Below are 69,888 nucleotides of genomic sequence, written 5' to 3' on the forward strand. Positions count from 1 at the left end.
GAGATATAATTTTTATAAGGATTAAAATAATAAATAAGAAAATATTTATGAATTATAAATGTGATGTGTATTTGTAGGGACCAAAATACAAATAAAAATATGAAACTTCAAATTTGAAAACTTCTCAATATAGAGTTTCACTCCTCGAAGTTTTGAAATTTATTTTTAGAGAACAAAAAACTTCATATTTGAAGTTATAGAGTGTTTTCTGGAAATCTCCTAAGAGATCCAAGTTGACATCAATTTGCATTTTTGGCTTGCCATTTGCATTGATCCCGTCAATTGTTGTTTATTAATTTGGTTGAAAAGTTGTGGACCATGGCTCAGTTTCCTTCGACGTGCCCCGCTCTGATATGTAGACTATAACTTTACAGTTGGTCTTCTGTTAACGATGGAGCCTATTGTATAATAGTCGTAGTGGGTTGTTCAGATTATTCGGTCGTCTTTTATATAGGCAGGTTTTTTTTTTTGAGAAATATTTAATAGGCAGGTTTGTAACTTTGTATATATGTTTAAGTGATTTACTTTTTTTTGTTAAATGTAAATATGTTATTAAATATTAATAAGAGGTCATAGTTTATTTGGAAAAGAAATTGAGTTTTTGCTCGTGAGGTACAGTTCTTGTCTTGTCTGACGAGGATTACCTTAGAAACTTCTTGTTTTATACGTACAAATTGGATTGAGTTCCAAAAAAAACGTACAACTTGGGTCGAGATGATTCGTGAAAGTTATAATAAAAATTAAGAAACAGTTTCTTATATTCCCTTAAGAACTCCGTCCTAAGAAACCTTGGATAACGAAGCTCTAATGCGTTATCATAGTTCGCCACAATCACTGCAGCAGTGTATCGGTGTATACGTCTTATGACTAAAACTAATTAATCGCATAGACATGTGACTTGGGACACATAAATCTAACAATACTAAAAGGGCTTAATGCTCAAAGGAGAGCATGTCCACCTCAAATTATAAAATCAGCCAATCAATAGGTGACATGTAAGCCACGAGAAAACGTTTTTGATATCAAGCTTTCTCGAAGACATTTTGACATATTATAATGTTTTATTTCACGCCTTGGCCCAAACTTTCTGTAAACAGATCGACTAATCCTCTTCGTCTTTCCATTTACTTCGGAGTAATCCTGCAGTTTTGATCTCTTCATTACTCCTCTGTAACAGCGGCTTCCCACATTCAAGTCATAAAGCTTCATTATTGATTGCAACAATCGATGGCCATGCAACTGTTACGATTCCTTCAAGCCTCAACCTCAACCTTATATCGACCTCTATTCAGAAACTCTTATTCTCACCTGATTCACCATAACCAAATATGAAATATTCACATCAGCATATGGCTACCACTGCCAGACTGCCAGAACGGAGAAATCAACCGGCATGGCTCTATTGCTCAATTCTTCAACAACGTCTCTCATGGCTAGGGAGAGGCGGAGCTCCGATTCCGGTTAATCCATATCTTGAAGACTAGGAAACGAAGGTGGCATGTAAGCCAGATACAACTGTCAGAAATTAATGTCATAAAGGTGGTACGGAGACTGAAGAGCAAAGTGGTGAGGATATTGTTGAGAATTCGAGGCAGAGATTTGAGACAGATAGTGATGTGTGAGATGCCCTTTCGCCCGAACATTGCCGTGAAACAGCTGCTAATAGTGAGTTAGAGACAATGTTTTAATTTAACGTGAGTTGAAACATATACAGAGTTGTTGCAGTGTTAAATTGTTAATGTCTTTTCCACTTCTTTTGATTTTACAGATCCTGGCTTTGCGTATAGTTCCTCCTTCTTATACCTTCATCGGATACGGATCCATATCCCATCGGCTTTCTGGGATTTTCGAGGTTTTGTATAGTGTTTCATATTCATGGGGTCATTCTCACGTAAAAGACAATAGTCTCTCCGTTTGTAAGAAATTTAATCTGATCTCTTTTCAGCTTTTGAATTACACTGCTTCTCGAGGATGACAGTTTCTAATTAGATTTTGATGGTTCACAGGACAATAGTATCACAAGAAGTTACACTAGACTCGGATTATCAAGACCGACGAGTGGTTCTTGACTAAGCCTATAGTCTATTTACAATGCAAAGGAGAGAAGAAAACAGTGTTCCTGATGTGAAAATAGCAAACGTGTTTTATATTTTCAGAGGCCATGAATCTTGGTAGGTTCGTGTTTCTCTTTCGAAATGTAGATCAATCGTGAGACAGCTGGTTTCTTGCTCATTTTTGTTCTGATTGTCATATAACTAAAGGAAGAATTTTCGACATCTGTAAGGTTTTGTTTTACCTTGACCCAGTGCAAGAAAAACACCTTAGTATAAATATCTATTTATCTGTTGTTGGTTAGTCTACCATCACAACATAGTTAGCTCATCATTATTTTTGAAATTCATTCATTAATCTTTCTCTAACTGTTATAGGAGGTAAATGAAATATTGTCCCCAGAGGCAGCTGAAGCTGCATATCGCAATGACAGGTGGACAAATCAGATCCAAAGGTTTGCCAAAAATGGTTGCTGAAACGCTAGCCCTTTGTTCAGCTCTTTTCTCAGTTGGCGAGTGGGTTGATTGCTTCATCTGCCTGTGAGGTGTGAGCTGGCAACATTGAGCAAAACACAGAATATGAAGCGTATTACATGATCCATTGAAGGCGCTTCCATTTTCCGTGTTCTATAGCTTCTTAGCTCACTAACTTCCGCTATTGATGATAGCAATACTGGAACCGAAGAGGAAACAGAGCACAGAGAAAAAACATTATGAAAAAACTAAACGCGGTATTAGAGCTCCTTCGGCAAGAACATAGCCAGTGTATCAGTATGAATGAGGTGCAACTACAACAACCAATCCAATGTAAACCCCAGTGATCATGCCCTTGGGTCCTCTTCTTTGCCCCCTCTTTCTTCAGGAACTCTGAGGTTCCTATTGAGATTTTCTTTGTTGTAAGTGAGAAAATTCCAGCTCCAATACTCTGAGGTTCATGCGAGTGTGATTGGCGGAGAAGTTACGCATGCGATCCCAAAAAAATATGAAAGGACATGTGAATGTGCAGTTTCGAGTTGAGGAATGTATTAATGCTGGTGCTCTTACAAGAGAATGAAATCAGTTATTGTCAAATAATTATAGTTGACGTACGTAAACAGTTATAGTTAAATTGTTGTAAATAAAAGATAATTTAAATATATATTTTTCACCGAGTACTTCAATTTTATGGTGTCACATTATTAGGCTAAGACATCAATTTATCATTTAACTATTTTATATTTGATGAACATGTATAACTGTTTTTGGAATTACAGATTAGTAAATAATTTCATCATATTGTTTCTTCTTTATATCTGAACTACAAAAAATAAATTTGATAAATAACGTTTGATGTGCGTACGACTATTAGATTACACTGAATCATAGAGGTTTTCCAAAAAAATAAAGTAGTATTTTATTAAGTATAATATGATCGAGAATTGGCTAAAATAGCTCTTTCATGCCAAGTACTAATTTTGTTATATACTCCATGTTACATAAAGAGTGTTATTTTAAGTTTATTTTTTTGGTATCAAAAAGTGTTCCTACAATTCCAATAATAATTTTGAACATTAAATATATTTTTCATCATTTTGAATAACTAATAGATTTTGATTAAATTATTTTTATTAAATTAATCACACATTAAATAAAAATATATTAGTGTATTATACAATTTTCTTAATCTCTTTGAAAAGTTTTATTTTGACACATTTTAAAAACCGGTAGAAGTATAATTTATTAATGTCAAATGGTTATGTAATGGAAAAATGCCACTTGTTCTGTTTCATTTTAATTGTTGTTTTACACTTGAGCACACAGATTAAGAAAACATTTAATTTTACATAATTTCAAAATAAAAACGTCAGTACCAATACACCTAATCATATTTCAACCAATGAAAAAATAGATTAGAATATAAAATCAATAAATTTTACATTAAAATTATAAAACGATACTTATTTTAAAACAAAAATATTTATTTAACAACGACAATTAAACTGAAAGCATGGAGTAAAATTTATTTATATTGTGTGGTGAAACATTAAATAGTTCTTTGCCGGTGACGAAATAAAACATACGGCAAATGATACTTGTGTTTCTTGGAAATATAAGTTTTGAATGCGTTTGGAAATATTGAATTCTTTGTTTTAGTGGAGCTAAGGTTGTTTTAGAGCAACTCTAACCATGACTCATAACACCAAATTCTATATAATATAACAACACCAAAACTAATATTATTAATATTTCAATTTTACAACTTTAATACATTAATTATTTGTAATTGAAAAATAATATTTTATGTGATTTAGATTTTATGTTTATTTATCAAAATTTGGTAATTTATGTTATCACTCTTTATTTATTTTATTTGTTTTTTCTTTTAGTTAGTTTATATATTAATTTATTTATTTTGTCAAATATTAATAGAAACTAAAATATTTTAATATTAAAATTGAAAATTACACAATAAAGGTTTAATAATGTAAAAGTTAAAACAAAATAATATGATACATTTATTTAACTATAAATTAAAATATCAATAACACTAATCTATAATTAAATAAAATAATAAAATATTATTTTAGTATTTTGTGTGATAAATAGTACTACATCAAATTTGGTATAGTACTATTCACAAAAAAAACAAATCTGATGAGATAATATCACATTTTGTGTAATTTAATCTCTAATAAAATATTAAATATTTGGTAAGATAATGTCATATTTGATATTTCATTGGAATGAAATTACACCGAATTTAATATTTTGGTTATCATTGAAATTGACCTTACGAGAGACATAGTACAAAATGGTTAGTCGATAAATTGAGATAGTTTGCAGATTCACTTATTTATAGATTTTATTTCTACCATGTTGTAAGGGTTGACGGTATTTTAGTATGGTCAGCTCACTCAACTCTTACATGTAGAATTAGTATGAACTATTTAGATGCATTGTATTTATAAAAATGATTTTCACATATATAAATACATCTTATTTTATAGTAAAATATACGTTAAACATAGTTTTGTATATTTCTACGTCATCAAATTTTATTTTAAGATATATGTAACAATAAAATCCACACACAGTTTTTTCTGTTTTTCTAATCTCATGGATACCGCTGCACTATTTCTATAAAAACATGGTTACGAACTAAACATTTTCTCAGATTTTTTTCAGAAATATTCAGACAAAACTATGGAAGATTTTATAAAATTAAACACAAACTCAAACAAACAGTTGACAATAGTACAAAAAAATAAAACTCGAAGAAAATAAAATAAAGGAGATAGCACAACGTAAAAAATTCTCACAAGCAATCGTTTATTAACTTGCCAAATTAATCCAGTCCTAACCAAGAACATTCTTTCCCAATAAAGAGAAGTATTATAAAAATTTATACCGAGACAACATCGTCAAGCTATATACCATTCAGAACCTCAAACCAAAACAAAATCAACAACGTAATATAAATTATAATAAAATATAATTTATCAGTTCAAATATGTAGAAAAAAATAACTCTAAACTATGTATTGTCATATGTTTTACTGTCTTGCACATGTAATTTTTTGTTGCAAAATATGATGTTAGGAGTTTTCAAGGCTCCTAAGACAAATGTTGTAGTATAGTGATTGTCGAACCAGTTCTGAGGGATATCAAAGCACTGAGAATGCAAGTACTCACTTAATCTAAGTGCAACCAATGATTTAGATGGGTTTTAAGCTATGACTAAAACTAGAAAGCAATAACAGAATGATATTTTCTTGACTAAGGGAAAAGAGAACTCATGGGCATAGGGATTAGACCTTGGGTGATCAAGTATCGAACTAAGGATGGCAAATGATCAATCAAACTATCAACCTTAAGCCTAGACACAATTCTAAACAAGCTCTATGTCTAGATGAATGCTCATTTGCTAACATATCTCAAACATCAAATGTCTTTGGTTGAATAATATGAAAGCAATCATTACTAACAAGTCTATTAGCTATCTTAGCATCTTTAACAACAAATGTCTTTGGCAAAGTATACTAAAAGCCTAGGAGAGTTGTCTCAGGCATTTCATCAAACACCTTTCGGGTGGGAAATGCCTATTGATCAACTTTTGAGTGGCCAACTCAGAAGATGCATTAGGAATACTCTACTAGCAAGGAACAAGAATGATCTACACTAAAACATCCTAGAACTAACCTAATCACCCTTAATCTCCCTAACCCATGAATTCAAAAGGTGATTACTCACTAATCTCCATGATTCCTCTTAAACCCATATTGGATTTCAGATTAATCATGTAGAGAAATAGATAAGAAATCAACAATAACACAAGAACATAACAATCAAAATCCAAAAGATGAACTTCTCAAGAGAGTTTTTGTGTATTTCTCAATAGATCCAAAGATAATCTGCCTCCTGGCTACAAAAGATCTTTAAAACATAGGTTTTAGAAATGTAAAACGTCCAAAATAAATTGCAAAAAGATCTTTGAGAAGTCATGATTTTCGGCAGCAAAATAACGCGGAGCGACTTGCAGGTGTCGCTCCGGAAGGTCGCTCCAGGGCCGATTTTTGGTGTCTCCGGGCGAGAGGTCCCGAGCGACTTTGGTATGTCGCTCCAACGGGTCGCTCTGGATCAGGAGCGACCTTGATAGGTCGCTCTGAGAGGTCGCTCTAGGGTCATCTAAGACTGTTCGGAGTGACGAGAACGCGAGCGACTTCATGGCGTCGCTTTAGGAGGTCGCTCCGAGAGGTGTGTGAGATGCGAGCGACCTCGGCGCGTCGCTCTGGGCAAGTCGCTTCACGGGGTGAGTATGGCGAGCGACTTCACGGGGTCGCTCCAGCTAGGTCGCTCTGAGAGGTGCTTTGGAGCGACCTCATGACGTCGCTGCGGAACCTCGCTCCCATGCTCTGCTCGTCCAATGATCACATATTTCACTTCCTTTGAGCTCCAAATGCATCCAAATAGCCCCAAGAACTCCATGTGGCACTCCAACACCTGATAGAGACTCGTGTATGCAAAATGTAACCTAAACATGACTAAATCCTAGTCTATATGATCAAAATGCACATGGATGAATGGATAAGATAATGGAAATATGCAAGATATCAAAATATGAAAAAATAAAAAAAAATATAATATATAATCTGCGCGAATGACGGAAAAAGAACCAAGTTAGAGTAATATTAGTTGTTTCTTCTATGGCAATTTTTTTTTTTTGACAAAATCTATGGCAATTTTTTACAACGAAACTTTTATAAAGCAGGTGGGAAAGTGAAACGCGGAAAAACATAATAATTGAAGGTAAAGACGTAAAATGTCAACGTCGCTGGACGAGTATATTGACCCAATGTTCACGTTAGGTAATTTCATATATTTCCACTTGTGCCAAAATGTTCATTCTTTATCGTCAAAATAAAGTTCGTAGCTTGGATTTATTTTCTGGTCGTGCATCGATTATAATCTAGTTTATGTTATGAAATAACTTATAATTTATAGTATCGAGAAATTTAAATAAGAGTAGAATTTAATACCCGTAGGAAGCAAATAACACTACTATAAGTGAGAGAGTTTATTATAAGTAAGAAGAAGATGTAATGGTTCTTTTATTATAAACTCTTATTCTTGTTTATGGTGTACAAAAGAGTGAGATGAGTGATGGTATTTATAGTGAACAACAATGCATAAAATATCAAAGATGGTGCTTGATTTGGTAAATGAGTGGGTGATCATAGTGCTTGATGAGTAGATGATCATAGTGCTTGATGAGTAGATGATCATAGTGCTTGAGTTGGTAAAGGGGTGGAGGATCATTTCAAAGTTTATCTTATAACACTCCCCCTTGATCATCCATCTTGTATTAAATTAAGTTTCGTAACACTCCCCTTGGGAACCGGTGTCACTCTCCGCTCTCGCTTAACGTCTTTGTTGCCTCGTTAAAAACCTTTCTAGGAAAACCCAATGGGAAAAACCATAGTTAGGTAAAAAGAGTACAACTACGTAAGCTCCCCCTCGATTGAGCAGTCATAGATCCTTCTGATGACGCATTCCAATGTTATGGACATGTTTTCTGAATACCGAAGTAGGAAGTGCTTTTGTGAAGAGGTCGGCTGCATTGTCGCATGATCGGACATATCTTACTTCAATCTCTTTCTTCTTCTCGAGCTCTTGGGTGTATGAGAAGAACTTTGGATGTATATGTTTTGTTCTATCACTTTTGATATATCCTTCCTTCGTTTGAGCAACACATGCTGCATTGTCTTCATATAGAATAGTTGGCCCCGTACTTTTGTCAATCCCACTACTTGAACAAATGTGTTGGCTTATTGATCTTAGCCATACACATTCTTTACTTGCTTCATGGAGTGCGATGATCTCAGCATGATTTGAAGAGGTAGCCACAAGCGTTTGTTTCTGAGAACGCCAAGATATAGCAGTGCCTCCGATCGTAAAAACATATCTTGTTTGCGATCGGGCTTTGTGTGGATCCGAAAGATATCCTGCATCTGCAAAACCAACCATTTGACCATTTGAATCTTTAGGGTAAAATAAGCATAAATCAATAGTCCCTTGTAAGTAACGAAAGACATGTTTAATTCCATTCCAATGTCTTCGTGTTGGAGATGAGCTAAATCTTGCTAGAAGATTAACAGCGAATGATATATCAGGCTGTGTACAATTTGCAAGGTACATCAACGCTCCAATTGCACTTAGATATGGTACTTCCGGACCAAGTATCTCTTCTTTTTCCTCAGGTGGTCGAAATGGATCACTTTCAATGTTAAGTGATCTAACGACCATCGGGGTGCTAAGAGGAGTTGATTTATCCATGTTAAATCGTTTCAACACTCTTTTAGTGTATGTGGATTGATGCACAAATATACCATTTTGTGAATGTTCTATTTGTAGGCCAAGACAATACTGTGTCTGTCCAAGATCTTTCATCTCAAATTCTCCTTTGGGATAGTCTGATGTCTTTTGTATTTTTTTTTGAGTTCCAATAATATTTAGATCATCAACATATACCGCGATTATCACAAATCCGGATGTTGTTTTCTTGATGAAAACACATGGGCATATAGGATCATTCACATATCCTTCTTTTGTTAAATGTTCACTGAGACGATTGTACCACATACGTCCAGATTGTTTTAACCCATATAATGATCTTTGCAATTTTATTGCACATAACTCTTTAGGTTTGGAACTTAATGCTTCTGGCATTTTAAATCCATCAGGGATTTTCATGTAGATATCAGTATCTAATGATCCGTATAGATAAGCTGTAACAACATCCATGAGACGCATCTCAAGATTTTTATCAGCGGCTAGACTCATCAGGAATCTAAATGTGATCGCATCCATTACAGGAGAATATGTTTCCTCATAATCAATACCAGGTCTTTGAGAAAATCCTTGGGCTACAAGGCGAGCTTTATACCTTGTAATCTCATTTTTCTCATTTCGTTTTCGAACGAAAATCCATCTGTACCCAACTGGTCTCACATCTTCAGGTGTGAGTACAATAGATCCAAACACTTTTCGTTTGTTAAGCGAATCAAGTTCGATTTGTATTGCTTCTTTCCATTTATTCCAATCATGTCTCTTTTGACATTCATATATGGATTTCGGTTCTGGATCATCGGTATCTTCATTTACCTCACCTGACACGATATATGAGAAAGCATCATCAAGATCATTTTGTTCATTTCTATTCCATATCCTTTTATTGTGGATGTAATTAATAGAAATCTCATGATTATCTTTCGATTCATGATGCTCTGATTCATCAGAGTCCTTATCATTTATTTCTTCCAAAATATTTTCTGCTATTTTGGGTGCATCATATATTTCAGCTTTCTTCTGTTTCCTAGGATTCTTATCCTTAGAACCAGCAGGTCTACCACGCTTCAGGCGTGTTTTTGGTTCTCGTGTGTCATCCTCCTTTTCTTGTTCATTTGGCATTTTGATACGAGCAGGAGCATTTGCAGCTGGTATATGAGATTTAGTTACCGTCTTGGTATCTGCAAATGCATCAGGTAGCTGGTTAGCTATACTCTGTAAATGCATAATTCGTCGAACTTCTAGTTCTGACTCTTTAGTAGGAGGATCAAGATATAACAATGATGGTACACTCCATTTTATATCACTTCCAACATTTTTGTTTTCTCCCCCTAGAACTGGGAATACATTTTCGTCAAAATGACAATCAGCAAAACGTGCTGTAAAGACGTCACCAGTCTGTGGTTCTAGGTATCTTATAATTGATGGAGAATCACAACCAACATATATTCCCAACCTTCTTTGTGGTCCCATCTTTGTTCGTTGTGGTGGTGCTACAGGCACATATACTGCACAACCAAAGATTCTAAAGTGGGAAATGTTTGGTTCTCGACCAAACGCTAACTGTAGTGGGGAATACTTATGGTATGCACTCGGTCTGATCCGAATGAGTGCTTCTGCATGCAAAATGGCATGTCCCCATACAGAGGTTGGAAGTTTTGATCTCATGATCAATGGTCTTGCAATCAATTGCAGACGCTTAATTAAAGATTCAGCCAAACCATTTTGCGTATGAACATGAGCAACCGAATGTTCAACTTCAATTCCCATTACCATACAATAGTCATTGAATGCTTGGGATGTGAATTCACCAGCGTTGTCTAGTCTAACTCTTTTAATAGTATAATCAGGAAACTGTGCTCGCAGTTTGATTATCTGAGTTAGAAATCTCGCAAATGCCACATTTCGAGATGATAATAGACAAACGTGTGACCATCTACTGGATGCGTCAATTAATACCATAAAATAGTGGAATGGTCCACATGGTGGATGTATCGGTCCACATATATCACCTTGAATTCTTTCAAGGAACTTTGGTGATTCTTTATCGATTTTGGTTGGCGATGGCCTTACGATCAATTTTCCTAGAGAACATGCAACACATGTCATTTTATTCCCTTGAGAAATCTCCTGGATTTTCAGTGAATGACCATGTGAGCTCTCTATGATTCTACGCATCATTGTACTGCCTGGATGGCCAAGGCGATCATGCCATAACGTGAACTCTTCTGGGTTCCATTTTACTACAAGATTTGATTCGATCTCATCGATATAAGTATGATGTAATCCCGAAGGAAGTTCTGGAAACTTTTCCAATATGTGTTTTCTGCCACATTTTTCAGAAATTACATACATGTATTTCTTTCCATCCTCAGTTGCAGACTGAGTATCATATCCGTGAAGATATATGTCTTTAAAACTCAACAAATTCCTTTTAGAACTCGGAGAATATAAAGCATTATTTATGGAAAATTTTGTTCCATTCGGCAAAGTAAAGTTTGCTTTACCAGTTCCTTCAATCACGTCTGCAGGACCTGATATTGTATTGACGACAATTCTTGTCGGTTTTATATCAGAGAAATATCTCTTTTGTCTCAGAATAGTGTGTGTTGTTCCACTATCTGGTATGCAAATTTCACGAATCCGTTTCTTGGATTTTGCTCCATTAGTATTTTGATCCATTTCTGAAATTATCATAAACATTAAATAAAAGTGAAACGTGAAATTTATTCATTGATTATATAAAGAAAACACACAATAATTATACATATATTGTTGTTAAAACAACATTATTCTTTGAAAACATAATTATTATATATTACAAATGAGGACTATTCAGCAGTCTTATTAGAAACATTTCCGTACTCTTCAAGAGTATTCTAGTCCAGCTCATTTGCGAAATTAGAGGATTCAAGGTATGAGGTCCCTTCAACGTTTTCCGTGAGGTTCACCTCTTTAGCCTTTCCTTTTATGGATTCTTGATATAACTTGCACAAATGTGGGGGAGTACGACAGGTACGGGACCAATGTCCTTTACATCCACATTTGTAACATTTTCACTCTTCAAGAGCGTGAGGGAGATTGATTTCCTTCTGATTATCGAATCTGTCTTTCAAGGCTTGCCATAATACGGCTGGGTCCTCAACGTCTCCATAGTCGTGAGTTAGATTCTCATCTAAATGCTTCTTCAAGAAGATTATCGCTTCGGCTATATGCTCGGGTGGCGATTTGTTACCGACTTTTATCGCTTCGGTTATATTTTTTTTTATTATTATTACAAGATAAGGTTTCACATTTGTGACCCATCTGACATAATTTTCGCCGGTTATTTTCAGAGCCGGGAACTGGAGTTTCTCGACGTTTGCCATTTGTAAAATGAAAAATAATAATTTTATTAGAACTTCATAATTTAAAAACCGTTTACATTAACCATACAAGCAATTACAAGGAGAAGCGATGTAAATAAAATTAAACCGATAATCATCTTAAATTCACTCGGAGTAAATTCTCCATCGAATAAACCATAAATAGAAACACAAATAAAAATGGCACATAAAAACAAAAGTGCACGAATCATCTTTCTTGAAAAATCGAAGGAGAACGATTTGAAATTTTTGAGAGAAGATGAAATGTTTTGGATGATGAAATGAAGTGAAAATGAGTTGTATTTATAGATGAAAATTACTGTTCATGACCGTTGGAGAAAGGGGAAATTTTTGAAAAAATTTCTTTGTGACCGTTGGGTTAAATCGAGTGCACCAAAAATTAGTCTGAAAATATCGTATTAAACGGTCAATCAAATCTATAAAATTTCATAAAAGTGAGAAATTATGACAATGAAATATTTATGTTATATGACAACAAATCATGCGACGGCTCAGCCGATCAATGCAGAATAATAAATAAATTATACGGCGGCTCGGCCGACCAATTAATAATAAACAGAATATAAGGCGGCTCAGCCGACCAATAAATAATAAACAGGATATAAGGCGGCTCGGTCGACCAATAAATAATAAACAGGATATAAGGCGGTTCGGCCGACCAATAAATAAATTAAATTACTAGTAAATAATATAGGCGGTATTCCGGCCATTATAACATGATATAAATAATAGTAGATGCGGTATACCGACCATTATAACAGGGTATAAATGATACAAATAAATTTTACCGAATCGCAGAGTGATCGTGCTGATAACGTGTTATGAAATAACTTATAATTTATAGTATCGAGAAATTTAAATAAGAGTAGAATTTAATACCCGTAGGAAGCAAATAACACTACTATAAGTGAGAGAGTTTATTATAAGTAAGAAGAAGAAGATGTAATGGTTCTTTTCTTATAAACTCTTATTCTTGTTTATGGTGTACAAAAGAGTGAGATGAGTGATGGTATTTATAGTGAACAACAATGCATAAAATATCAAAGATGGTGCTTGATTTGGTAAATGAGTGGGTGATCATAGTGCTTGATGAGTAGATGATCATAGTGCTTGATGAGTAGATGATCATAGTGCTTGAGTTGGTAAAGGGGTGGAGGATCATTTCAAAGTTTATCTTATAACAGTTTACATTTTATTCGATTCTTATTTAAAACTTTTAGTAAATAGTAGAATTTTATTTGGCTGTATGTGAGATCGTGTCATATGAGCACGACTAATAGTCTAATATAATCATATAGCTCGCTTTCCCATGTGACTGATGCATGTAAATATCAAAGAGTTATTAACAGTCTAGGTGTTTTCAAGTTTTTATTACACCCATAAAGCAGTTTGTGCTACTAAAACAATTTTTAGTGGCTAATTACAATACTAACATCCAACTACAAGAAAATCTAGTTACTGATTTAGTTACCTTCTACAATTTTTTTATTCTGTGTTTTTTAGTCACTTTTTTATTGTGTTTGAATTTCAAAAGCTTAAATAAAGAAGATCTACTTTTTTTTTAATATGTAACTGTTAAATTTATTTTGATTTGTAGGCTCGGGCATCCGAAACAAATATGTTATATGGAAGTGATGGAGCATCTGGAAAAAAACGTGCCGGACCTAAAAGCGCGAGTTTTGTTCCAGAGTATCGCCGCCATAATCACCATGGTTTCAATCGCGGAGCACCAGAGACTCCGGAGAGAAAACGTGATGGAGCAGCCGGAGAGCTCTGTTGTCTGTGACCTCAAACTGTGACCAAAATTCCAACAGAGCTCTACCGTAATCCGCTTCAAAGTCAAGTCGTCTCCTTCTCGCTGTGAACTTCATGCGCGTGATAGGAGTTATGGTCGTTGGAATCGTCATGGCTTCAGTTGCAGATCAAAGAGAAAGCTTGATAGGAGTAACAATGGACAATTTTTGATTATTTGCAACTATGGTCCTCCCATTCTTTCTTATTCTCCAATTTGTCTGAAACTTTTAATCAGTTTAAGTTTCTTCACGAATTTGCCTCGATACTTTAAAATGTGCAATATAGACCAAGCAAATATTTCGTTTTTTTTTGCATCATTAGTCCCTGTCGTATTGTTTTATTTTGTTTATGCCCCATATGTTTCTATAAACATCTTTTATTTGCTCTAACTTGCAAATAAACATCTTTTAAATGATAAAAAATAAGCTATATATATGAATACATCTTTAAATGATAAAAATAAGCTAAATGAGATGCTAAATATCAATAAATACTAAATATCATTAAAATCATAACATTAAAGTATGAGTCATCTATTGTGTACATTGTTGTTTTGATATATGTATATAGTCATATATACATGACATTTTGTACATGACATTATGTACACACAGTTTATTATCCATATGTACAACAATTTATATGTACACCTGTCAAAATTCAATTCATCTTCACTGTGTGTGTGTACGATAAAGTATAATAGCGTACATGTGTACGAGAAATATGACAGTGTACAACTGTAAATATGTAAAACAACCATAAATTAATCAAGCTAAGACCTACCATGAAGCTAGTATGAAAACACGCACACTAATCAGAAACTCTTAAACGAGGTGTGAAGGATGATATTTGGGTGCAGTCAGATTTCAAGGATGCCCGACCCTGCGTGTACATGGAAAGAAGGAAAAAGTTCACATGTACATTGTGTTAACATTATGTGAGTTCATGAAGTCGCGGAGGCTTAGTTATTTAGATAAAAAACCTACAACATTAGAGTTCTTAACACATTAGAGACAGTGTTTAAACAATGTACATAAGGATTTTCTCCTCTTTTTGTTGCCTAATGTTCCATACATCAATAATTAGAGTTTTTTTTAATGTACAAATGCACTATTAATATGACATTGTATACACATTTCACAAATGCACTATGACATTGTGTACACATGAATGTGAAACCTATTGTAATTGTGTACGCATTTCACAAATGCACTATGAATATGAAATCCACAAATGCACTATGACATTGTGTACACATTTCAGCCATTGTACTCGTGTACACAAATATGATGTACAAATTCACTATGAATATATAACTTTATAAACATACTGCTAAGGTTTTACGGAGTGTACATAAGAAATAAAGCTAAAATTTTATTAGTCATTTGATGTGTACACTATACCATGTACACAAATATTTCATTATCCACATGTACATTAATTTATATGTACACTGATTAGCTTGTACAATAATATATGAATATCAGATAATTTCACTATTTTTATGTACATGAACATTAAACATGTAGGCCTTCCAACCTAGAGTTGCACTTATTTACAAAAAAAATATGTACATTGATTTATTTGTACATTTCTCAAGTTGTGATGATGCTTTTAATAAGTTTTAGTCAGTTGCTCAAAAATAAAGAAAAATCACATGTATACATTTTTAAATTTCTCAAGTTATCACATATGATAAAAATGAAAATTTGGTACTACATTTAGATCATTTATACTAGTCATCCATAATATACTGTCCAAAACCATTGAATTTCTTTTGAAATTTGGTTTGCTTCAATGATATTTGCAAATTAAACATCTGAGGTATAAATGAAAATAAAACAAAATGGCAGGAACCAATGTTTCAAAATCTGAATATTCGTTTGGTTTGGATTGCACAATTAAAAGTTTTGAGACAAATTCGTGAACAAACTTGAACAAAAAAAAGTTTAAAATAAATTGGAGAATAAACAAGAGTTGAAGGACCAGATGTGCAAATAATCAAAAGTTCACCATTGTTGTACCAGTGAAGCTTTTTCTTCAATATGCGACTAAAGTAACGACGAATCTAGCGGCCACAACTCTAGGCCCGAGCTTGACGACCACAGCGGCGGTAGAGCTATGTTGTAATAGAGCTCGTGGTTTGAGGTTGCCGACAATGAAACTCTCGTTGGAGAAGAAATAGCGGTTGTTCACAGATGAAGACAAAGATGATTAAGGTTTCAATTTTCAATCGTGGAGGAGTGCTTATGATGTATAAATCAAAAAAAAAGTTGGAAAAAAATTGAGATATAAGAAAATAAGATACGAGAAAGAAGAAAGTGAAATTTATTTTTTTAGATCAATTTATTAGAAAATAAGATAAGAGAAAGAAGAAGAGTAAAAAAGCGAAACTGGTTATGATTTAACTAGTGAGTAACTGATTTAGTTAGGAATCATGGAAGAAGTGAGAGAAAAGTGTCTTGGTAGAACAAACTGACCTATTGTGTTAATAAAACATAAAACTGTAATTCTTTCAATATCAAACACTGTAAATGATTAATCAATAATTTGTCAGAAACTAAATCATCGTATTGTCCATTAATAACTACCAGGTGATGACCCGCGTGGAGTGAATAGAGTCTGTAATCTTGAGTCTATAGATATTTAGAAAGTAAAAGTTATTGTATGATATATTACATGTTATACAATGATGTATTGGAATAAATTGATTATGTTTATATAAGGTTAATTACTTAAACTGTTAAAAACTTGTGTTATTGGTTAGATGTAGTCGAAGTTTTTTCCGTCGAAGTAAATACTTATATAAACTTAGTTATGGTATTAAGATAAAAATAGAAATAGAAAATTAAATTATTGATTTCATAAGATTAAACGAAACATAGATAATATAATAATAAAATATGAAAAATGTTATGTTTATTTTCTGAGTTGTACATTTTTTGCCAAATCAAACTTCAAGAACAGGGTTGACAAACTGATACAAAAAATGTATAATATTTGAGATAGACTGTCACGGATTTATTTGAGATAGACAAATTAGCGTAACCGTCCTCACCCTATCCATGAATTTAATTTACTTTCTCTCTTTAAGAGTTCTTTATTATTATGGACAAATTATTCAACGTCTATTTCGTATTTAAGACTACCACTACGTTCCTACCTCCTTAACCAAATATACACACACACATGACACATGTATATATATATATATAGCCTTGAATCTCCTGTGACTGTGAGAGAAACAAAGACAAGTTTGTGTTGTTGCATAGCTCTAAGATGGCAAAAATAAATCAAGCCATCACTATCTTTCTTCTGCTTCTACTCTCTTCAACAACTTCTCATCCTCTTTGCTCAGATTCAAGTAAGTCTCGTGTCGTTTTGAGTTCAATTGTTGTTGTGTTCATGTCGTTTTGAGTTTTTGTCTCTTTTTTGGTCAGAGACTCAAGTCAGCACCAACCAGACACTTGAGTTCTGCGATTCCTACTCAGGAAAAACTTGCTGCAACTCCAAAGATGATCTTGAACTACAGAATCGCTTCAACTCCATGAACATCTCTGACTCAAACTGTTCTTCCCTTCTCAAATCCATTCTCTGTGCGGTAAGTACAGATCTTTTCACTTACCCATTTTCTTGAATTCAAGATTCTCTGTTTCAAATCTTGCAATAGTTTGATTTGTTTTGATTCTGAATCTCATGAGTATATTCATCAGAAATGTGACCAATTCTCTGGACAACTGTTTGGTAATGAAACTTCTCCAATTCCAATTCTATGCAACTCAACTTCACAAGACTTATGCTCAAAGCTATGGGACACATGTCAGAACATCTCCATCGTCTCTTCTCCCTTTAGTCCCACTCTACTAGGCGGTGCTACTTCCCCTTCAACCCCCTCAACGTTAACCGATCTCTGGAAATCCCAAACCGAGTTCTGTACCGCCTTTGGTGGACCAGAGAAAACCAACAACAACAACACAACCAAATGCTTCAATGGTGGACCGGTTAACCAAGAAACTGATATAAAGCCACCTCAAGGGATATGTGTTGAGAAGATAGGAACCGGGTCTTACCTCAACATGGTAGCTCATCCTGATGGTTCAAACCGAGCCTTCTTCTCTAACCAACCTGGTAAGATATGGTTAGGTACAATACCGGATCAAGACTCAGGTGAAGCGATGGAACTTGATGAGTCAACTCCTTTTGTTGACATAACCGATCAAGTTAGTTTCGATACGCAGTTCGGTATGATGGGAATGGCATTTCATCCGAAGTTCGCAGAGAACGGGAGGTTCTTCGCGTCTTTTAACTGTGATAAAGTCAAGTCTCCTGGTTGCACTGGTCGTTGTGCTTGTAACTCTGATGTAAACTGTGATGCTTCTAAGCTTCCTAAAGACGATGGTGACCAGCCTTGTCGTTATCAGACCGTTGTGGCTGAGTATACCGCAAACGGTACTTCCTCAAGCCCTTCAACGGTAAAGAATCCAAGATTTTGTGTAGTTTCAATCAAAAAATTAGTTTCTTGCAGACCAAGGAACTAACAAAGATTGCTTGTTGTGTAGGCAAAGACTGGTAAGGCCTCTGAGGTGAGGAGGATTTTCACTATGGGACTTCCTTATTCGTCGTCTCACGGTGGTCAGATACTCTTTGGACCTGATGGGTATTTGTATCTCATGACTGGTGATGGAGGAGGAGTTTCAGATACTCACAACTTTGCACAGAACAAGAAGTCATTGCTTGGCAAAATCTTGAGGCTTGATGTTGATGTTATGCCAAGTTAAGTGACGGAAACAGTTTGGTATTAGAGAGTTTGTGTTTGGTGTCTTTGTACTTACTTTCTGTGATATGACTCTGCAGGCGTATCTGAAATCTCTGAGCTAGGTTTATGGGGAAACTACTCTATCCCAAAGAGCAACCCTTTCCAAGGCAATGCAGCAGATGAACAAGGTGAGATTTATGCTTTAGGGCTTCGAAACCCGTGGCGTTGCAGCTTTGATTCTGAGAGACCGGAGTACTTCTTGTGTGCAGATGTCGGAAAGGTTTGTTTCTTTCTTGCTGTTTAAGCATCAGACTCTTAAGATAAGGTTGCTGAGTTAAAGAAAAAGTATGTAACAGGATACATATGAAGAAGTTGATATCATAACAATGGGTGGAAACTATGGCTGGAGAATCTATGAAGGACCTTATGTTTTCTCTCCTTTATCGCCTTTCGGAGAGAATGTTTCTGAGATCTCTAACCTGACTTTTCCTATTCTTGGTTACAACCACTCCGAAGTTAACAAACATGAAGGATCTGCTTCCATTATTGGTGGTTACTTCTATCGTTCCAACATTGATCCTTGCTCTTACGGAACGTAAGTCAAAATACTAAACCCTAAACAACAAAAATACATAATTTTAAACCCTGACCCTAAATCATCAACCGTTTTTGTTTTGTTTCAGGTACTTGTATGCAGATCTTTATGCAAACGCGATGTGGGCAGCAATAGAATCACCAGAAGGTAGCGGTAACTTCACTGACTCTCAAATACCATTTAAATGCAGCCAAGATTCACCGGTGAAGTGCACCGCGGCACCAGGAGGAGCTAACTCAGGACCTGCACTTGGTTACATCTACTCTTTTGGACAAGACAATAACAAGGACATACATTTGCTCACAAGCTCGGGTGTGTACAGAATTGTTCGTCCTAGCCGTTGTAACTTTGCTTGCTCCAAGGAAAATACTACTGCCTCTAGGGGAAAACAGAGCCCTAACGGTGCTGGGCCTCCCCAGTCTCTACCTTCTTCTGCAAGAAATCACTGTTTCTCTGTATTTATCTCATTATTGTTGTTGATGTTGTCTATGTGTTTAACTGTCTTAAAATGGTGATTTGTTATTGTTTCAAACTCTGTTTTGTTACAGCACTTATGAGCATTGTTCAAGATCTATTTAATATTGCGTGTGTTAGAAATCTCTAGTGTCATGTCAAAGCTAATTCTTACTATTGGTCCAATCTTATGTATGGGTTTTAGTTTGGGTGGGCAAAAAAATTAAATCGAACCAAAATTGACCCAAACTAAACCAAATATATATCTCGATTTAACTGAATGGTTCGGTTCGGTGATGTTTAAAACCGAACTGAAAATCTAAATTTTGCATATTTAACTAGGCTAACTAAATATTATACTAGGTTTATAGATATTGGTTTAAAACTATTAGATTCAATTTCTATATTTTACTTATATATGAATAGAAAAAATACAACCAACAGTGGAAAACAAGATTTTTCTAGGTGTTTTCCTGCATAGTAATAATTTTTTTAAAATTTAAATTATATTCAAAATAAAATAAAATTTTATTTTTATTTTAAATTTTATTATTTTCTTACCCATATTTTAATCCAAATTTTGATTTAACTGAACATAAAATTAAGATAAAATAAATAATTTTATTATTTGAAATTATATTTAAGAATATATATGTATATATTTAAAATTATAATCTTAGATATATTTTTTCTATTTTTGGAGAAAATATATTAAATCAACTTGTTTAAATGAATAAAAAATCAGATATAAAAGTTGTATAAATTATCAAAAAGCAAAACCAAATAGTAATTCTAAAATTTGTAAATATATATATAAAAAGTAATAATATTACAAATAAAATTATATAATTTTTTAAAAGAATTGTAAGAATAATTGAAATCTTTTTTAATTAGTAAAATTGTATAATTATAAAATAGAAATAAATAATACTTTGAAATTTGTAAAATATTATTATATTTCTATTATTATAATTTAATGTCATATTTGAATAGATTTACTTTAATGACGATGTATAATTTACTACTATATTCTAAACCAACTATCAAAAATATAAATAAGTATTAAATGTAATTGTCCTTGTCATATTTAACTATAAGTCATGTTATCTTTTCTAGTATGCTATGTCACATTTATTTAGTGAAAGTGATTGTACATAAAATATATGTCAAAATAACTTTTCAAATAATGCATAGGAAATTACAAAATTGAAAAACTAAACATGATATCATATCAGGTTTCAGAATGATGATTTAAATTTTTTAGATTACAATGTGTTTATTTTTGACATTTGTTTTTACTATTAAAATGGAGAATTTAATGACTTTCGTGATGAAATAAATATTTTTTTTTGTGATTTATAAATTGGTTTTACTGAATTAGAAAGAAATTAAAAAGGCTGAAATGACCTAAATACAAACCAAATTGAACTCAAAACCGAATCCAACACAAGCCAAACCGAAAAATATAAATATATATTTTATTCAGTATAGAGAAGTTACGAATATGATTTAAGCAAGTAAATTTGGTAGTGAATGAGAGGAACACTTAATGCAAAAACATTTTCGGTCTTTTAGCAAAAAAAAAAAACATTTTCGGTCGATACATTGAACAAAAGCACAGCGGGGTCAGTTCTTAATGCAAGTGTTGTCGTCGTCGCAAGTCTGTCCTCCATCTTCCGTCGTTGCATCTCTTCTAACACGTAACTTTGGTTTCGGAGGGATACATTGCTCGCAAACACATTGTTTGAAGATACATCTTGTTACTGCACAGCCTGGACAAAAAGCTTGACAAACGCCATCATTGTCGCAAGATCCTCCACGTTGTGTTTGTATCGGTACATCTGTCACGTCGTCCCTAAATTTTGCATCTCCTTCCAATGCTTTAGCTACCCACAACCCTGATGTGATAAGAGATTCTGAATTATTAGAGTAACAAAATAATAATAAAGTGTTGGGCATAAATGATTATCATGTAAAACTTTCAAGAATATTATGAAAATGTGATAAAAGTTAAAAGTTTAAAAGATTTAGCTCACATGAAAGACACATCAAAAGGCCTAGAAGGAGCACTTTCCTAGACACCATGTTCTCCTTTTTAATGATTTCTATTTTTATGCTTTCATTCTAATGTCACACACACACCTATATATACACATCTATCTATTCAATTTATAGTCTTAGGCAACAATATTAAATTGTTAGTAACAGTATAACTCCATTCCACTGAATGATCTATCTTTCATCCATTCCAACTTAATAATCTTAAATAATATGATGTCAAAACAAATCTTAAATAATGAATGTCAAGATTTGTATCCATTCCAACTTGATTTAATTTTGGTCAAGATTTTTGTTTTTATTTGTAAAAACTTTTATATCTATTATATTAAAATAGAGACACATTTTATCTACTATTGACATGTCATAGTAGAACCATTTAATTAATTGCATAATATGACATATTTGATTATTTAGATTAACCAATTAAATATATAACATTTCTAGAAAATATGAATAAATAAGGATATTAATATTAAATAAGGTTTAAATATAAATCTGAATTTTATTCTTAGTTATAACAAAACCTGTTGAAAAAAAAATCTAACAAAAACCTACTAAAAATTTAAAATATTTTTATTAAATAAAGAATTATTTAATTTTGTAATTACAGTATAATATTATTATAAACTAATGTTAATTAAAAATTTATTATAAATAAAAATTCTAAGTTATTTTTAATAAATGTTATAATTATAGTCTATATTATATTAAAATAAAAATATCATATGAACTATATATGAAAAACTAATCTATTTTATTATTTTTAAACACTTTCATTTAAATAAATTATCTTTCACCATTAAACGAGTTAAAATTTGTAAACTATTTAATATTTTTATACAAAAATAAAATATTAATATATGTTAAAAAATTTATATCTACAGCTATATATCTTTAAAAACATATTTAGAAGAAGATTCTTTATTTGATTATTTCAGATTATGAATTTATTGTACCAAATTCCAAAAAGTCATAACAATCCATAAAAATGTAAAATCTATAAAATAAATCACTGTATAATAATAATTTAATAAGAAACATAAACAATAAGATTAAAAAGTTACATAATAATTTAAAAATAAAATGTAAATAATACATTTAATTTTTTTATGATAATAATAAAGGTATATATATAAAATTAAAAAAAATCTGCACACATGTACGGGTTAAACTCTAGTTATTAAAAAAATGTGAAAGGTTATAGTTATTCCGTCTTTGACATTACTTTTCACATACGTAAAACAATCATTTAAGCATACTAATATATACTCACATTTCAAACATAGTGAATTAGAACTTAAATTTTGAATTATTTTTAAAAATCCAATTTTAAATTTCAAATAGGAAATTGTGTAAACACAACAATCATTGTAACACTATTCATAAAAATAATTGGAGTATCATTCAAATTTATACATTTTAAGCTAGACTTAAATTTTATACACAGAAGTAACTAATAACGAGAAATCAAAGTAACAATAATTTTCATTTGTTTTTTCTAAATCATATATTTATTCGAAACTAGCGTCGGCCCGGGCTACGCCCAGGATTTTCTATTATATTTATTTTTAGTTCTATCATTTTACTTTATTTCAATATTATATGTATATTTACATTTATTATTAAAATATAAATTACTAAAAAAAAATTTAAATGGAGTTTTTGTTTTGTTAATTTTTGGTCTAGCAGATTTATGTAGATTGTTTTTAATAGAACTTTAAAATTCATTTAATGAAAAAATCTTTTAACCAAATCACTTATTTTAAAATCTTGTGAATTAAAATAAATAAATTAAAACTAAATCGACTCAGATTATCTCATCATTGACATGAAACACACATGCAAGCATTTGCCACTGCTATTATAAGAAAATCAAGAAGTTCATAAGTTTTATTTGAACCAAGATAATAACCATGCATGAAAGTCATCCAAAGTCCAAACCATTGCAGACATTAGCGTACTTATTTTTGATAACATATTTGTTGCCTCATCTTTAATTCCGTTTTCCAATTAAACAATTAATGCAATCATTTATCATAATGCCTATTTTAAAAACATTTTTTAACTTAACAAATAAAATCCACAGACGTCATCACCCCTGGAACCAATTAAATCTTACTCGTCATTTTATGGCTGGCGTAGTATTGTCTCAGCTAGATCTCTGGTTAGCAAATGACTAATCAAAAGGGTGAGATCAGGATCTTCTATCTCAGTATGGAATGATCCTTGGCTCCCATCCATCCGCCCGAGACCAGCAAACAAAAATCAACACAATCTTTACCCGAATCTTACAGTGGATTCACTTATTGATGAAACATCAAGAACATGGAACTCACAGGTTCTTAGGGCTTTGGTGGACCCGAACGATGTCCAGTTAATTGAGAGTATACCTCTAAGTCGGTTTCGGATAGAAGATCGGGACAGATGGCATTTCACACATAATGGAAGATATACGGTTAAATCAGGTTATGAGGTGGAGCGGGTGTACCCAGATAAAGTTAGGACACTTCCAGAGTTTGGTCCATCAATTTCTTTATTGAAAGCACACTGCCGGAAAGTGCGATGCCCACCTAAGTTAAAACATTTTCTTTGGCAAATAGTAACAGGCTGCATAGCGGTAAAGAATAATCTACGTTCAAGAGGAATCCAAGGGGATACTATATGTGTACGGTGTGGAGCACCTGAGAAATTCATAAATCATGTCTTCTTTGAATGTCCCCCAGCAATCCAGGTCTGGGCTCTCTCACGGATTCCATCTAACCCGTATATTTTTCCCCTTCAATCACTTTTTGCAAACATGGACCACTTATTTTGGAGGGTGGTTCCGGCAATGGAGGATCACCATTTCGCATGGATTCTATGGTATATATGGAAAGGGAAAAATAATAAGGTTTTTAGCAATTTGGATATTGACCCTCGAGATACTCTTAAGTTGGCTGAAACAGAGTCCGCTCTATGGGCCGAGGCGCAAATTAATCATGCACAGAGAACTGATCAGGCCCGATCGGTAGTGAACGAGACGGTTCCAATTATCTCTGGTCGGTGGTGCTTTACGGATGGATCTTGGAAAGAAAATGATAGATTTTCAGGACAAGGATGGTGCAGCACTCTGGAAGGTTTTGATAGTTTAATGGGAGCAAGGAACACTAGAGTGAGTCAATCACCACTTCATTCGGAGATAGAGGCGCTCATTTGGGCAATGGAATATTTGAGGAACTTAAGACAGTTTACTGTCACTTTTGCGACGGATTGTTCTCAGTTGGTGAAGATGGTTTCTGAATCCGAAGAATGGTCTGCATTTGCAAGTTATCTGGAAGATATAAAGATCCTGAAAGTAAGTTTCCACAGCTCAGAGCTCATTCATATACCAAAGACGCATAATTCAAGGGCGGATAGTCTAGCACGTAGTGCAAGAAGGCAACCCTCGTTTGTAGTCCATATTGATTCAGAGCTACCAGTTTGGTTTACAGAGTCTATATGAGTCTGGTTTGTTGCTGACAAAAAAAAATAAAAAAATAAAAAAAATAAAATCCACAGACAAATTTTTATAAGAAATTCATAATACCATAAAGTTTCGTACGTTTGTTAACAAAGATATAGTACTACTTAAATACATGTCAGCTGTGTTTATTGTACTCTTAAAGGGACTCAAAAGTTAATCTTGGAGTTGTATTGAGCCAAATTATAATTTAATTTTGTTAAAAGAAAGAATCGAAGACTTTTTAGGTTATGTTTAATAATTTAATTATCTTCTTCACATCCACTATTCATCGTAGCTCTTCGGCGACAGAACAAACACATATCCACTGACCAAAAAAACTAAAAAACTTTGCACGTCTCTCTAATCTCCCGGCGATGGAGAGCTTTGCACTTCACTCTCTCTCCACCACAGCTTCATTCTCCCACAACCATCCCTCACGCTTGTCTCTCCTCCGCTGCATCTCATCGAGATCTCCGCCACCAACCATCTCTCTCCCTTCTCTTCCGACTATCCAATCTCACTCCGCTCAACCTCTCACCTTCCCTCTCCTCAAACCAATCCCTCGCTTCTCCACAACACAGATCACCACCGCACCACGTGACACCCCTCCTCCACCACCTTCTCAATCACCGTTCTCTCAACCGCCGCATGGAGCCAAACTACTCCCCCTAATCATTCAGTATGAGATATAAGAGATAAGAAGAGAAGATGAGTTCAAGGGGAGGAATCTCACATATATTTATACCAAACCCACACATCGTCGGGAAGCGAATCGATGGGATTTATGACGAAGCTATTAATTAGACCATTTCAGGTAGTGAGAAGAAGCGCAGAGGTCGCCGTCTCGGCCGCCGCACGATCAGGAGAGTCGGACTTCTAGTCTTTGATTCAGTAGTCTTAGGGTTAGAGCCGACTTCAACTTAAGCGGGCCGGGTAAATCTCACAAATTCGGAGCCCAAGCACACCAATACGCTGTCCAAGCCCACGATCGCTTAAATGAAACTGTGCGTTCAGAAGTGCTGGACACGTGTCATCCTCTCGTTCAATGACTTTCCTAGGTAAAATCCTACGTGGCGCAAGAAAGAGAGAGCAAACAGTTCTTTATAATAATAGATTATTTACTAGTGTATCTCCTTGTGACACCTTACTGAAAATGACAAAAGTTTTTAATAAATAATAATAAAGTAAATTGACTAATTTCCAGTAAATAAAAAATTAGAACTTATAAACAAAATTAGACCTGAGCAAAAAACTGAAATCGAATATCCAAACCGGAACCGAACTGAAATACTCAGAACTGGAACGAAACTGAAATTTTCAAATACCCAAATGGTTCATATATTCCAGAGTCCAAAATAACCAAACTGAGAACCGAACAGGTAACCCAATAGATAATTTTTTTAATTATATATATATAATATAACTAAATATATATTATAATTTAAAAATCTATTAAAACTGTCCAAAAATATTTAAAGATAACTAAATTATCATAAAGTATCCAAACTACCAAAAGTATCCGAAAAGTATTCGGATATTTTTATCATAAATATCTAAGATAATCTGAAATGTCCAAGATTTTTATTCAAATCATCGTAATTATTTGATATTTTATTCAAAATACCCGATTTTAATCCGAGTTATTCGAACTACCTGAAATAATCAAACCGGAACCGAAATCAGAAATATATCAAGTAATAATGGATCTTTTAACCCTCTATTCGAATTACACGATACTCAAAATAACTGAATAAAACCAAACTGATATCTGAAATGTCCATGTCTAAACAAAACCAACGTCATTGCTTTAAAATAATAAATTACTTTAATGTATAATGTATATCATAAATTCATAGTCAAATTGAAAATGTGTTACTATAGTTACATATTTTGATTAAAATATAATTTTGATTTAAGTTGTGGCCAAGCGTTAGGTGTGTTATGTGTGTAACGAATGTGAAAAGACAATCATCATTTATTAAAGTAATGAATTTTATAATAAACCTAGATTTTGTCCCGCACTTTCAAAGCGTGAGATTGTTTCTGATTAAAAAAATTAAAAATTAAAAAATTAAAAATATTTTGTTAAGTTTTGGTTAGGATCAATCAAAATATTTGTATTCGAAGAACCGAATCAAACCCGTAAAGTACACCAAACCCGAACCACATTGGGAAAATACTTGAATGGTCTAAAACAATAATATTTGAATAGATAGAACCATACATAGCTTGAGTCAAAATATTTTGAGTAATCTGAAAGTATCTGAATCACAATTATATACTTAAATATGGTACTTTTTAAAATTAATATCTAAAAAACTAACTATCTGAAATGTACTAATTTTACTAAAAGAAATTAAAATAACAAAACTTTCTTAGACTTAGACGTTCATTTATATTAACTCTCTAGATTTTAATATAATTTTTTGAACCAATAGAATTTAATATACTTTGTCCAACCATTCTACCCAAATTTGATTACACATTTTATATAATTAACAAACATATACATGTTCATTGTGAATTTTTTTACTGCATTATGGAAATGTTTATAAGAAGATTAATTAGAGATTAAATTAATTTAATTGGTCATCTGATAATCTTTTAAATAAAGAGATTGAATATATCATATATACTACATACCTAAAAGACCTACAACTAATGGCCTAGGTTTTCTGAATCTACATTTGTTAATATCACGTATATGTTTTCATTAAACTGTTTTGTTAGTGGAAGCCCCCTTAGTCCAATGGTTTGATTAAAGGTTCATTAATGTTTCTACACTAGCAGGTCCAAGTTTCAATATCATGTATATGTTTTCATTAAACTGGTTTGTTAATATATTAAACATACTTATAAATAAATGCAATGGTAAATTTCGTAATATCTAATGAAAACCAAGGGCAGAATCATATAAGGGATTCTGATTTAATTGTATAGATTTGACTAAATTTCAACAGGCTTTAATAAATTTAGACTAGAATATAAGTAAACTGACAATGGGGATTGCTCAAGGTGTCATTTTTGTGGAAAAGGAAAAATATCAAAAAATCATTTGTTTTTTTGCTTGCCCTTATACCTACTACACCCTCTGGTTTCGAGTGATTGGAACTCTAGTGCGGCCTACTCTTTCTCCGGATTTGAACGAGATCGTGCCTCGAGTATCTGCAACATCTCATGATAGATTGAGATTGATTCTGCTAAGATTGGTTTTCCATGTCTCGATCTACTACATTTGGAGAGAAAGGAATGAGAGGCGACATACTCAGGTAGCTCGTCCAGTGGAGCACCTTTCCAGAATCATTGACAAAAAAATCAGGCAGAGGATCTTATCTACAAGATATTATGAAAAGCCAAGGCTAGCAGGGTTACTTCAGCTCTGGTTCAGTGTCCACATGGAGTAGCATAATGGATAAGATTTTTTTTTACTCTTATTTCCGTTAGTTGTACATAAACATTCCTTTTCCAAATGATCAATAAATTTAAAATTTCATCCAAAAAAAACTGACAATCGTCATTCATTAAAGCAATAAATTACTATACAATTTAAATAAATGCAAATGAATACTTAGCGGCATATATATGATCTTTTCGTAAACAAAAGTGTTCGTTTTGGGCATATAAACCAAACCCGAAAATCTGATCCGATAAAACGAATTCAAACCAAATAATTCAATATAAATATAGAATGATATTTTACATTATTTTGGATTATGAGTATTACTCATACTGAACACGAATCAGAATGTATAACCAAAACAACCCAAAATTTTCAAAATCCTAAAAATAACTTTATTCCATACCTGAGTTTAATCCCGAATATGTATCCAAAATACTATAATATATTAATGATTACATAAAATAAATAAATATATCATATTAATAATTAACTCAAATACTTTCTTTAATATTATATTATATTTTTGGTATCTGGTCATATATGTACATTTATGTTTTGACGATTGCATTTGAAGTTTTATTATAAGTAGATTTTGATTTTAAAGTTCTTAAAAAATTGTTTTATTTTGGGTGAATCCTAATTTTACCATAAGTTTAATACTTCTTTTCAAATTTATATTTAAACGATAATTATTTTTATACATAATTTTGTGATGAAAAATAGTAAACTAGTTTTTTAATCATTTATAACAGTTTATAAACCCAACTCCGCATTTTAAATACTAAACCCTAAACAGTAATCACTAAACCCTAAATCTAAATGTTAAAGTAATTTTGATTGAATGTATTTTTGAAAATTACCAACAAATTTATAGTATTTTAAGCATTTTTATTTTATCTCAAGTTTAAATAATGTTTATTACCTTTACATAGTTGTTAGTTGTTAGTTTTAACTTGTTTGTGTTTCTTTTTCTATTAATGACCATTTTTGAATCATGCCACAAAGCTTTTGTTTGTGTAAATTATTTAAATTATCTAATTTTTTTAGTTTTCATCTATGGAGTATTCTTATGCAATTCTATTAATTAATGTTCGTAAACTGTAAATTTTAAAAACATTAACTAAGAGTATTTGACTGTTTAATTTTTTTTCCATCTGAAATTTATTAAAGGGTCGAAATCCAAAAGGGACGAAGCCCAAACAGTACAAATTAAGGAAGCCCAAAAACAAAAGGACAGAAACAAAGCTAAACAATTGGGCCGAAAGCCCATCACCCTCAAAACTCTAGCAGGCGAGGCGCCGCTCAATCCACGCGAAAGCGCAAGCCTCCCTTCTTCCTCTGGTACCAGAAACAACGACACGATAGCCCAACGGTTCACCGTCGACGGCGGAGTCGGATCCGGGACGAAACCATTCAACCAAACCTTCAAACTAACTCGTATACAACAAACGCATACAAAGATTCAAAACCAGACGGATCTACGAAGTTATCAAAGGATATTAGACGCTTACAATCGATTCATCATCTCCGACATACATGTATGCGGCAACAGATTCAGAACGAGAGGCAGAGTATCAGATGAAGCTCAGATTCGTAGATCGAAGTGGGGGAAAACCCGAGGAGAAAGCCGGCACTAGCGATGCTGAGGAAGCCACCGCCTCCCGGAAGCAGAAGCCGGCGATAGCGATGCTGAAGAAGCCACCGCCTCCCGGAAACAAAAGCCGTCGAAGAAGGTGCTGAAAAAGCCACCACTTCCCAAAAACAAAGTCGGACGACCACCGTAGAGAAGCGCGCCGCCGAAACCAAACCCGATGAGATCTAGAACCCCAAACAAAAACAAACAACTAAAAAAAGACTAGAAACACACAACCGGACCGACGGTGGCTAGAAGAGCCTCACCGTCGGCCGGAAATCCTCTGCTCTCAGTTTCTCTCTCTTACGTACCGTTCAACCTATTAGTACAAATACCGAACTGTTTAATTACTATTGGTTCGTAGAGGTATGACAAATTGTTTAGTATTTAGTACTGTAGCAGAATAAAAACATTTCTGACCAAACGTTAACAAACTTTTAATTTGTATAAAATTCTAATTTTATTTAAAGAATGGCAGGTAGTAGTGAATTAAATATCTAGTTATATATGCGATTGTCGATCCTTGCAATAGTAATATAGACTTTACAAAAGTACGACTAGACTATGCAAAAAGTTTTATTGATACCATCTTTTCATCTCAGATTTGGAGAAATGTTAGAAATAAGTTTACATATGAGATTTAATACGTAAATGTTGATATGGAGGGTTACATTGAGAACAAACACATTGGTTAAAAATACACCGTGTGATAGCACACCGCGGGCAATGATTATGACACACATTGTCGTTGTTGCAAGACCCTCCACGTTGTATTACATCGCGTAACTGTTGTTGTGGAGGATTACACCGAGAACAAACACATTGGTTGAAAACACACCGTGTGATAGCACATCCTGGACAATGATTATGACAAACATTGTCGTTGTTACAAGAACCTCCTCGTTGTATCGTTACATCTCTCATTTCTCCGTTAACTCTTACTTCTCCTTCCAATGCACCTAATATATAAACACACAACAGGAGTTTGAATAGTCACGAATATGATGCATTTAGGTTTTCTATAACAACGTGGAAAACTAGCTAACTCGTATTTGGACATCAGGTATCATGCAAAAAAAAAAAACAAAGAACGCTTTGGAAAAATGCTATGAAATTTAATATAGAGTTGGAAGATGGCCTCACATGAAAGTGAAAACAAGAATGCAAGAAGCATAACTTTCCTGAACACCATTTTCTCCATTTCTGATAGTAATTCTTATTAAACAAGCACATTCTTCATGTATTTATATACAATTTCACATATACGATAAACTGATTTCTTACCAATAACGTACACTTATTGATATTGCAACGGAAGGTTTAAGGCAGTAAGTTTGGAAGATTCTCGTAAATTTTGACGTATAATCTATAAAGGGAAAGAGTATCACAATCCCTATGATTACGTATCAACTATGATTATGCCTTTTATTAATATCTCAATATTATGTAGTTACTTGCGTTATTCTTTCTACTATGTCTTTTTGTTTTTGTTTTTTGACATCAAAGCTCCATATTCATTAAACTGATCCAAAAATGTTTAAGACGGTGGATCTAACCAAGAAGGGATCATAGTGTTTACGAGGGAAAAATAAGAAAATTGCGTGCGGCCTCTTTTTGCAAAGAGATCCGTCCGACTATTAAAATCATGAGATCTTTATATATAAAGTAGGGTTTACTCTCTCATGGTGAAGCCACCTCAGCGTTCATGTCATAAAGTAGAGCTTTGAAAAGCCGACACGTGTCCTTCTATAACAAAACTATGCGTTTCATTAACTCTGCGTTCATTTATATTCTAAGAGAGTTTTAAATGGGTTTCGAATGTGGTCATGTGTTTTAATTATTTAAAGCTTAATTGGGCTCGAATTTAGACATTCTGTAATCCGTAGACAAGGTCTCCTCTTGGAGACTCCGCCGTCTCAAAAAAAAATCTCAAACCGGTAAAAAAAATTTGAAAATGTAATGTTGTTAGTCTGAATCTAATCGTCACCTTTGACGGGATCATTAACAAGTTTACCACTCCGCACACGGTATCATTGAATGCAAACCCCTTTACTTCCTTTCTCAAAATTTTTGACTATAAAAAGGCATGTCATATCCCCTGGATTTCAATCAGTACTATCCTCTCAAGCATTAGCTTTTGATAACAGTGATTTTGATTTTGGTTTCTGGGAAATGATTTCACTTTTGGTTTTGTTTGTTAACTTGATTTACGTTTGTTCATGTATAGATTATCAATTTTTTTTATTCCTATGTTTTTGTGTATCGGTGATGATTTAGATGTTGATTTTTTTGTTTATTCTGTTTGTTACGATCTTCATCAATGTAGTTTTCGACCATAGATTTCCTACATGATTATATTTTTAATTCCTCTTTCCTATGTGCATGCGTTCTGTTTTGGGTGATATTTGTTGGTCTCATGTTGTTTTTTTGTTACTGAGTCGAACAATTGTTTACATTGTTACCATCCTCCTAGATTTCTCTTTGTATGTTTATGATTTTAATTTGTACTTGACTAATTTATAGAGTTCATTTTGATGTTGGCTATCAATCGTTTTGGTGATAGTTTCTGTGACCAAGAAGCCCACGAAGTGAGCATGACGTAGCAAAGAGTTTGCAAATGATCCAAACTAAACCAAACGGCCAAACAAATGCCTTCTTCGTTTTCATTTAATCATTGCCTACTGATTCTTAGCTTTCATGTGTTCAGTAGTTTCCAAGGATTAAACATTTTGGCTGTAAAAAGACTTCTCATTTGGCTACTGTGAAATTTACTGAAGGTTAGAAGAGTAGATCTTTTGTCTGTAATTGTTTTTTTTCCATTAAAGTTTCTACCCTAATTCTTTTGTGTGTTGGACTTTTTGTGATCCTTAGGAAATATTTCTGTGAAACTTTCGAAAAGGAACATCCTATGGAACAAATATATTGTTGCTTGCTGTGAATGGCTCCTTTCACTTTGAAGGTTGTTTTATAACTTAGCCTCTTGATCTTGAAAGGCGCACTAACATAATTGATAGAGGAAGCACCATAAAGATGGACGCAAAAACAGGTTAAGAACATCTGTGGGAGACAATGCTCTAAATCTAATACTTTCATTTCACAATAATGCAGAGGAAGACACTTTATGGTTCTAAGGCTGAAAAGTGCAAAGTTGGCTATGAGAAAAACATGAGAGACTACAACAGATTATCTGGTAAAACGAGTGTCAATCGAGTGTCAGTTTATAGATTGGTTATTATTTGAATTGTTGACCATATTGAATTGTTGTTACTCTAAGGAGGAAGGCCGAAAGGAAGATGAGGCCATCTACCATTACAGATGTTGAACTACTGCCGTACTCTGCCTGCCATGTTCAGGCTGCATGTTTCCTCTTCTACATGACTCTTGATTTCCTAGCTTTCGTTCACGTTTTTGCATTACAATAATTACTCTCCTTATCCAAATGTTTCATGTGTTGCTTTCCAAGTTTAACTTAAAAGCCTCTTCACATATACCTTATTTAATATTGTATCACAGAGTTACTAATCATTGCAGTAAAATTAGTTAGAAATCCAAAGATTACTTGACAAACAAGTTACTAATCAAACCACTAGAACGAAAGAAAAAAAAGAACCCAAATCCAACAACATAAGCTACCAAACAAAATTGAAGTCCCCCACGATTGACTAACCCATATAATTGACATCTTAGAAAACTCAATCTTCCTAGATCCAAATTAAAATGATTATGTTTTCATGATTGTTGTTAAAGATATGGAATATACATGTATATCACTCTCTTCTCATTATTTCATATATCTCTCTATACAAAAGAGAACTATCATATATAGTTGTAAGTTCTTTAAACAAGAAAATATTACAATTTTTAAACATCTGATTTGAGAAAAAAATGATAAAATATAAAGAGTTTTAAATTTAAATGAGACAGTCCATTGAATTACTTAGAGACTAATTGGAAACAAACATTATAAATAGTTCTAACTGAATCAAAACATGTAAACAATTCAACCAATTAAATACCGTAACTAAAATTTAGTTAATTTTTGTTCATTCTTCTCTTCATCTTATATATAATTTTCAATAACAAAAAATGGATACAAAAATTTTTGAATCGCATAAAAGAAAAATATTGAATAATTTAAAATTATATTATATTTGTCCATAGCTTCTTATATATTTTTTATGATAGATTATAGAATTTATATATTAAAATAAACATACTAAATATATAATCAAAATTAAAATTTAAACAAAAAATCCGGGCGTAGTCCATGTCGATCCTAGTATAAAATAAAATGTAGTGAAATGCTAGATCCTTCCACTAGTCCTCTCACCACAATCTTCTTAATCCTGACTTTTGCTTTCATTACTCTTGATAGTCCCTACTATTCCTTTGTATCCAAATCACGAGGTTGCGTTTGTTATAGAATGCTTTTAATCTATAGTGATGTCTATGTTTTGTCAGACATTGTCTGTATCACAGACGTTGGACGATTATCTCCAGAAATTAATACGAACTAGGATAAGACGTGCGCAAAAGATTTATATAAAAATTATTTCAAAAATATTATATGGAAAAATAAATTTATATTCTTGATTGAATTAATATTTTGGTCTTTAAATATTTTTTTTAACTTTTTGTTAATTACATAATTTGTTTACTAATGAACTGATCCAATTAAAAAAAAATTAGGTCAAAAAACCACTTACTGCATAAGAAATGTTTAGATCGAAAAATATCGGGTCTATTTGATTACAATGAAACTATATCATCTCGGTATTATATCATGATTTAGTAATTTAAAAATTAATTATGGTTATGAGAAGTTTACGTTCACGTGTCAATTCTATTTATCTTCAATATTTTTCTCTTTTTCATTTTGGTTATTGTTCGATATAAATATTGATTTTGAAGTTTATTATCATTTCGTTTGTTTGTTTTGACCTGAGATTTAGAAAATATTTATGATTTAAAATAATTAAAGAGATACATACTTAGGTTAAGATCTGCAACTTTTGCAGAATAAATATTTTATATTTATTATTTATTTTATGCTTTTCTGCATATTATGAAATAATAAAATAATAAGTATATATATTAAATAACTAAGAAATCAGTTACTATTATGTAATAAATTGACTGTGTATATAAATCAAACTATCATTCTTGTTTATTCACAATCATTTTAGGGTAAATAAATCAAAACAATCAATCTTATCTATTGTATATGATATATAATTAAATTTAAATGATATTAACATACATATATATATATATAGTACACTTTTAATATAAATATTTATTAAATGAAGTTCCTACTCATATGATTTTATGATTATTTACATATTTGTGTAACAAAAGTTTACACCAACGAATTTTTTTTAATGTGGGATAATTTCAATAATTTATAATCATTTAAAAAACAATGAAGATTTCAAAATTAAAATATTAACTTTTCAATATATATTCAATGCAAATATCAAAATATAAGTATACATTTTCATACGATGTATAGTTTAATTTAAACGATATGAAATATATATATATATATATTAACATAAAAACCTATTAAAATATTAACTTTTCAATATATGTTCAATGCAAATATCAAAATATAAGTATACATTTTCATACGATGTATAGTTTAGTTTAAACGATATGAAATATATATATATATATATATATATATATATTAACATAAAAACCTATTAAAATAAAATTATTTATTCGTATGGTCATATAATTATTGTATCTTAATATATAAAAAAATTTAAACCTTGATCATAAAAATTTATGTGAGACTTTTAACAGTTTTAGTAATTTATACTCGTTTTAAAAAATTCAAAATACAACATATAAAAAAAAAATCTAAATTTTTATTATATGATTAATGTAATTATGTAATTTATTTTAATAATAAAGAAATAAACAAAAATGAAAAAAAAAATATGCAAATTATTATCAAATCTTTATTGTTTAAAATCATGAATTGCTATATATATATTTTAATCACGTTAGATAATTCCGTATGTTTTATTTAAGGAAAACCTGCGAAACAATAAAAATTTGATATATGCGACCAACTATACCCTGCGAAATATTATTTTACTAAAGAATATAATTTTTATACTATAGTTTATATAAGATGCTCTATAATTTTTTTAAATAGGATTTAGAAAGCATACACAAATACTACATAACATAATTTTTTTTTTTAATTTTTACAAAATTCAAAAGATTCTCGATGTCTAACCATACTAAGAAAAGAGCGTTCTACAAAAAAAGGATTTATATATTTTAGATTTCGTTCTCCAAGATCAAGAAGATATACACTACAGCTAAAGTTATATGCTATGAAAATGCTACAAAACCAAGAAAAAAAAAAAAAAAAAAGACTTCTGATTTCTATTGTCCTCATCTTTACAAACCAAAGAGAAACAGAGAGTGATCTGGTTTGTGTCATCTCATGTTGCAGCACTGAGGTTTTCCTGTCAAAACCAACTTATCCCACAAGCAAATCATCTGTCTTGGCGACTGGTAATGCGCCGTCAAGTGATTCTCTATGCAACCAAACTGACAAAACTTGAGACTGTGAATGTAATCCACCGGTTTGGTCCCGTTGTTGAATTGTTCTACCCACATTCCCACACTCACATCTTCCATTTTGAACATCTGTAGTGTAGTATCAAAAAAAAAAGAAAACAGAGTTATATCAATAATACACATGCTCAAACGGTTTCGAAACAATTAGCTAACGTACCCTTAGTTTGTGTTTCTCAAACTCTTTTACAATGAAGCGAGATATATCATTTGACAATATGTACCCCGGTCCATTAGCATAAGGTGGATAGTCTTCCTCGGGCCATTCCTGGAACAGCATATTTCTTAAAACATGAACTCATATTGCGAAACAAATGACTCTTTAAGCCAAAGTTCATAAGCTTTATACCTCATACGTAACAGCCCATTTACCCTGGCGGAGCGGTTTGTGATAATAATTGATGTTGCCAATGTATAAACTCTTATTTGCAGGTGTTCTCTTCGCTTCACTAAGAACCGCATCTACTTGTACAAATGTATCGTCATCACACTTCATGATGTACTTTGCCGCAAGCTGATGAGCCTGCCAAAAAAAAAAAACAGAAACTCTTTATTGATGCTGAATAAGTATTGGTTTTTTAAAATCAGCACACTCACTCACCCCATACTCGCAGATGGCAACAGTTTTGAGGACAACAAGGTCATAACTATCCATGTAAGGGACTATAACTATGTCCCCAAAGAACTCAGCTTCCTTCTTTAGCTCCACATTCACTTCCTTCCTCGTGTGCTGTCCAACAAAACACCAGAGTTTAGCTCTTACAATCTTAAACAAGATAAGATCACATGTTTAAACTTACCAGTGCAACAAAGAAGCGAGTCACTACTTTAGAAGATTTAACTAGCTTATGCTGCATCCACGACTTCCTCACAGCCATTCTCTCAGCAAAATGGTTACCAGCAGAAAGGATGCCAATGAACATATCAACTTGCTCATCAGGAAGTGATGGTGCTTGCCAGTTGCTCGAGAGCTCAAGGTACCTCTGAGGAGAAAAGCTAGGGTGCGAGGTCGGGAGAGATCCAGCGAAAACCGAGTGAACATCAATGTCACCATTGATGGTTAAGCCAGTAGCATCCTCAAGCGTAAACCCCTTCATACACAGACAATCATCAGTTTCACGCCAATTTACTAACCAAAACCACAAGCAAAGTACACTTACAGTTCGGTAAGGGAAGGAAGTGACGTGCTTCCCATCGACACTAACATGAAAACCTTCCAATCCAGCACTAAGTGTAAGCACAAAGAGCATGTCAACCGTGAAGGGAAACGGCCATTCAACGGTTACTTTCTTGCTCCGACCAACTAATCTACTAAGCCACCATGTATCCGCCTTGCTAGGCTCTTCTTTAGATGAAACGCTATCGTCACGAACCCATTTCTCGCACTTCACCTGACCATCAACTATAAAACCATTCTCACTAATTTGTATCCCCAAATGAAAGTTAAATGCTTTACTAAGTACTAACCAGTTTCTTCATCGTCTCTAGATCTCCATCCTTCGCATCTTTGTGCAGACCCCCACTGCATCCGGTAACAAGTGTTCTGCTCAATCACAGGCTTACCACTCCAGTCACCCTTAAGCCTCGGGTTCAAGTGGAGGATCCGAGGTGGCTCTTCCCCATCCACTGCTTTCAAGCCCTGGAGCTCCAACTTAAACTGCGAAACCTCTCCTTCCTTTAACATCGATATCTTCGGGTCCTTCTCCGAGTGAGCAGCTCTTGGCTTCCCAACCACTGTGATGTGAGATCCGAGAGTTAACCCGCAGGGAAGCTCCATGAGGCTCCCACGGTTGGAAAGATGAGACCCGGTTAAGGAAACGGAGAGAGGGCATGAGCTTGATTCCTCGGTCTTCTTCAAGGACTTTAAGGTCTTTCCAGACTCGAGCTCTTCCCATAGCTTTCTACCGACTTCCCAAGCTACTTTAGCGGACTTGTGAAGCTCCACCGACCCGTCTTTGCTACCCGGGTTAAACGTTTCCGGGTCGAACTTCAAGGTAGAGAGGATCTGACTCCTCCTCCTTAAACCCTGAATCGCCGGTGGTTCAGACTCTGGCTCCTGGAAAAGCAAGCTCTTTAAAGGCCGGCTCGGAGGTAGCCTCTCTTGTAACTCACGCTGGCTGTTGTGCTTCTCGGGTCGGGTTAACGGGTCCTGAGACAAGGTGCTAAACCCTGTTTTGAAGACGAAGGGGATTTCGAAAGTGATGAGGAGCATGTAGAGAAACCCAACCGCCGTTAGAATCTGCACCGATCTCTGCTTGCTGACGGACACGAACACGTCCAGTTTCGATAGCTTCGGCTTCCTCATTTCCCTAAGATTATAAGAAATAGAAACCCTAGATGATGATGATCAAGAGGAAACAGAGTCTCTCTAAACTTTATTGTGAAAAAAAAATCAGGAGGAGCGAGGAGAAACAAGAATCAGATCGGTTGGGTACTAGTAATTACGAGAAACCCTTTGAACACGGATAGAAAATTCAAGAACTTTCCTTGTCGAAAGACGGAATCGTGGTGGGGGGTTGTAGAAAATTCAAACCCAGAGTAAACGCTAAAAGGAAAGACTTTTAAGCTTCTAGAGAGAGAGAGAGGAGCGTGTGAATGGTTGAGAAGAAGGGATGCAGAAGCAAAAACAAACGCGTAAAGGAAGAGTGGGGAAGGAAGGAAGAAGACAATGGGCCTTTCTTTCTCCCTTCTTAGTTAGTGCTGCTTACGTCCGAATAAACCGCCGTTCTGCTTCCTTCTCTTCCTTTTTCGAATCTCCTTTTTAAAACAATTCCTTATTCATTTATTTGCCATTCCGATTAATACAGTATTAGATTCGTTGGATTTATCTTTATGGACGGTATATGATTAAACTTTATTTATATATGCTAATTCGATTAAAGAAAGGTAAGTCCACCAATAGAATAATCGATTTTTATTTCACTTAAATCCGAAATATTAAGGCTAATGCTTAAGCAATCAAAGGACTTGTATCCTTGGTTAACTATTATATGATTTTTCATTAAAAAAAAACAATGATAATCTACTGAATCGTATATTTGGAAATAGGTTTTTATTAGTATATTTTAGTAGATACGATTCTTATTCTGGTTTAGATGATGACTGATTAGTGTTGTTTGAGCGGTGCTGAATGGGTCAACTGCGCTAACTCTGTATTGGGCCCTTTTATTACTGATTGCATCACCTATGAAGTCACTAAATGACTCATGTTCTCATGCTACTTTGACTTCTTTTTTTTCTCTAGTTTTTGTAAATTCAAAAACTGAGTTCTATAATTTGATCTGTATGGTTTTATCTTCACGATTTATGTCATTTTGTTTCGGTATGGGAAACTAGCTGTTTTTACATTAAAAAATGTTTTAACCAATTTAGGCTAAAGATTATCCAGCTACTAGAAACAAATTATTCATTAAAAATGAAAACAGTTTCAAGTGTGTTTGTATTTGATAAAACCAAAGTCGTTACTATATATTTCACAGTATAAAACAATTAACTTTAATCATATATAAAATGGTAAAGATTTCTTATTTGGGGTACATTTTTTTTTTGAAAAATATAGGGAATATTGAGGAGAAAATGGGGACCAAAGTCTTTTTATGGGGAAATGGAGCTTGAGGAGTAAGTTGGGCTTCATGTGTGACACATTTGCACCTAGGTGTCTCTGCTTTATCCACCTGTATTTTCCACCTTTATTCACTCTCTTTCTTCAGACATGACTATAAAGTCTATAACCATTGCAAAACAAAATAGTTAAAAATGAACCAACTAGTGAACCCGTGCATCTATCGCAAGCAGAGATGACTTATTAGGGTGACGAATGACACGATTGGAATATCATAATTTATAATATCAACATCAGCGTTTTTCTCTCTCAAATGTACAACCCAAGTAACACGAATGGTTTTTGTTAACATACGTATCTGTTGGGCTAATTTATAAACTGGCCAATCAAATTATCAATAGTCTCAAGCAGGGGCGAAGGCAGGACAATACATATGGGAGCATGTATAGGGCCGGCTCAACACTGATAGGAGTTTTAGGGCAAGAAAAAAAAATTTACCCTCTAAAATTTATATATAGATAATGTTTAAAATATTTTTAAAATTTAATCAGTAATATTTTGTATATTTTGTAATGAAAATAAAACTATATACATATCAAATAATTTTGGGTCCTTTTCAATTTTATTTATTATATTTATATTTTTTTATATATAAAAATATAGATTTATAAAAAAATTGGGACCCTAAATTAGTATTATATGGAGGGATACGGGCTTGGGCCCGGAGCGGTCGCACCGCTTGTCCCCTCCAATGAGCCGGCCCTAGGCATGTGCACCCATAATTTTATGACTATAAAAAAAACTGTATGTAAAACTATAAAGTTTTAGGTAGCTAAAATGGAAAAAGGCTTAGTGTGCACCCATGACATCTCAGGTTCAGACCCTGGTGATGCATTTATTTTTACTTTTTATGAGTTGTGCATCCACCCAAAAAACATTCTAGATTCGCCCCCGGTCTCAAGTGATTATAAATATTTGCATTTGTACCTTTGTGCTTTTAAGCTGTCCGTGCATAAACCAAGACGTAAGAGCATGATTATTGCATATGCCCACATTAGGGGTTTTATTAATTTTTTTATGTATTTAAGTAGGAAAAGTGATTTAAGAGACCAAGATAAGAAACCCCAACATTTAATTGGTCCATTGCAAGGTTCTTAATTAAGGGTTTTTAAAAAATAATTATTAAATTTTTTTATTAAACTTAATTTTTTTATTTGATTAAATAAAACATACTAAAAGATAATATTTGAAAAATAAATTTTTAAATAAAAACATTAAAACATAGATAAGTAAAATAAACGATAATAATTTGAAAGAAGCATCGGAGTTCAGTTGTTGTCTTCACCACGTCCAAATTTAAGCCATACATGTTCAACCAAATCATCTTTCAGTTGTTGATGCATCTGTCTATCACGAATTCTAGTTCGAACACCCATCATATTAGCGACATTTGTAGGGATATCTGTAGAATACGTGAGATCGACATGTGAACTTCCGTTGTCTTCTCCTTGTTGGAACTCCGAAACATCAAATTGAGTGTATCCATCTCGTTTGTCTTCTACTATCATATTATGGAGTATGATACATGCTCGCATAATCTTTCCAATTTTGACTTTATCCCAAAAAAGTGCTAGATTTTTAACAATGACAAAGCGAGTTTGCAAGATTCCAAAAGCACGCTCGACATCCTTTCGGACAACTTCTTGACGCTGAGCAAATAAAATTGCTTTCGGCCCTTGTGGTATTGGAATAGATTGGATAAAAGTTGCCCATTTCGGATAAATACCATCGGTGAGATAGTAAGCCAAATGATACTCTCTTCCATTGACATAGTAAGTGACTTCCGGAGCATGACCCTTTATTATGTCATCAAAAACAGGTGGGCGATCAAGAACATTGATATCGTTTAAGGTACCTGGAGGTCCAAAAAATGCGTGTCATATCCAGAGATCATATGAAGCAACAGCCTCTAAAACGATTGTTGGTTTTTCCGAGCCACGAGAATATTGCCCTTTCCAAACAGTGGGACAATTCTTCCACTCCCAATGCATACAATCGATGATTCCTATCATCCCGGGAAATCCACGATGCTCTCCAATATCAAGTAGACGTTGAAGATCAGTCGGTGTTGGTCTTCTTGGGTACTCCTCGCCGAATAAATGTATTATTCCTTCCACAAAATGTTCCAGACATTTACGAGTTGTGGATTCACCGAGACGTAGGTATTCATCGACCGTATCAGCCGCAGTACCATATGCCAAGACACGAATAGATGATGTACACTTTTGGAGTGTAGAGAGACCAAGCCTTCCAAGAGCATCTTCTTTTTGGAGAAAGAATTAAACTTCATTGGAGAGTCGACCGACGATGTGCATGAACAATGGCTTGTTCATTCTAAAATGGCGTCGGAAAACATTTCCAGGATACGTTGGAGTTTCACTGAAATAATCATTCCATAGACGTACATGACCTTCTTCTCGATTTCTTTCGATATAAGCTCGTTTTTTTCTTTTTTTCCTTGCTTCTTCTGCATCACCATAAGCAATGGTCATATTCTCGAACGTTTGATCAAAATATTGATCAAAGTGTTGATCAAAAGTATCATCTAATGATTCATCAAAAATATTATGAGAAGAGGATGCCATTGTTTTTGATTGTTTTTGGTTGTTTTGCTTGGTGAAAAGGAGATAAGAGAACAATGTTTTGTTCAGTGAGATGGAGAAGATGAAATTGTTTTTGATTGTTTTTTTTGGTGAAAAAGAGATAAGAGAACAATGTTTTGTTTGGTGAGATGGAGAAGATGATTGTTATGCTCGGTGAGATGAAGAAGATGATTGTTATGCTTGGTGAGAATGAGAGAATGCAATTTTATATATAGAGTGGAGAGAATGTTTACACAAATCCGTGATACATATTTCAGACAAAGATAAAAAAAATTACATTGGCCCGTGACAAACTGATACACTGATACACACCACAAAAGACATAACGTTCAGACAAGAGTGCACAAAAGACATTACTATAAACCAAGAGTGCCTGTGACACACTGATACAAAATAGTGTCCCGTCACCTGAAAACGAAACTGATACAATGATACACACTGACAAAAAGAGTGTCCCGTGACCGTGCAACTTCAACCTCAATACTTTGGCATGCGATGAACACTCTTCAATCTCACCTGAAAAATGAAAACAACCATAGAATGAGAACAAGTACTAGATTAAAGCGTTAACAAGAACAAGAAACAGAGATCAAAACATTAACAAGAACAAGAAACATATATCTAAGCATTAACGAGAACAAGAAACAGAGATCAAAGCATAAACGAGAACAAGAACCCGAGACAGATTAAACTTAACAAGCAAACAGAACATTGCATAGCACAAGACATACTTAAGCTAATCAGACATTAACTCGTTAATGAGCTTTTTTTAGAGCTTCTTCGTAATCTAGAAGCAGTTCTTGTTTTGCAATGAGACTGTCAAGCAACTTCATCTTTGACAGTCTTTCCTTCATGACCAAATCATGCTTCTTGATGCTCCACATTGTCTAAAACTGAGAGAGCTCCTTCCCCTCACCCATGGTCTTCTTACCACAGGCTTTTGCAGACTTAACACCCGGGGGACGGTTACCTCCCTCCTCATCAACAGCACTACCGGTTTCATTAGCCTGTGAGCTTGCTGACTCTGAGCCTTCGTCACACTTCCTCTTCTTCGAGTTGCCATCAGTTTTGGCCGTGGAAAGGTCACACCACTTCTGGTCATTTCTTAACTCCTTCCAAGCGTGTTCAAGGGTGAACTTCTTCTTATAGTTGGTGAAGAATATTTCGTGGGCAAGTTTGAGAACACCATTTTCATTTTGTCCACTACTCTTCTCTCTGGTTTCTGCCTCGTATGCTCCATAAAACTTTGACACTAAGTCATTGATCATGTGCCACCTTTGCTTGCAGTGAGATGACTCCCTTTTTTTCAGAGCCAGCAAGCTTAGGACTGGCCGCAAAATACGCTGATATTCTCTTCCAGAAAGCTATGGACCTTTGCTCATTCCCGATAAGGGGATCTTTGCTCGTGTTTAACCACGAGCTGATGAGGACTACATCATCTGTAGGCGACAAGTTCTTCGTTCCTTGCGCTCTGAAGGAGTTTCTTGTTGAAAGTTTATACCTTTGGTAGCTTGAGTGGTAAGAAAAGGAATAGAAGAAATATCTTGTTGACTTTGAAGAAGATCAACAAAATTTATATTCACATACGGATTAGAATCCATATCTTAAAAAGAAAAGAATAGAAGAGGGACCTTGTTTCATAAATGGAAGAGACCTTGTATAGCAGAGAGAAAGAAGAAGGCATTCATCTCCAACACACAACCAATTGGAGTAGACATTTATCTAACAATAACTTTAATTTATAACTCACCCATCACCTCAATTTATTACGACACACAACCGTATTCTAACCCCTAACCAAAAGATTATAACTCATTCATCACAATTCAACCACAAAGAAATTATTTTTTAAAACTCTTTAATCAAAATTCAACCAGAAAGGAAGTATTTTTTAAAACTCGTTCATCACACTTCACAGTCCATTTTCAATTGTAATCTTAACCAAAACAATGATACTCATTCATGACAATTCAACCACAAATAAAATCTCTTTTTTAAACTCAATTCATCAGACTTCACATTCGCTTTTCTATCTACCCATCAGTTCGATTTATTGCCAAACACAACCATATTTCAACTCTAACCACCACATTAATTACCCTCCCTTCAATTCATCACATACGCTTAATCAATTCATTTCAGAGTAGATGAAAGAGGTACACTAACCTGTTTTTCTGTTGTAGTCCTTTGTTGGATTATATTTTCCTCAAGTCTCTTTGCACTGAAAAAATCGAAGGGGATTTGCTCCATCCATCTCACAACACAAAGACAAAACAAAACAAAGGAATCAATAGACAGAAACAAATAAAAAAATGAACAACTTACAAGAAACAAATCAATATTGATCGAACACGAGACAAATCAATCTAGACACATAATCGAACACAACAAACAATCAATCTAGACACAGAAGAAGCACAATCTAAGAAATACATCATTCAGGAACATTAAACATAAACATTACCTTTCGTTTCGAGGAGAGCCACCGTCAGAGAGCTCCGTTGCCAGCGAGGAGAGCCACCGTTAGAGGGCTCCGTCGCCGTCGAGGAGAGCCACCGTCAGAGAGCTCCGTCGCCGTCGAGCAGAGCCACCTATTGATATCTTGCATATTTCTAATGTTTTATCCATTCACCCATGTGCATTTTGATCATATAGATTAGGATTTAGCCATGTTTAGGTTGCATTTTGCATACATGAGTCCTTATCAGGTATTGGAGTACCACATGGAGTTCTTGGAGGCATTTGGGTGCAATTGGAGTCCAAAAGAAGTGTTTAAAGTGATCATTGGGCGAGCACCTTACCGGAGCGACCAGTCCAGAGCGACGAGCGGAGGTCGCTCGCGTTTTCATGTCCGGAGCGACCTTACCAGAGCGACGAGCGGAGGTCGCTCGCGTCTTCATGTCCGGAGCGACCTTACCAGAGCGACGAGCGAGCAATTTGATGTTAGGAGTTTTCAAGGCTCCTAAGACAAATGTTGTAGTATAAATGATTGTCGAACCAGTTCTGAGAGATGTGAAAGCACCGAGAATGCAAGTAATCACTTAATCTAAGTGCAACCAATGGTTTATAAAAGGGTTTTTAAACTATAACTAACAAAAAGGAATAACTAAATGATACTCTCTTAACTATGGGAAAAGAGAACTCATGGATATAGGGATTTAGACATCGGGTGATCAAGTTTCGAACTAAGGATGGCAAACGATCAATCAAACTATCAACCTTAAGCTTAGACACAATCCTAAACAAACTCTATGTCTAGATGAATGTTCATTTACTAACACAATCCAAGCATCAAATGTCTTTGGTTGAATAATATGAAAGTAATCATAACTAGCAAGTCCAATGGCTATCTTAGCACTTCTAACAACAAATGTCTTTGGCAAAGTATGCTAGAAACTAGGAAGAGTTGTCTCGGGCATTTCCTCGAACACCTTTCGGGTGATAAATGCCTACGGATCAACAACTGAGTGGCCAACTCAGAAGATGCATTAGGTTCACTCTGCTAGCAAGGAAATATGAATGATCTACACTAAAACATCCTAGGTCTAACCTAATCACCCTTAATCTCCCTAATCCATGAATTCAAAGGGGGATTACTCACTAATCTCCATGATTCCTCTTAAACCCATGTTGGATTTCAGATTAATTCATGTAGAGAAACACAAATAAAAATAAATAATAAGAACACAGAATTTCAACAACAAAACTGACCAATTGATTCAAGAGATGACTTTCCAAAGATTTTTGGTGGTTTTTCTTAAGAACAAAAGATGATCTGCCTCCTGGTGGCTTACAGAGTATTAAAACATAGGTTTAGAAAATAAAAACGTGCATCATGAAATGACCAAAAGGCCCTTGAGAAATCATAAGTTCGAGCAGAAATAAGACGCGGAGCGACCTCCGCTCGTCGCTCCGAGTAGTCGCTCCACACTTCGGGAGCGACCTCGCTGTGTCGCTGCGAGAGGTCGCTCCGGACTCGTTCTCGCGTTCCCGAGTGATGAAAACGCGAGCGACCTCCGCTCGTCGCTCCGAGTAGTCGCTCCATGCTTCGGGAGCGACCTCGCTGTGTCGCTGCGAGAGGTCGCTCCGGACATGAAAACGCGAGCGACCTCCGCTCGTCGCTCTGGTAAGGTCGCTCCGGACATGAAGACGCGAGCGACCTCCGCTCGTCGCTCTGGTAAGGTCGCTCTGGACATGAAAACGCGAGCGACCTCCGCTCGTCGCTCTGGACTGGTCGCTCCGGTAAGGTGCTCGCCCAATGATCACTTTAAACACTTCTTTTGGACTCCAATTGCACCCAAATGCCTCCAAGAACTCCATGTGGTACTCCAATACCTGATAAGGACTCATGTATGCAAAATGCGACCTAAACATGGCTAAATCCTAATCTATATGATCAAAATGCACATGGGTGAATGGATAAAACATTAGAAATATGCAAGATATCAACTCCCCCAAACTTGTTCTTTACTTGTCCACAAGTGAACTTTCTAGAACTCATAGGGAGAGAGGTTTGAAGGTGGGAGCTCATAGCCAAAAGAAACACAACTAGCAAACACGATTAGCACACTCTCTTATTACACTCTAGCTTCTCTAGGCCTATCTCAACTCCTTTTGTCCCTACACTCGTCATCAAGCATCCACACATTCAAATCAACCAACTCTCACATTCATTAAGCACAAAACATCTAGTGAATTCTTGCAAATGGTCAGTCGGTCCAAGTCATTTGGGTAAGGGAAGGCTTTTATTCAGGTGAATCAAAAGGTTCGAAACATAAAATCTTTACGGTGGTTTACTCTCGAAACAAGTAGCCTTGACATTGCACATAATATATCTAAGAAAGGGACCAACTCATGCATACAATGCTCAATCTCCATTGTTCTACCCTTTTCCCAAACATACAATTACACAATTTTTTCCAAATGTCAAGCCCAACTCACATCTCTCACCAAAAGATCTCAAGAACACCTTGCACGACAAAACACTTTTCTTTGAAATCTCATAAGGATTTTTCTCAACTTCAAAACAAAACTTAGCTCTAAACAGTTTTGCTAGCCCCCTTTCTTTTCTTTTTTTTTCTTTCTCTTTTTCTTTCTCTTTTTCTTTTTTTTTATTATTCTTATTTTTTTTTTCGGGGGCCAAGACTTTTCATAAACTAAGCTAGAAGTTTCTCTACTTATCCCATAAAGACTAGCCAATTAAGCACAAGAGTTCACTCTTTTCCTTCCATTTTCTCAAACTCCCAAATCAAACTTTACAACACTCACCCCCATCTATGGCTAGACAATGATGTGCCTAATCTAGCAAGAATGAAGATCAACCATTGTCGTTCCCGATACTCTCAACATTATGCACATGTAAGACTTTCCTAAGAAGGCCTCACTCATCAAACAATGAAAGCTTAAAAGGAGGGAAAGGTTTTTGGGAGTGGTCTACCACTAGATTGGCATAAAAGATGTGACAACTCAAGTGTGTATAGCCATGACTCAGTACACAAGGGACCCTAAGCAAGAAGCATTAAGTTCGTTTAGTTCAAATAGGGTTGTAGTTGGCTTCAAAGAGTAGGTTTCAGCAATCAACTAGTTTCAAGAAGAGTTTTCAAGGCACAAAACATACAAGTCTTTTCGAGAGATGCATAGCTTTTCAGGTGAAACGTAGTGTTCTTTATAAGGCATTTAAAATCATTGCTCCCAGTGCAAGTGAATGCAACCTATATGTCCTGGACTCTCCTAGAAATGCAAAATGATGCAAACTAAATGAATTTTTTTTTTTTATGCAAATAGGTATGCAATGCATGACTCATGAAACAACATCAAAGCAAACATGATCAAATGCTTGGTACCTCCCCCAAACTTGAGTTACACAGTCTCTGTGTTGTCAAGTAAAGAGAGAGATACCGAAATGAAAACTAATATGCAAAAATGGAATGGTATATACAAGGGAGAGAAAGAAGTACCTCCTATGGATAGTAGGTGGGGGCTGATGCCCCAGCATTGTCGTCGTCAGGTGGGAAGGTGGTATAGTAACCACCGGATGCTTAACTGGAGCCTCCATACCATGGCTGGCTCTCAACCTCGTCAATCTCGTCCTCACTATCAGAAGAAGCGAGGGATGGGGACTTGTTACCGGAAATGGAAGGTTGAGTGGGTGGGTTCCTCCGCTTACGCTGAAGCTGCGCAGCAGTGAGGGGGAAGCCAAGAGCATCAGGCGGAGGTGGAGGCTGGGGGTTCGAGGTGTTCGCGAAAGCGAAGTCTGCTGAGCTACATCCAGCTATCCCCCCCCTGGTTAAGACATCAGCTACTTTCTTCATGAATTTGGTTGAGGTCTTTGCCTGCTTCTTTACCGTCTTGCTTAGCGCCTTGCACTTTTCCTTAAGCTTTTCTATCGTTCTGTCCTGAGCTTTGTTCCACCTCTGAAGGCGACTAATGTGGTCATGAGCATCACGAAGAGCTCCAGGGGGAAGAACTCCGTCATGTGGCTTGAAGTAGTAGCGCGGAGGTCCATAGATATGCTCAGAAGGGTCTGCAGCAGGCGAGTCATGTCGCGTAGGAACACTTCTTCTCCTTGATGGAGCAGCATTAACTGGATCGAGAGGCCCGTGTTCTCCAAGAAAGTACTCCCGGGGTATGTTGAAGCTAATAGCTCCAGGTATCTCTAAACTCGTCAGGTTCCGGTTTGGAAGAACCACTTCGACTGGCTTGCCCTGTAAATAGTAGTGGTAGACGTAGTCCTTCCCATACATCCCACTAAAATAGGTGGCAATCCTCAAGTAGGTGCCATCAATGAACTTCGGTCCCACTGCGTCCTTTCCCAAGGGAACATTCAGAAATTGGAGCAGTGGTGTGATCATTCCACCTATCCCCATCTTTGGGCGCGAGTTAGTGGTGGACCACGCCCAGTCTCTGTAGTGCTGGAGACGACCCACAAAGAAACTGACCATCCCGAAGGTAGCATAGATGTCGGTGCTGGGAAGGGGTAAAACTCCAGGTTGGGCGTAAGGACGGATAGCCGGATAGAGCAGTCAAATGTCTTCCTCAGTAACCGTACCAGCTTGCTTCCGTGGGTAGATGTCTTTCAGCTTCTTGTCTTTGTCTTCTTAACCATTTTCACCTGAAAAATTAAAAACTTGAAAAGGGATAAGTAGATGGAAGTAAAGAAGGGCAAGACTTTGCAAGTGAAAATTGCAAAAGTGAACTTAACAAATGAATTATCGATTTAAACTCAAGTTCAACACAATGCAATGATTCTCACTCTTGTAACACCTTAACGCATCTAGTTCACTCACAGACATACCCAATTAAGGTCAAATTCGAAAACCCCCAAATCCATGAACCCTAACTTTGCCAAAGTGCAAATTAAACTCAATTTCACCGTTTATTCGACAACCCAACTTGATAGATAAGCTTTCCCTAGTCTATTTCACCCCAATCTAGCAAGAAAATGACCAAATTTTGATTTTTAAATCCTAGGGTTCATGGACCTACGAATTTGAATTTTAAAACTCAATACCTTGCTTTGGATGAAAAGAAATGGTGAATGGGTGGTGAGGAATAGGCTACAGGGGCGAAAGCTTGGATTTAGAGACAAGAACTAGTCGATTTGGGTGAGAATTGAGAAAGTTTTGGGATTTTTGGTGTGGGTGAGTTTGAGAGAGTTTGAGAGTTTGTGAGAGGAGGGGAGAGTGATAGAGATGGATTCGCGGGGGCTGGGGGTAGGTTTAGGGTCGTCCGGTTCGGTCTAGGGTGGTTAGGGTCGGTTTACTTGAAGTAAACTGGGGTTTAGAGTCAGAAAACTTACATGGACCGGTTCGGGAGCGACGTGAGGGTGTCGCTGCGAGAGGTCGCTCCCGAGTCCTTCTCTCGCGTCGTGATTCGACGAAAACGCGAGCGACTCTGGAGTGTCGCTCTCGAAACCTCGCTCTAGAGATGGAGCGACTTCGAGGTGTCGCTCTAGGACGTCGCTCCGAGGCAGTTTTTGAGCTCCGTGACAACGAAAACGCGAGCGACTTCGAGGTGTCGCTCCCGTAACGTCGCTCCCAGCTGGAGTGACTTCGAAGTGTCGCTGTGTGAGGTCGCTCCCACGCACGACATTTGCTCGAACCTGCATCGATCAAGCACCTGCACACGACTTCTCTCTTCCCTTTTTTTTTTTTTTTTTTTTTATAAGATGAAAATGAAAATACCAATGCAATATATACAAGGATACGCATGGGACTTCCTCCCAAGTGAGCTTGTTTTAAGTCTCTAGCTTGACTTTGCCTCTTTTTGGATTAGGCCGGGGTAGGGTCAGACAGTGGAGTTGAAACCCCATCTTCCTCTGGTGCAGTAGCCATGTAGAGCTTAACTCTTTGCCCATTGACTGTGAAGTCTCTTCCATCAGTACTCCACAAAACTATTGCCCCATATGGCCTAACCTCTTTGACTTTGAAAGGACCTGACCACCTTGACTTAAGCTTTCCTGGAAATAGCTTCAGCCTAGAGTTGTAGAGAAGAACTTGATCTCCTTCTTTAAACTCTCTCTTCAGGATATTCTTGTCATGGAAAGCTTTAGTCTTCTCCTTGTAGATCCTTGAGTTCTCAAAAGCATCCATTCTTATCTCATCAAGCTCATGTAGCTGAAAAATCCTTTTCTCCTTGGCACTCTTGATGTCAAAGTTCAGCAACTTTATTGCCCATAGTGCCTTGTATTCAAGTTCCACTGGCAGATGGCAAGCTTTCCCATACACTAGGTTGAAAGGTGTGGTGCCCAGTGGTGTCTTGTACGCTGTCCTATAAGGCCAAAGTGCATCATCGAGCTTATTGGACCAATCCTTCCTTGTGATCCCCACAATCTTTTCCAAGATAGACTTGATCTCCCTGTTAGAAATCTCAACTTGGCCACTTGTTTGGGGGTGATAAGGGGTTGCCACCTTGTGCTTCACACCATTCTTCTTGAGAAGTCCCTCAAGCAGTTTGTTAATGAAGTGGGAACCTCCGTCACTGATCACAACTCTTGGGACTCCAAACCTTGGAAAAATGTTGCTCTTGAACATCTTGGTTACAACTCTAGCATCATTGGTGGGGCTTGCAATAGCTTCCACCCATTTGGAGACATAATCGACAGCCACAAGGATGTATTTGTTTCCAAAAGATGATGGAAACGGTCCCATGAAGTCAATACCCCACACATCAAACACTTCAACTTCAAGGATTGGATTCTGAGGCATCTCATTCCTCTTTGTGATGTTTCCTCTTCTTTGGCAAGAATCACACTTTGAGACAAAGTCTTGTGTATCTTTGAACATATGTGGCCACCAGAATCCAGCTTGTAATACTTTCGCAACTGTCTTGAAGGTGGCAAAGTGGCCTCCATAAGATGATCCATGACACTGTGTAAGGATCCCATCAATCTCCTCATTTGTAACCACTCTTCTATAAAGCTGATCCTTGCAGAGAATGTAGAGATATGGTTCATCCCAGTAGTATCTCTTCACATCCTTGTAGAACTTCTTCTTGGCATAGCCCACAAGATTCAAAGGTTCTCTTCCTGTGGCTAGGTAGTTCACCAAATCAGCATACCAAGGTTCCTTCTCTTCTGTTGCTTTGACTTCTTCCAGCTTCCTACCAGTCTCACAAACTGCTATCACTGCTTCAATAGCCATGATCTGCTCCTCAGGAAGTCCTTCGTCAATAGGAATACCAGACTCTACCCTCAACCTGGACAAATGATCAGCTACACCATTCTCAACTCCGGGCTTGTCTTTAATCTCCATATCAAACTCTTGAAGCAAAAGGATCCACCTCAAAAGCCTGGGTTTTGCATCCTTCTTGGCCAAAAGGTGTCTCAAAGCAGCATGATCTGTGTAGACAATGACTTTAGACCCAACCAAGTAGCTCCTGAATTTCTCAAAGGCAAAAACAATTGCCAGCATCTCCTTCTCTGTTGTGGCATACCGTATCTGAGCATCATTGAGGGTTTGGCTGGCATAGTAGATCACATGGGTTTTGCCATCTTTCTTCTGCCCCAAAACAGCTCCCACAGCATAGTCACTAGCGTCACACATGATCTCAAAAGGGAGATCCCAATCAGGTGGCTGGACAATTGGAGCACTAATGAGTTCACCTTTCAGCTTCTTGAAAGCTTGTAGACATTCCACATCAAAACTGAAAGTGGCTTCCTTGCACAGCAGCCTGGTCAAAGGTCTAGTGATCATGGAGAAGTCCTTGATGAACCTCCTGTAGAACCCAGCATGACCAAGAAAACTCCGGATGTCTTTCACTGTCTTTGGTGGGGGCAAACCAACCATAACATCGATCTTGGCTTTATCCACTTCAATCCCCTTCTCTGAAATCTTGTGTCCCAGCACAATCCCTTCCTTGACCATGAAGTGACACTTCTCCCAATTCAGCACAAGGTTGGTGTCTTCACATCTCTGTAGGACCCTGCACAAGTTTGACAAACAAGCAGAAAACGAAGATCCGTAGACAGAGAAATCATCCATAAATACCTCCACAACATCCTCAATCAGATCAGAGAAAATTGACATCATACACCTTTGAAAGGTGGCTGGAGCATTACATAGACCAAATGGCATCCTTCGATATGCAAAGGTACCATAGGGACATGTGAATGTCGTTTTCTCTTGATCATTGGGGTGTATGGGGATTTGGAAAAATCCTGAGTACCCATCAAGAAAGCAGTAGAATGGGTGATTTGCAAGTCTCTCAAGCATCTGATCAATAAATGGTAATGGGAAATGATCCTTTCTAGATGCGGAGTTTAGTTTTCGGTAATCAATGCACATTCTATGACCTGTGATGGTTCTTGTTGGTATCAATTCATCCTTGTCATTTTTAATCACAGTGATACCACCTTTCTTTGGTACAACATGCACAGGTGATACCCATTTAGAATCTGAGATAGGGTAAATAACACCAGCATCTAAGAGTTTAAGAATCTCTTTCTTTACAACATCCTTCAGGTTAGGGTTTAACCTTCTTTGATGCTCGATAGAAGTCATTGATTCATCCTCAAGATGTATCCTATGCATGCACAAAGAGGGTGATATTCCCTTGATGTCATCCAGTGAGTAACCTATTGCCTTTCTAAATCTTTTAAGCGTTTTCAAAAGTTCAGATAGCTCAGTTTCAGTAAGTTCACTACTCACAATGACAGGATAAGTTTCATTAGGACCAAGGAATGCATACCTTACACCATGGGGTAGAGGTTTAAGCTCCACTTTAGGTGCCTTAAGCTCACTCCAGTCATTCTGCTGGGTGTCATCTTGCTGAGTGGCTGAGACTTCTTGGTGAACCATCTGTGGAAACTCCTCGTACTGATCCTTACTGACAAACCCCTGGTGTGAATCCAGCATCATCCCGTAGGCAGTACTCTCCAGGTTCTCAATCACCACAGCCTCTCTCTCTACAGTCAAAGCATGCTGTAGAGGGTCCTCTAGTGACAACTCTTCAAGGAGTTCATCAGCAAGGGCGTCCATCTCTTCAATGTAGAACACTTGCCCTTGAACTGTTGGCCTCCTCATTACCTCTTTGATGTCAAAATGGAGAATGTGCCCTTTACCCAGATGGAGATCAATCTTGCCTTCTTTCACATTAACAATAGCTCCTGCTGTTGCTAAGAAAGGCCTTCCAAGGATTAAAGGGTCTTGAGCTTCTTCACCCATTTCAAGCACCACAAAGTCTGTAGGGATCTCATAATTTCCAACCATCACTGGGAGGTCCTCTAAGATACCCACAGGGTACTTCACTGAACGATCAGCCAATACCAGAGAAAGTCTACACTTCTTGTACTGAGTGAAGCCGAGCTTCTTAGCAACAGATAGAGGCATCAAGCTGACACTAGCTCCCAAATCGCAGAGACATCTATCAAATACCATAGGTCCAAGAGCACAAGGTAATGTGAAGCATCCTGGATCTTCTAGCTTCTTTGGAATGACAAGCCTCTGAATGATAGCACTGCACTCATGAGTGAGAATCACCATGCCCTCCATCTCTTTCTTCTTTGCAGCTACAGCATCTTTCAGGAACTTGCTGTATTGAGGAATCAGCATGAAAGCATCAATAATGGGCATTGTGATCTGGACTTCACTCATTTGCTTTTCAAATAGAGCTTGGTACTTCTCTAGCAGCTGCCTCTTGAATCGACCTGGGAATGGGAGCTTGGGCTCATAGGCAGGAGGAACAAAAGAACTTTCACTGGCAGGAGTGACAACTTCACCATCCTTAACTGTTTTCTTCTCTTCTCCAACCTTTCCTTTTCCTTTGGCTTCCACTATCTTCTCTAAGATCTCGTCATTGATCTTCTCATCAACAATCACCACTTCATCATCTATGTTGATGGCAACCCCCTCACTTTGTTTCTCAGCATCCTTGGTGAGAGTTCTCTGAGGTAACTCCTTACCACTCCTGAGAGTGATAGATTTCATGGTTTCCTTTGGGTTTTGCTCAGATTTTCCAGGTAGAGAACCTTGTTGGCGATTTTGTTGAGTGTTCATGGCAGCAAACTGGTTCTCCAAAGCTCTGAACTTGTTGTTGAGCTCATTGTAGCTCCCATCAATCTTTGAGTGAAGGTTCTTCAACTCATAGCCAACATGCTTCTCACTTCTTGTTTGAGACTCCAGGATTTGTTTCAGTAGAGCTTCAGTGGTGTTGACCTGAGGAGTTGAGGTAGAGGGATTAGATTGCTGTTGGGAAGAATGGTTGCCCTTGTTGTTGAAACCAGGAGGAGGGTTTTGCTGAGGTTGATAGCTGCCTTGCTGATTATTCCGAGGTTGATAACCACTCTGTTGGTTGTTGGAATAGGATTTCTGTTGGTAGTTGTTGTACTGAAAGTTGGGCTCTTTCTTGTACCAGCTACCATTGTTGTTGATGAAACACAGCTCTTCCTGACCTTCCAAACCTTCAACTTCATGGACAACAACTGGTGTCTCTTGGCTTGGGTTGCCAACAAAGTGCAGCTGCTCTTGGGTAGCTTTGTCAGCAATGAGGATGTCTATCTTATCTTGTAGAGCCTTCAACTCCTTCCTCGTCTGCTTATCATCTGTTCTACTACCTCTGTCGTGGTCTCCACTGTAGACTGCATCACTTTTAACCATGTTGTCAACCAGCTCCTCTGCATCCTCCTCAGTTCTCCCCAAGAAGAACCCATTGCTAGCTGTATCCAGTCTGGCCCTGTACTTAGGAAGAGCACCACGGTAGAATGTGCTCAGCAAACTCTCCTTAGAGAAACCATGGTGTGGGCATTGAGCTTGGTAGCCCTTGAATCTCTCCCAGGCTTCACTGAATCCTTCCAAGCCCTTCTGTTGAAAGCTGGAAATCTCATTTCTCAGCTTAGCAGTTCTTGAAGTAGAGAAGAACTTCTCCAAGAATGCTCTCTTGCAATCATCCCAAGTGGTGATAGAGTCGCTGGGTAGAGACTTCTCCCACTGACGTGCCTTATCCCCCAAAGAGAAAGGGAATAGCTTGAGCTTTAAGGCATCTTCGGACACACCATTGGTTTTTGACAACCCACAGTAGCTGTCGAACCTGTCCAAGTGATCAAATGGATCCTCTAGAGCCAAGCCATGATACTTGTTGTTCTCGATCACGTTGAGGAGTCCTGATTTGATCTCAAAGTTGTTGGCTGCCACAGCGGGTGCTCGGATTCCCAATCTATGACCATGAATGTTGGGGCGATCGTAAGTGCCAATGGGTCGAGCTGCGCGCTGTTGGTTAGCTGGAGCATTGTTATTAGCGCCATTGACGCCTGCATCATGCTGATTAACGTCTCCCATATCAGTGTTCAGTCTTTGCAGTTGAGCCTGTTGCTCTTCTTCTCTTCTCTTTCTAGCACACTCTCTCTCTAAAGCTCTGATGTCTACAGCTCGTGGAAGTAGGTTTGATGGACCGTTGCTCCGTAAGTTCATACACCTGTAGAATAAGAGGAGGTGAAAAAGAGTCAGTAACGAAAGAAAATAAAAATGACTTAGTCTCAAGCAATTGACTAAATCTCAATGTTTAAATCTACTCAGAATTTGGCAACGGCGCCAATTTGATGTTAGGAGTTTTCAAGGCTCCTAAGACAAATGTTGTAGTATAAATGATTGTCGAACCAGTTCTGAGAGATGTGGAAGCACCGAGAATGCAAGTAATCACTTAGTCTACGTGCAACCAATGGTTTTTAAAAGGGTTTTTAAACTATAACTAACAAAAAGGAATAACTAAATGATACTCTCTTAACTATGGGAAAAGAGAACTCATGGATATAGGGATTTAGACATCGGGTGATCAAGTTTCGAACTAAGGATGGCAAACGATCAATCAAACTATCAACCTTAAGCTTAGACACAATCCTAAACAAACTCTATGTCTAGATGAATGTTCATTTACTAACACAATCCAAGCATCAAATGTCTTTGGTTGAATAATATGAAAGTAATCATAACTAGCAAGTCCAATGGCTATCTTAGCACCTCTAACAACAAATGTCTTTGGCAAAGTATGCTAGAAACTAGGAAGAGTTGTCTCGGGCATTTCTTCGAACACCTTTCGGGTGAGAAATGCCTAAGGATCAACAACTGAGTGGCCAACTCAGAAGATGCATTAGGTTCACTCTGCTAGCAAGGAAATATGAATGATCTACACTAAAACATCCTAGCTCTAACCTAATCACCCTTAATCTCCCTAATCCATGAATTCAAAGGGGGATTACTCACTAATCTCCATGATTCCTCTTAAACCCATGTTGGATTTCAGATTAATCATGTAGAGAAACACAAAGAAAATAAATAATAAGAACACAGAATTTCAACAACAAAACTGATCAATTGATTCAAGAGATGACTTTCCAAAGGTTTTTGGTGGTTTTTCTTAAGAACAAAAGATGATCTGCCTCCTGGTGGCTTACAGAGTATTAAAACATAGGTTTAGAAAATAAAAACGTGCATCATGAAATGACCAAAAGGCCCTTGAGAAATCATAAGTTCGAGCAGAAATAAGACGCGGAGCGACCTCCGCTCGTCGCTCCACACTTCGGGAGCGACCTCGCTGTGTCGCTGCGAGAGGTCGCTCCGGACTCGTTCTCGCGTTCCCGAGTGATGAAAACGCGAGCGACCCCCGCTCGTCGCTCCGAGTAGTCGCTCCATGCTTCTGGAGCGACCTCGCTGTGTCGCTGCGAGAGGTCGCTCCGGACATGAAAACGCGAGCGACCTCCGCTCTTCGCTCTGGTAAGGTCGCTCCGGACATGAAGACTCGAGCGACCTCCGTTCGTCGCTCTGGTAAGGTCGCTCCGGACATGAAAACGCGAGCGACCTCCGCTCGTCGTTCTGGACTGGTCGCTCCGGTAAGGTGCTCGCCCAATGATCACTTTAAACACTTCTTTTGGACTCCAATTGCACCCAAATGCCTCCAAAAACTCCATGTGGTACTCCAATACCTGATAAGGACTCATGTATGCAAAATGCAACCTAAACATGGCTAAATCCTAATCTATATGATCAAAATGCACATGGGTGAATGGATAAAACATTAGAAATATGCAAGATATCACCTATAGACACAATCGAACCGGCAAACCAAGCAAACTTGCGATCAGTACAATAATAACCATAATCTAAAAACATGCATGGTTGAAGAACTGAACAATACTTTTACCTTTCGATTTGAGGAGACCCACAGAGAGAACCGATCCGTCGCCGTCGAGGAGACCCGCGGAGAGGGAGTGAATCAGCGGTCGACGAGACGCGGAGAGAGACACGATCGCCGTTTTCTTCGCCTCTTCGAGAGGTTTCGAGAGAGAGAAAGGAGACACAGAAAGCCGAACCGATCTGTTGCCGTCGAGGAGACACACGGAGAGGGAGAGAATCATCGGTCGACGACAGCCACCAAGACAGACAGCGCCATTTCGTCGACGAGCCACAGCGAGAGACACGATCGTCGTTTCCTTCGCCTCTCAGAGAGGTTTCGAGAGAGAGAAAGGAGAAACAAGAAGCCCATTCGCTTTCACCCCTCCTATGTCCTCTCTTCACACAACATGTGTCCAGAAGAACCGCCCCTAATTAATACACGCCTCCTACTTCATTAAGTTTTTTTTTTTAATTTCATTTACCCTTAAGGGACAGCTTAAGAGCCTGCGATATTAATGCTCTAAGGGCACCATTATCGGAGGTTCCTAAGGGCGTCTTTTAGGTAGTTAGCAATTAAAAAAAAGGAAAATGGATGTTAAGATAGAGAACGTATCTTAATTAGGAAAAATAACAAACGTTTCTTATTGGACACGTGTTGATATTTTCTCGCTCTCTCTCTCTCCGTGAACATCATACGCAATAACGATTCCTGCTCCGACGACAGAGGCCGAATCAATAGAACCACAGTCGGTGAAAAAGCTGAGCATGAAATCCCTGAAACGAGCACTTGATCTCTTCTCCCCCGTCCATGGCCAATTCCCTCCTGATGCCGAAGCGTAAGTCTCCGATCCCCAATTTCTCTCCTCCAATCCTCGATTTATTTTTCTTAATAATTATATATAAATTCTTTTTTTTTTGCTTGCAGCAAGAAGATTTGTCTCAGCCATAAGGTAAATTAGAAACCCCATATTCGCTTTTGCTTAAAGCTTCGAACTTTAGGGTTCTTGATGAGGTTTATGCAAACTAATTGACATGTTTGATTTTATTAAAGTCTCTGTATTTTTTTGTTTGTTCACGGAATTATGTTATCTCATTACACACAGTTTCAGAGCTAAGCCCGCCACAACCCACTCCCAAGAATGAGCGAGTTTCATGTTCCAGCACCAAGTTCAGCCTTGACGGATCGAGGTTCATGGCCATGAAGTCAGATGGAACCATCAGTATCTATGATTCCGCCAGCTTGGGAGAAGTACGGTCTTTCGCAGTAGCAAATGTCACGGCTGCTGAGATATCTCCATGCGGGACTTATCTTCAGACATTTCAGAAACCCACTACTCCCCAGGAGAAGAACGTCTCGCTTTGGAATACTGAGACTGGAGATCTAGCTCACGGTCTTTGCCAAAAGTCCATTACTAAAACCACATGGTAAGCTGCTCTCTGTGCTTAATTACCAGAAGTAATAGTCTTTGTGCTTATTATACTGCCTTTTATGATATGGACATTGTTGAACTTGTAACGCAGAATGAGGTGAAATTCAGTAATAAAATTAAAAATTGGAATCTTTGTATTTTGTATAAGTAATTTCTATGAGTTATGATTCAGAATCTTGGTGGAACATATGTTCTTTGTATTCTTATATATCATTCTAGCTCTAGTACACTTAAATCCTTCTTCTTCTCGCTAGTGAACACGATAAATCTAGTATGAGCTTTTCAATTATGCAGAGATTACCTTAGTTGTGAGCTCTTCATGGTGGTTTTGTTTATTATCTGGTTGAGATGTATAACAACATGGGACCTCAGCCTGGGATGCCAATGTTTATAATCCGATCATAGTTTATAATCTGTCCATGTTTGGTCTTGGATTGTAGATCATAGGATCATTGTAATTAAACAACTTGTTGGATCTTGAGGCTGGAGATATATGTTCTGGTGTCACCAACTTAGTTCTTTTTACTTGTTTCCTGTTTGTAAAGAATCAACTTGTTTGTTTTGTTTGATTGGAACATATCACAAACTACTTTGATCTGTTATGTTTTGAATGAAAAGGTTTATGTCAAGGCGAAAGAACTTATTATGTCACAGACTTGATGATGCTTTGTGTCTATATAAAGTTTGTAAACATCAAAGTTTTATTCAGAACACCATTCACTCTTCTTCTTTCTTTTTATGAAAATCTAAAAACACTTTGATCAAACACCATGTATGGCTTCTTCTTCTCAAAACACTTCAGAAGAATCAATTGGTGATACATTTGATCAATATTTTGATCAACACTTTGATCAATATTTTGATCAACACTTTGATCAAACCTTTGAGAATTTTACCATTCATTATGGTGATCAAGGAGAAAAAAGAAAAAAAATGAAAAAAACGAGCTTATATCGAAAGAAATCGTGAAGAAGACCATGTACGTTTATGGAATGATTATTGTTAATATGTTTTATTTAATAAATAAATTTTATCTTTAAAGCAATGTTTTATATATTTTTTTCTAAGAACCCGTAATTAAGAAATTTTATTTTTTAAATTATTATCGTTTATTTTACTAATCTTTGTTTATGTTTTTATGTCTTTATTTTAAAATATATGTTTAAAATGTTATCTTTAATAATGTTTTAAGTTTAAGTCTAATAAGAAAAATAAAAAAAATTAAGTTTAATAAAAAAAGTTAATATTTTTTTTAAGAACCTTTAGTTAAGACACTTGCATTAGAACACGTAAATTTTCGGATCTCTTAATCTAGTCTCTTAATTTACTTTTGCATTTTAAAAATATTAAAAAAAAAGACCTATTTAGGAAACGTGGGATAATGATGCTCTAAGAGCTGAGATGAACAGCTACTAGTATACTCACGTGTTCATCGAGAACCAATATTAACAGGTAAATAATCGTTTTGATCAACTTCCATGAACAGCTGATAGTATACTCACACGTTTTCATCGATGACGAGTACTAAACAGATCGTTTTAATAAACTTCCATTTGATGTAATATATAACACCCGGGACCTCGGAGGAACTTTTAGGTAACCCCTGCTGAAGCACACGTAAAACACAAGAGCCTGTCACAGGAAAATTTACTAATCATATATACGTATGTAGTAACAAGAGAAGATAATCGGGAAAATCGCATTTTTAACCTTCAAAATGACACTTTCTAGCACTTTAAACCTCCAACCTTTTTCACTAGCACTTCAATACCTCAACCCTCAAAACTTATCATATTAAACCTTGAAGTCATTTCCCGCGCTTAAGCCTCCAGGCGATTTGACGGTAATGTTCACGCCGTCATCCTCACTAAAAACGTGTGTCGTTTTTTAATTAAAAAACACCAGATACGTTTTTTTATCTTTTTTATCTGTTCTAAATCGAATTGGGGATCTAGGAATTACTCAAAATCAAAATCAAAAGGAGAAAGCTCGATACTTGGCGACGAGCAAGAGATTCGAACAGAGTAAGTCGTCTCAATTGATTTGTTAAGCAACTTAGTATAGCAAGTTGTTTCTGGGCTTTGTTTTTCACTTCGTAAATCATGTATATGTGTAGATCGCGATAATTGTCTGAGTTAGAATTGGTTTCACTTCGTGAATCATGTATATCAAGTTGTGTAGAAGCTCTTTTACATGTTTATATCAGATAATGGTGTTGTATATGTGTAGATGGCACACAGTTCAAGTTCATCAAACGTGTGTACAAAAACGAAAAAGGTGTGGTTTGCAATTGTAACTGCTTAGCAAACGTTGTTCAAGCTTGGACTGATGACAATCCCGGGAGGAGGTTCTATAGCTGCGAAAAATGCAAGACTGGAGATGAATATGATTGTTGTAACTTTTTTCAGTGGTATGATGTTGAGAAGCCTCATGGATGGCAGCGTGATGCATTGATTGGTGCTAGAAATGTTAATCGCCAACAAAGAGAGGAGATTAAGAGTCTGAGGAACAAGATAAGAGCACTTAGGGAAAACATGGGACCAAATTCAACAGATTTGAAGGAAAAAACTGAAGCATGTGACGCATGTGAAGGGCTCAAAAGGGAGGTGCTGATACTAAACGAGAGGAGCAGAGTGTATCGCAATGTTCTCATAACGTCATCAGTTGGATTCACTGTTGTTCTTGGTGTTTTCATTGGTGTGTTGAAGTGGTAGAAGGTTATTCAAAGTTGTTTGATGATTTTATGACTATGTTATGACTATGTAAGCTATTTGATGTTATGACTATTTATGCTTGTTTGAAGGTGTTAAGACTAAGATGATTATTATGTTTCAATGTTATATTTTTGTCATATAAAGTAAAAAAACATCAAGATCATAAAACCGAACCAAACAAACTACATTAAGTCATGTCATGAGAACAACAAAAGACAAATTTTAAGTCATGAGAACAACAAAAGACAAATTCAAGTCATGTGAACAACAAAAGTCATTGACACAAAAAAAGACAGATTCCGAGAAGACACATAAACAACATCAAGATCATACATAGATTTAATCACTCTTGTGGAGGAGGTTGTGGGTTTAGGTCGGACCTATCATAAACTCGATCTCCAAGCACCTCAAAAGGTCGATTTGTGAATGGACTCCATAATGTCCCAACACCATGAGGAATATTAGTTGTCTTCCTTACCTTCAAAGGAGGTCCTCTTGGAGCTTTCTTGGCATGAGGCTTTGGATCAGAGGATGAAATTGATGGCTGTGGAGCAGTAGAGTGAGTTGGTATCTGAGAGGATGATTCAGCAGCTTGAACAGGTTGAGAAGAGCTTGTTCTTTTTCTTCTTGTTGAAGGAGGCTTAGGCGGACCCTGAATCAAAAATAATATGTTAACATAGATGCATTGTGTATAAATTAAAGAGTATACGAGTCACTTACCACTGGATGTATACGAGGTCGTCCACGTTTGTTCTTTGGACCCTCATAAACCACTTGTTCATTTTTGCAGCCACTTTTAATGTGACCCATCTGAAGGCAACGGCTACATTTGGGCACACGTCCATGTCTTGTCGATTTTCCAGCGTTTTCAAGGTCTTCAAATGGCTCTTTTCTCCTCTCTCTTGTTATTGGTATACCTCTTGGCTTCCTTAACTCTGGTATTCCTATTGATGGTTTTCCTAGCCTCTTCCACAAGTTTTCACCATTGACGGGCTTGATGTTCTCGTTGTATGTTTTCTTCATCTTATGGGTGTAGTAATACTCGGATGTATACTTCACAGGGTCTTCTTGATTATCATCAAACACACAGACAGCATGTTTGCAAGGTATACCAGTAAGATCCCATCGCCTGCAAGCACACTGATGTGTTGCCAAATTCACTGTGTAACCATTATCACACTCATTAACCTCATACAAACTTGAGCTACTTCGTAGTGTTGAACAATATTTCTTGGCAATCCTTGCTTTCTCCAATAAAGCAAGTGTGATTGGTGTAACAATAGTATCCCACTTATCTGCCATAAACCACCGCCTTGAATTCCTCTTCATAGCTTGTCTTCGAATGTCCTCCAACATAGTTATCACGGGTTTCGCCCTTGCCATCTTTATGGTTCTGTTAAAGCTCTCAGATAAGTTATTATGCACGTCAGGACAGTGTGAATCAACACTGAAATATGCTCTACACCACCTCTTAGGGTCCGTCTTGTGTAACTCTTGGTGTGCTACAACATTATATGCCTCTAATAGACTCAACTTCTCTTCATACTCTCCTTCAGTGTAGCTGTAAGCAACTCCCCAAAACAAAGATTTAAACTCTGATCTCGCAAACCCAAGCTTCTTCCAATTCGCATAAATATGTCTAGCACACATGCGGTGTTCTGCATCAAGGAGTTCCAACTGTATGGCATGAACAAGACCTTTTTGTTTATCCGAAATGATGGTCAGATCCTTGCCATTTCCCAAGTCGAGATCCATCTTTAGCTTCTTCACAAACCAGCCCCAAGTGTCTTTGTTTTCCCCTCTTACAACTGCCCAAGCAATGGGAAACATTCTGTTATCAGCGTCTCTACCAACTGCTGCAAGCAAATCTCCATTTAAATCCCACTTTAAGAAGCATCCATCAAGACCTATTACAGGTCTACAACAACTCTTCCATGATTCACGTAATTCCTTGAAGCAAATATAAAAACAGTCAAACATCTGAACACCGTTAGCCTCTCTTGTGCATAATTCAGTGCTTATACCACCATTTGATCTATGTAACTCTGCTTCATAATCCCATAACTTGCCAAATTGCGTTGTATGTGCTTCAAGGATTGTACCCAAGGCTATGTGTCTTCCTCTATAACACTTACCTATAGGCACCACGATATCATATTAATCGCTGATGCCGGGAGGTTGACATTCCTTCGCAACTCTTCTCTAAACAAACCAGCAATCACGCCTTGCTTCAACATGGAGATTCGACTTGATTTACCATGATTGTGTTTCATGTGACACACTTTCACCATCCACCTATTAATAGGCTTCTCTACTGAGCAATATACCCGAAATTTACATTTCTCATTGCAACAAACAACCGTAATCCTCCAAGATTCTGACTTCGCCATCTTCACATCATACTGTGTATTCATAGAATACTTTAACAGTTGATCCTTGAACTCTAACCCACTGTTGAACTTCTGAAATAGCCATATGTAAGGTGGCTTCTCATAATCTCCATGGTATTTGTCCTTCTCTTTGACTTTCCCTTTCCCTCTTCTCTCTCTATTCCATTCTTCCCATTCATCCTCTGAATCTACGGGCGTATCAGGATATTCAACATCTACAGGAGCTCTTTCATCTTCACTGTCATCATCCTTTTCTTCCTCATTTATGCCTTCTCCGTATGCTTCTTTATCTGGCATTGCTTTCATACCTTCATCAAATATAGACTTGAACCTGCCGTCGCTACCACCATCTGATGCATCAACAACAAGCTCATCACCCACATCATTATTTTCATTCTGATTCTCACCAGTGGCAGCTTCGTTTCCAGTCATAATCTCAGCCGGAATATCTTGAATAGTCAGATTTTCATCCTCTGATTCTTCAGGCTCATCGTCTTCCTTAGGTCTGTCAACATCTTCATCTTCATCACTACACGAACGCTCGTCTTGTTCGGTGTTTGGTATGTGTTCCACAAACACTTCAACAACATCTACTCCTAGCTTCCCCGCAGAACGAAGTATACGCATCTCCTCATCCAAGTAATCATATGCATATCTCAGGTCTTTCATCTCCTCTTTCTCGAACTTGAACCAAAGCAGTCCAATTGGTGCTCGTATCAGTGAATCTTCCTTGCAAAACAGACTGAACCTCTCCTATGTGATCTCGTCAATCTTCCACTCCACATTTTTGGTGCCCGTTTCACCAACATACGCATATCCTTCACCATGAAATTTCCTATCACTTAATCGAGCTTTCTCCTTCTGATTTTGATTTTGAGTAAACCCTAGATCCCCAATTCGATTTAGAACAGATAAAAAAGATAAAAAAACGTATCTGGTGTTTTTTAATTAAAAAAACGACACACGTTTTTAGTGAGGATGACGGCGTGAACATTACCGTCAAATCGCCTGGAGGCTTAAGCGTGGGAAACGACTTCAAGGTTTAATATGATAAGTTTTGAGGGTTGAAGTATTAAAGTGCTAGTGAAAAAGGTTGGAGGTTTAAAGTGCTAGAAAGTGTCACTTTGAAGGTTAAAAATGCGATTTTCCTTTCTTTTTCATCGCATCAACAGAATATTATTCCATTTTTTTTAATAATTTAATTGTTTCCTTTCACTTTTCTTTTGCACCTAAACAAAGTTCCTGTATTGTCTCGTTTCTATTTTTGTCGCTATCTAACAAGAGAACCTATTTTTTTCTGTAACTTGCGCTCCCTAAAATATATAGAAAAAGAGAAAAGAAGCCCAGACTCTTTTGTAATTCAAGACATAGAGCTACATGATTAAAAATGGGGCGGCTAGGTAAAGGCGACTCTGAGATCCATCCTCCTCCCATCCCCACCGGACCCTCCCCTGCTTTCTAAGGCACATCACCGGTGAAACATCGTGCAAGGGAGACTACCCACACTCCTTGCACCGTTGGTTTTTCTTTCTCTTACTGTCTCACTTTTTCTCTGTCTCTTCGGATCTCGAAGCTTCCTCTGGCGTCTCTGCCAAGTAACACAATATTCTCTCATTTAATCATTACACAGTTTAAGGCAAGATCTCTGTTTCAGACCCAATCCTAACCCTACGCAGTACCCCCCCTCTTAAACCCACCGCCTAGCCTCCCTCAGATCCACCACACTCGCTTCCTCTGCCTTGCAACTCTCTAGCTTTTGCTAAGTTCTTCTCAAACAATTCTCAGTATGAGTCAATCATCCTTGATTGTACGAAAAGGTGGACCCTCCAATGCTACCTGTGGCCAAACAAACACTGAGGATGACATCATCCGCATCCCTGATTGCGATCTGAACTACGCAAAAGAACGTTTCCGCCTTACCCTCATCGGCCGCGTCTTTCACCTCCGCGGACGCAGCATCGACGCGCTGATCAACCTCCTCCCACGCCCTCGGATATGGAACGTGGAAGGAAGGGTTCGAGGGCTTAACCTTGGAAATGGTCGTTTTCAGTTTGATTTTGACAACGAAGTGGATCTCCAAACGGTGCTCAATAAGCGGCCATGCCACTTCAACCAATGGAGCTTCACCCTAGAACGCTGGGAGCCTTTTACCAGTGAGAACTTCCCAAACACAATCCCCTTCTGGATAAATGTAACGGGAGTCCCAGTTCACTTCTGGAATGACAAAACTTTTACGGAGATCGCAAATGCCCTCGGAAAAAAACTTCTCATAGACGATAAGAAGACACGAATCCAAGTCTCTATTGACGCAGATAAACCTCTCCAGTTTGAGCGCAGAATCGGTTTTCCAAATGGAGACATTGGCAAAGTTTCCCTCTTAAACGATGGTCTCCGCCGCTACTGTTTCACTTGTAAACTCATTTCCCATGACGAAAATACCTGCCCTCAGCTTACGCCAGAGGAGCGCGAAATAAAGAGAAAGCAGAGAGCAGAAAATCACGCCATCAATGACAACCAGAGACCTCTAATACAAGGAACTCAAGGACATAACTCGGGGAACTCTCTCAAGAGGCCACGATCCCCTATTTATGGGAGACACCATAGCCCACAGTCCTTCTCGAAAGATGACGAGCTGTACCGCAATGATAAAAGACGTAAGAACTCCCCTTCCAAGGACTCGAAGGATACAAGGGGAAATGGCTACCAAACCCGAGACCATATAAGCTCAGGTCGACTGGACAACCGTCATTCCCATTCCAATAAGGAGGTGTGGAGTAGACTAGAAATCCCAAACGAAAGAGAACACCAACAGCGAGGAAACAGGGATCATCACCATTCCCAAAGCAACTCTCGGCATCGATCTCTATACCAAGTGCCTCAACACAAGAAATCCTCTACTATGGAGTGGCGTCAACGTAGCTATAACGACACAAAGCGTGCCAGAGCTCCCCCCTCAAGGGACGCTCGCCATGCCCCCTACGCTCGTTCGGAACGATCTCGAGTAACCTATGACTCTCAGAGAACAATCTCTGACAACCACGTATCCCTGGAATTAGGAGAAATGGTCGTGAACCGTGAGACCGATGAGGTTAGTGCAACTTCCGAAGAAGAACGGATTCGACGTCTCAAAGGCAAAGCCATTTCCACCAGCTCCCCCACGTCAAAAGAAAAGTCGACACATACTACTCCAACAACACCCCGAGGCACCACCCTGGTTATCTCGGAGAAATCCATGGAAGCGCCTTTACCCAAATCCACAGAACGCCAAAGGTATGTCTCTCCTCACTCGGATCAGAGGAATAAGTTGCATGAGATTGAGTTTGGCTTAGATCATGACTTACACATCCCCATAACTGATATGGAATTAGCGGACGTAGATAGAGATCTAGAAGAGGTTGATAAACTAGTCCTTGAAACTGAACGCCTAGAGATGGATGAGAATATGCTTGATATGGAAAATGATGACCTTCTTGGAGATAGTCCTGACCGTGATGCAGAACAAATTGAAGCTATATCTCAGCTTTCTCCAGCTAATGTTGTGTACCCGGAGAAGGCAATCCCTAATCGCTAGGCTCCACTGGTAAAGGTACCAGAGAACTTCCCAAAGCCGGCTCTAAAACTGGCAACAAACAGCCAGCCGGCTCCCTACGCCCCAAAAGGCTTACTAAAGAAGAAGACTCCCCGGTCCCCAGACATCAAAGGCTCAAATGCGTCCAAGAAACTCCACTCTCTTAAGAATCGAGCTTCACCTAGGAAGAAGACAGCACCGGGTAATCGACATTCATCTTCTTCGACTATGGTCCCTCGTACTGAGGTGTTTCCTTCTGCTTTATGCAAAAAATCTTTGTCTCTTTCAGGTTCGGTGGTGTCCCAGAAACCATCCAGTAAGAAGATATGAGTGCAATAGCATGGAATTGTCAGGGTGCCAGAGCCTATCTGACAAAGCAACATCTCCGGGAACTGCATCGTTGTTTTCTTCCTTCTTTTCTTTTCTTATCTGAAACAAAAAACAATTACTCTTTTCTTCAAGATTTTCAGTTTGAATTTGGTTATAATAAATTGTTCACCGTGGAACCCGAGGGTAGAAGCGGTGGACTAGCTCTTTTTTATTTGGATTCTTTTGACGTTAAGATTATTTTTTCCAATAATCGTATGATCGATATTGAGACCACCATTGAGGGTCACAAAATTTTCATCACTTTTGTTTATGGTGATCCGGTTATCCAATACCGAGATGAAGTATGGGAAAGACTCACCCGAATGAGCACGACCAGGACAGGCGTATGGCTAATGCTTGGGGACTTCAATGAGATAACCAGCAATGGTGAGAAAAAAGGGGGCCGAAAACGTCCTGACGCTTCATTCCTCCCCTTCAAAACTACGTTGGCTGACTGTGGAATGATAGATTTCCCATACAAAGGAAACTCTTTATCCTGGGTGGGAAATAGGGCTTCCGGAAAAGTGCAATGCATGTTAGATCGAGCAGTGGGTAATGA

The 69,888-nt window shown here is 36.6% G+C and overlaps 3 protein-coding genes, 3 long non-coding RNA genes and 1 other non-coding gene across 8 annotated transcripts; 3 read left to right on the plus strand and 4 right to left on the minus strand.

The window, feature by feature from the left end:
- Positions 1 to 17,185: 17,185 nt before the first annotated feature.
- On the plus strand, positions 17,186 to 19,985 carry LOC106424907 (HIPL2 protein). Its single transcript, XM_013865653.3, has 7 exons — positions 17,186 to 17,419; positions 17,496 to 17,656; positions 17,769 to 18,527; positions 18,615 to 18,828; positions 18,910 to 19,091; positions 19,168 to 19,406; positions 19,495 to 19,985. Exons 1-7 carry the CDS (start codon positions 17,335 to 17,337, stop codon positions 19,919 to 19,921), a joined length of 2,067 nt encoding a protein of 688 aa, XP_013721107.2. The 5' UTR covers positions 17,186 to 17,334; the 3' UTR covers positions 19,922 to 19,985.
- A 1,420-nt stretch (positions 19,986 to 21,405) lies between these two features.
- Positions 21,406 to 22,427, minus strand: LOC125583963. The gene is made up of 2 exons (XR_007320971.1): positions 21,896 to 22,427; positions 21,406 to 21,757 (listed from the first exon to the last, which is right to left on the minus strand). It is a non-coding gene; the product is annotated as an uncharacterized LOC125583963 (long non-coding RNA).
- Positions 22,428 to 31,049: 8,622 nt separating this feature from the next.
- On the minus strand, positions 31,050 to 32,176 carry LOC111204116. The gene is made up of 2 exons (XR_007320972.1): positions 31,578 to 32,176; positions 31,050 to 31,393 (listed from the first exon to the last, which is right to left on the minus strand). It is a non-coding gene; the product is annotated as an uncharacterized LOC111204116 (long non-coding RNA).
- Positions 32,177 to 32,340: 164 nt separating this feature from the next.
- Positions 32,341 to 34,641, plus strand: LOC111204034. The gene is made up of 4 exons (XR_002656458.2): positions 32,341 to 33,211; positions 33,306 to 33,393; positions 33,543 to 33,624; positions 33,709 to 34,641. It is a non-coding gene; the product is annotated as an uncharacterized LOC111204034 (long non-coding RNA).
- A 1,969-nt stretch (positions 34,642 to 36,610) lies between these two features.
- Positions 36,611 to 39,791, minus strand: LOC106424885 (hydroxyproline O-galactosyltransferase GALT6). 2 transcript variants are annotated; one of them, XM_013865627.3, is made up of 7 exons: positions 38,499 to 39,786; positions 38,192 to 38,433; positions 37,832 to 38,122; positions 37,633 to 37,761; positions 37,381 to 37,554; positions 37,192 to 37,299; positions 36,611 to 37,103 (listed from the first exon to the last, which is right to left on the minus strand). In XM_013865627.3, the coding sequence occupies exons 1-7, from the start codon at positions 39,334 to 39,336 to the stop codon at positions 36,891 to 36,893; spliced, it is 1,995 nt and encodes a 664-aa protein (XP_013721081.1). In that variant the 5' UTR covers positions 39,337 to 39,786; the 3' UTR covers positions 36,611 to 36,890. The 2 variants fall into 2 exon arrangements, with proteins under 2 accessions (XP_013721081.1, XP_022555522.1); XM_022699801.2 differs by having other exon boundaries at positions 37,832 to 38,433; positions 38,499 to 39,791.
- Positions 39,792 to 44,143: 4,352 nt separating this feature from the next.
- Positions 44,144 to 44,524, minus strand: LOC125583083 (glutathione S-transferase T3-like). The gene has a single exon (XM_048749636.1). It carries the CDS (start codon positions 44,522 to 44,524, stop codon positions 44,144 to 44,146), a length of 381 nt encoding a protein of 126 aa, XP_048605593.1.
- An 11,956-nt stretch (positions 44,525 to 56,480) lies between these two features.
- On the plus strand, positions 56,481 to 56,587 carry LOC125584680. The gene has a single exon (XR_007321590.1). It is a non-coding gene; the product is annotated as a small nucleolar RNA R71 (small nucleolar RNA).
- The last annotated feature ends 13,301 nt before the right edge of the window (positions 56,588 to 69,888 follow it).

Source organism: Brassica napus, chromosome C3 (genome assembly GCF_020379485.1).
Source record: "Brassica napus cultivar Da-Ae chromosome C3, Da-Ae, whole genome shotgun sequence".
Lineage (NCBI taxonomy): Eukaryota > Viridiplantae > Streptophyta > Magnoliopsida > Brassicales > Brassicaceae > Brassica > Brassica napus.

Excerpts from the sequence above, each read along its gene's own strand:
- LOC106424907 (XM_013865653.3), top strand. The coding sequence starts at position 17,335 with ATGGCAAAAATAAATCAAGCCATCACTATCTTTCTTCTGCTTCTACTC. Across the intron at positions 18,829-18,909 it reads TGATGTTGATGTTATGCCAA|GCGTATCTGAAATCTCTGAG; the intron begins GTTAAGTGACGG and ends ATGACTCTGCAG. Across the intron at positions 19,407-19,494 it reads GATCCTTGCTCTTACGGAAC|GTACTTGTATGCAGATCTTT; the intron begins GTAAGTCAAAAT and ends GTTTTGTTTCAG.
- LOC106424885 (XM_022699801.2), bottom strand. The coding sequence starts at position 39,336 with ATGAGGAAGCCGAAGCTATCGAAACTGGACGTGTTCGTGTCCGTCAGC. Across the intron at positions 37,555-37,632 it reads TTGCCATCTGCGAGTATGGG|GCTCATCAGCTTGCGGCAAA; the intron begins GTGAGTGAGTGT and ends TTTTTTTGGCAG. Across the intron at positions 37,104-37,191 it reads TTGAGAAACACAAACTAAGG|ATGTTCAAAATGGAAGATGT; the intron begins GTACGTTAGCTA and ends ACTACACTACAG.
- LOC125583083 (XM_048749636.1), bottom strand. The coding sequence starts at position 44,524 with ATGATCAATGACTTAGTGTCAAAGTTTTATGGAGCATACGAGGCAGAA.